Source organism: Galendromus occidentalis, unplaced genomic scaffold (assembly GCF_000255335.2).
Source record: "Galendromus occidentalis unplaced genomic scaffold, Mocc_1.1 scf7180000077529, whole genome shotgun sequence".
Classification (NCBI taxonomy): Eukaryota; Metazoa; Arthropoda; class Arachnida; order Mesostigmata; family Phytoseiidae; genus Galendromus; species Galendromus occidentalis.
The window spans coordinates 1,224,669-1,294,273 of NW_003805517.1; the positions used below are offsets into that span (position 1 = coordinate 1,224,669).

Sequence of the window (69,605 nt, forward strand, 5' to 3'; positions counted from 1 at the left end):
GAGGGATAAACGCAGGAGCTTTGAGTCGTGGCCGAAGCCACGTTGGAGGCGGGGCTGGCTTTTGTAGCCGAGGCTCGTCGACGACGACGACGAGAACATATCGCGCGAAAGCTTTCTTCGATTCCTGCACACTGTCTCGTTTGTAGTCTCCGCACTATCGGAAAGTACAAATAGCGCAAACTGGCCAAGTGAGAGAGGAAGCTCCAAAGACGACATGCCGAAAGGCGGATTCTCACACTCGAAGCTTACTTTCACTTGATTGAGATCACCACCGCTGTCATGGAGCTTATTGTCAGTCACTCTGTCCGTAAGTCCGTGTTCCCGTCTCAGTCAGCCAGCCAGTTGGGCAGTCACTCGTTCGGCTGGTCGCTTCTCCGCTGACTGGTTGAGTAAGTGACCGACGGGTGGTCGAGTGGTTAGCGCGTTTGTCACTACTCGTGCAAACGTGCGTTTCACTTCGTGAAATGCCGCAACGACGCCGCTCGCGCGGGAGGCGGTGTGGGTTCGATCCCTGCTGCCGGAAAAATATTCCTTCCGGAAGCGCAGGTACTCGGCCTCGATCCTCCCGGGAACATTTGCTGTATGGATCCGTATCCGGAAGCAATGTGAACAAACGTACCCGGGACGTCAACCCTTGGCTGTGTGGTTCAGCCCGACAGAGTTAGGTTGAGTAAGTGGCTCGATGAGATTAGCAATTGCAACAACTACAAGTGCAGCCTCAGTTTGATAAACCTCAGTTCGACGTGGGAAACCTTTTTAGGCGGAATTTTTAAGAAGAATTCAGAGAACAATGATTCGAATTTCAAAAATAGACGCCAGGGAGTTCGGGGGAGATCTGACCGTCTGAATTCTCCCTATGTGTGCATGAGGTCGCTTCGGATACATATACACACATACAAAGGGTTGCGAAGGAATGGAGCGACGAGCGAGGCTTGGAGCGCCGTCGTTGAAGGGATGCGTTTCCGTCGCTGTTGCAAATTGCACGTTTGCGTTCGAGACACGAATGTCGTCTTCGTCGTTTTCATCATCATCTCTCTTGAATTCGTCTCATCGCTTGAAAGACTCTCTGTCCCGTCGATGTTATCCGCCTACAGTCTCGAAGGCTACTGACTCGGGTCTGAGCTCAAGCCGCTCGTAGACTGGCTGGCTGGCCGGCTGGCTGAGCGGAGACCGTGGATGGAACAGCAGCGTACGAGAGATGGTTCCGTAAATTCCTACCTAGTGATCCGCCAGCACCACTACGAAGATTGACGACCTCGTCAAAATTGCTACCTGCACCATCCCGTAGCCCCCGCACCTCGAACAGGCTCTGAAACTTCAAAAATCCCTCGAGCTCCTCGAAATGTTTTCATTAAATCGCTACTTCTACCACCACCACCACCACCGACGGCACCAGCAGCCATAGCAGCGTAGCTGGGGCAGAAGTCCAGCATTAGAGTGTTTCCTATTCTTTCGTTTGATTCGTCGTTCCCGAGAGCGGAGTTTATCCGGTCGATTTCACGATTGATTCAGTTTCCAGTCAAAGAGCAAACACTGTGATCAATTTTGAGCCAACACACTCGAATTCTCGCACATTAGCGATCTTCGTCTGCTTTAAGGACCGGTCGATCCAGAGCCCCGGGGTGAGTTTGCCGAAAGCGTGACGAGTCACGTCGTGGAAGAATCGGAGGATTCCTCTCCGATCCGCTTGGTGAGATCGATTTCGAAACGATTTTTGAGATTTTTCCGAGCATTTTTCTTTCGGATGTCGCTGACTCGACGCTATCGCTATTGTGCTGCATTTCAAAATTGAAATTAATGATTAAGCTTCGGCGGGGAGAGAAAAAAGAAAATGTCCGCGTGAACATAGTTGCTGCGCTGATTCAGAGCATTCAGAGCGCCCAGCGCCTCTGCCACGATCAGCGGCATCTCGCCTCCCACGCACACTATTACAAGAAGTATCTCGTGGTTGCTTTCCTCGTTTATTCTTTTATGACTATACTCTCGAAAGAGCTGCTCTCCGAGCCCGCTCATCGTTGTCGTCGTCGACGTCGGGGACCAGATTGGCATTCGCTTGTTGGCCCTCATTCTTTTATTGCTAAAGTGCTAAACACGAATTCGCCGAGTAGCAAATCAATGTCCCTTTTAATTTAGCGTCTGACGAGTGGACGGACGAACTGCTTGACATCGCTTCTTGGCTCTACCGGGTGCTGTCGGCGGCGCCGGCGGCGGCATTGGTTGTTGTAGTGGTGATCATCGCTGGTGTCATTGGACAATTCGACGAAGCTGCTCGCCTCTCTTTCTGTCTCACTGTCGACAAAACTGTTTGATGCGGAACGAATTAGACGACACTTGCTGCTGCTGCTGCTCCTGTAACAAAGCAGCTTGTAGCCGTGATTATTTTGATTGGAGAGCGAATTCGCTCTCGAGAATAGATAACCGTCCACGAACTCCAACCAAAGCGCGATCGGCAGCGATTCCCCGATCGACGAGCTCCCGAACGAACTCGATCTCCGGTCCGAATGCTCGCCGTCCTCGCTGGACAGAGAGGATGATTGCGAGCGAGCAACAAGAGAACCGGTGCTCCACATCCTCATTAGAGTTAATTTAAAAGAGGATCAACTCGGCATTGGCGACAAGCATCGCCACTACCGCCTCGACAGCGAACGAGCGGACGAACCGACCGACACGGAACGTCATCGCATAACAACACGGATTGTCAAGCTGTTGGAGAGCTCAGAAAGGCACTCAGTCACTCGAAGCGTGCATCGACTGAGCCGCTTTCCCCCCTCTCCTTGTGGACAAGCGACAAACGACCAGCGGGCAGCTTCCTTTAGTGTTCGAACAGTCTACAAATTGATTCGAATTATAGCTCTCTCAAACCACTCAATGTTACGTATCATAACATACAATTTAGGCAAAGGAAAGAAACAAAGCAACCCGATGGTCTAGCGGTCTTGCTGAGCATTGGCTATCATCGATAATAAGAGGCAGAGTAAGCGAGCACTGTTGATGGATGTCGTTAGAGCCCTCTCGTGAGAACAGAGGGAGATGATTTCGGGATTTGATTGGAGGATATTCTCGGAGATTCTTCGGAGAGCTCGAGAGGACCGCGCCGAAAAGAAACAACTCACACTTGCGGCATGCCGAATTGACGAGCTTGGAGGGAGGAAGCACTGGGACTTGGATGAAAGACCCAGAGGCTTCATCGATCCGTTTATATACCAGCAACCCATAGCTGACGCGCGCTAGAATCTCTTCTCCTCAAGAATTCGTAGCATGCTCCGATGAGCCCCCGCGGCTCCCCGGAATCAGACTGCCTTTCTAAGAACACGTATTCGATTCCTGGAATGGAGTATAGATTTCCTCCATGACGCTTCGCAATATGGCTCCTCCGGCTGATCATCCTAATTGGGCGGAGGAAACTCATACAATACTCGGGTCGTTCCCCAGCTCGGGGGAATCGAACGGACAGGATGCGGACCGCAGCCTTTCCCCCAGCTCAGGGCTTTTCCCACTCTCGGCCCCGAGCCACGGGGCTACCTATCGACTGTGCCTGGAAAGCTCTGCGTGGCGATTCCTACACCAACGAGGGAGGAGTTCCGGGCAGCTCTCGCTCTTGGAGTTCGACTGGGCGCTGCCCGAAGATACGACGCCCCAGGCGAATTTGGAGCGCGAGGAACCACGGACTAGGTGTGACTATTTTCCTCAATTAGGTAGTTGACGATCGGAAATGTGCATCAGCCACGGGGTGCCATTCGATGAGACCAATGGTCGTCAGATGATGAGTCGAAACATGACGAAGGCGTCCAACGAGCATTGAGAACATGGAACGGCCTCCACTCAGATGGCGATTAGAGCAATGAAACCTGAAACTGTTGTTGTGCCGAGAGAAGTCTGAGGTGAACCTCAAGCTACCGCCGCTGCTAGCCATGCTGGTGTACTCTTCGTGGAGCAATGCCATGTTGCGACCGAGCAGCGAGGCAGCCGACTCGTTTGTGGATGAGACCAGGAGTTGTATCAAATTTCCGACAGTTGGCCGACAACTTGGAAACTGTCTAGGTGACAAAAATCTACTTTTGTATTTGGTTGGATTAGCTGGGAAGCCAAGCAAGCGGGTTGCCTGCTAGTCAGAAGAGCAGCCTGCCACTCAGTACTTAAACTTGAACAATGGCAAACAGAACGTCAGTAGACTGGCATCAGCGAACGTCACAGACATCGCTCTCCCCACCGTTCCCGACTGCGACATCTGCTGTTCGACAAGGCCAAATATTTTGATACCCACAAACTGATTATATCTATTGGCTCTACGGACCTTTACATCCTATTCCATCCGAAAATATCGAACTTATCCCGGCTCCGCGGGAAAGCTGGAGATTCTTCGGAAAAAAAATTCCGGGAACTAGATCAATACTCGCGGTGGCCCACTCCCGACCGTACCCACCTCGATCCGCCGGATGTGTACACGCCGGGTACAGTCGTATTTGAAGTCACGCGGAGATCCGACCGAGGAAAATCGAAGCAATGCATCTCTACATCGATGTCCTCCCATGGCATCGCGCATCCTCAGATGACGCCCCGGGGTCCGCTTGAGGAATCCCCCCTAAGTTCTCTGGTTCGGAGGAGCTCCGTAGGGATTCTGGCGGCGATTCTGACACCCAGACTGGAATCGTCCCGGGAACTCCCATTTACTTTGGAGATCGATTTCTCGCTCGATATGAATGAGCGGTAGTCTCTCTTGGAAGAAGTTTTGCTCTTCGGAAAAGATGAGTCTGCCAATCCCAGCTGATACGATCTATCTCGGAAAGATTGTTCCGAGGAACATTCGGATTACATTCAGATCAAGGAACGAGGAGCGTGATCATTTGCATATTCCACCGGGTGGTACGCGGAACGTGAGAGACCAAGGGAAAGACTTTGACGGAGTCGGGATTCTCCCATGGAACGCTTCGTCCTTCCCCTAGGAATTCCGGCTTGTGTAAACCTCGTCTAGAACCTGAATCGTCGAGGTCTAGGGTTGAACCTTTCACCTGGAGCACTTTGTGAACCACGGTCCACGCGTCCTGTCAGACGCAAGTCGCGAGGATTTCAGTTCCTGCGAATACTTATCAGTTGCCCGTATGCATCGGTTTCCTCACAATTGATAGCGAGATCCTGTTCAACTTGACAACTGGCTCTCCGCGAGCCGGTCAGTTGATTTATTATATTTACAAACTCTCCAGCTCCTAATGACTTCTATTTACAGCTTCTATGTACAACAATCCTCACTTTCTCCTCGTCGAGGAGCTAACGTGATCGTCGACGGTACTCCACTGGATATTTACACTGTATTGCATCATCACATGAGATCAAGAAACTATTGCGGCAGGGGCAGGAACAATGAAAAAAGCCCTCATCTTCCATGGTTGAGGTCTTCGTGACTTTGCATCCGTTGGAGCAACGATCGTTGCTGTTGGAGATAAAGATGCGATGGATACAACGCAAACGGCGATATTCTATCCATTTGCGGACCTGCCATCGACTGTGAAAGCGGCAGCTGAGGCGGCAGGAGACTCTTTGGCAGTTGTTGCGGATGATTCAGTTTTGAGACTACGGCACTCTGATACGCTGCTGCCAGGGCAGCGGCTGCGTTGTGCCAAGGTTGACCGGGATAATAGGGATTTGCGCCCATCAGATGAGAAGTTGCCGCGAACGCTGCTGCCTGCAACGCGGCGGGATTCCTCCGCAGGAGAGCGAGGCGATTCCTAGTCGCGGGGGCTGTTCTTCTACGTAGCTTTCCAGTTGTGCCCCCGATGAAAACGTCATCAGCACTTGGGTCCAGCATCCAATAGTTACCTTGAGAGAGTTGAAAAATGTAAGATATAGCTACATGAAGCTCAACGCGATTTCCCTAGAACTTCTTAAGCCCAAGCCAGCGGAAGCAGAGTTTGCTAGCTGTTCCATACTCATGGACTGCTCCCTGCTCCTCACGAGACTCTCGAAGGATCCCGAAACAAGGAGTGCGAATCGTGAAACGAGCGCGTCTCGAATATAATCTCTGACAAATTTTCCAATCGGAATTGGTCGGGCGTCGGGCATTCTATCCATGCATGGAATTCAGACCCAATTAGATCTTACTCAAGGACTGAGACGACTCAAGACGAAAACAGCGTTGAAAATCGCTCAGCTTGTCACAAATTGGTCTTTCTTGAACTTCTTCAGCGATCGGATCGGAAAAGACCGACGCAAGTCAGGGCTTTCCCGAGACGCGCAACGGAGTCGATACGGAGCATCGGATCTTCATAGCCCCGGGCGTCTGAGCATCCAAAATTGGTGGAGTGAATTCAGCAAGCAACTCCTGCACCGCCAGCTGATAACTAATCGATCGGGCAGCGAAGCGCCCCGGAAACACTTCGCTCACGGAAGGAGAGTCGTCCTACCTATCATTCGAAGCAGACATCCTAAATCCCGAGATATTTACCTTTGCCAGGGTCGTCGTAGTGCCGAGGAACTTTGATAAAGCACTTATTCAAAGAAAGGTTGTGTCTGATCGAGTTTTGCCATCCTTGCTTGTTCTCACGGTAGTAGGGAAAGTTCTTCATGATGTACTCGTAAATTCCGTTCAAAGTGAGCCGTTTCTCACTCGATTGCCGAATCGCCATCATGATCAGAGCGTTGTAGCTGAACGGAGGCTTCTCTTTCGACTTTTTCCAGGTGTCGGGGAGCGTTTTCAGCTCCGGTTCCGGAAGTCCCGGTTCGGACTGCACGTCCTTCCCGTTACCTCCCGTCGTCGTTGGCGTGCCACTCGCCCTCATCGAGGAATGCGTGGGACTTGCCAGGGAAGTTATCACCGATGCGTCGTCGTCCAGATCCTCTGACACGGGATCTGAGCTCTCAACTTTGAGTTCGGCCACTTCTTCATCGTCGGAATCCGTGTCGATCAACGATGAAATGCTGAACGATGTGAGTTTCTTCGGTTTGCGCACTTCCACAGTTTGGTCGAAAGACATCATTTTGAGACAAGTCTCCACAAAGCTGTGAACCTCTGTTTCGTTTCTTCTGTGTGTTGCTGCACGACACTCCTGTTCGGGTTGTATAAACAAACTGAGTGTTTGTGTTCTAGAGTCGGGGCTGTATATGTGGCTTGGCGAGGCTCCGCCCCAGAGAGCACTCGTCCAATGGTTGAGAGAGGCTGGCGACGGCTGCTATTCGCCGCCATTCGCCGCTACTCGGTCCGCCCAGTGCGAAGACACGGTTGAGCTCGTGACAAAATGGCGCCACTATTCGCATAATTCACCTTTTTTCAACGTTATTTCGGCCCAAGCTAACCGCATCGAGACAATGCAGTCGTACGCCGCAGGAGCTGCGCGTACAAACCATTAGTGCGTGTGGCGCTGACGACCTCCAAAGGCTCGAAACGCAAAACGGTTCCCGGTCTCGGCGTCTACCGAATAGGTACTCTCAGGCACTTCCTCTCATTCGGAATCTCTTGAACGTGTAACCTTGCAAACAAGATTAGACCCTCATGGGTTCCCCGGTGATCCGTAAAAATAATGAATGAAAATTCGTGTCTCGATTCGATTCAGAACCCATGTTCGACATCCCCACAAGTCTATTCAATTAGTTTTTATTTTCGCAGAACTCCATCTGTAATTCACGACTCACGACGAACTGCGACCGATTTCCGGACATGGTTGAGCTAGAAGTATGTGTGTCATGAGATTCCTCGAGCGAAGCTGGGGGAGATCTCGCACCAGAGCTTAGATCTTCGGTGTTCGGTATAAGCCACCAATACTTTATTTTCAGTCTTATTAGCCCAATTAGACCCGGAACCCGGATGTTCATCGTCGTTAGGAGATTCCAGTGCACAAGTGAAATATAATGAATGATGGTTGATTGATCACTGAAATATCACTCGGGTGGCGCCGGGTGCTTTATAGGGTTGCTAATCACTGATGTTCACCGATTCAGCCCGATCAATGCGGGTCATCGTATGTTGTTTTTCGAGGTTTTCATTTGGCACGCGTGTCGATAACCCCGATTAAGCAATTAGGTATCAAGCTCTTCGCCAGGTGGGTGTCAGTCGCAAGAACCCAATTACATCACGGATCAATCCGAGTCGGACCCATGACCCATGTGCTGAAAAGCACACGTATGCACCCTCAGGAATGCAAATCCTCATTCGGTAAGCGAGCAAGTTGTGAAGCCGATCCGGTTCCTAAAACAAATCGGATGCTACCGCTTGCTATGATCGGATTCGGCACTCGCCATGAGCCCAAATTAGCCCCGGGAGCCGTGATATCCGATGATGGCTCTTCGAATTCCATGCTCAAACGCTCGCTCTGGTCCCCTCTTCGGAAAGAAGTTCAAGTCGTTAGTCATTTCCTGCGGAGGTATGTTGTTGTCCCAACTTAAATTTCACGATTGTACATTTGGCCTGCTCGGTTCGAGCTCCCTCGTTGGAACGAACCCGCGGGAGAGCAACAAGGACCAGCGACCCTCGTGTAAGAGGTATGTACTACTGCATGTTCCTGCGTTCTCCGACAATGATTTCGCTCTCTTACTCGGTCGCTCACTCGCTCGCACTATCGGCAAGCCAGTGCGGGTAATGTGCAAGCAGCAACGTCTGAGCTCACTGAGGCGGACCCCATATTGGCCTCAACACGGCCCATCTGTCTACCAACAGGGAGCTCGCTGTGTATGTGTGTGTATCGGGCAGCGAATCAGAATACCCAAGCGATGAACGCGTAGAGAAACATCGGGTGGTCCCTGATCAGATGTGTAATGGGTGTAAACTCAGCTGCTAGTCCCGATTCGATGTGTTAACTCAGTGACATTTTTCCCTGGTCCGGGTCTCCCTCGTCGTCGACCCTTCGTCAGGTATACGAGCCATGAGAGAAAAAGATCAGCGAGTCAGCGACCGACCAAACGAGCGACAGAGGAACAAGGAGAGTCGTCGATTGAGTCTGCCAACCTACTCATCCATGCGGCTGTCCGACCCATGCGAGATCTCATGATGAGCTTCTTTTCGCACGTGATTTCTTTTCGTGGCGGGCAGACCGCTTGCTGACTTCGCATAGTTTGTTAACAGCTCCATAAGTGAGGGGTTCCATGCAGATGCAAAATGAGGTGCGATACTCCCGCTCGGCTTCGAAGGGTAACGGTTCGGGTATCGTGTTTACCTACTCCGGAGGACAGCAGCGCTTGCTCTCTTGGTACCGAACGAATTTATGCGAATTCCCGATGCAATTATTTGTAAATCCACCGGCACAATCTCGCAGCCCATAATAGCTCCTCATTGAGCCGACGAGACTCATCGCGGTAGTCGGACCATGCGCTGGCTCGGAACAAGAATTCTCATCCGAGGCCACCGCGAAAAGGAGAATGGCGTAAGTTGTTAATTCAGCGATACACCGTCCGACGAGGGTCGTCATGGACCGAACGATACTTCGTAAAAATTAACGCTCTCCGGCTCGCGGTCAGTTACCGCGCCACACTTTATCTTGGGACGCAGAAGGGCGAACTCGAGAACGGCGGGGGGAAGGGCGCTCTTGGAACATTGGAACCCCTTCGTGGAATACCCATGAGTATGACGTAAATTCTTACAGTTACAATGAATGAAATCCATCCATACAAAAGAAATATACACTCTGAATAGATAGGGGATGAACATACATATGTTCAGCGTCCCACAGGCGCCGCCATCGCTTGCGGCCGAGAGCTCCTGCTGCAGATCCTGAGGAGTCTCTGATCTTCGGAGATCTCATACCTCGCAAAGATCAGTTGCCTGTCCTGTCTATAAGTGATCGAAAGAATGTGCGTATAGGCCACTTTCGTGGATCGGAAATCAGGGAGGATATATGTCCGCGTTGAGGGAGAATAGGCCTGCTTAGACGCAGAGACGAACTCCGGGGTAGGGAATAAGGAAACTCGAGGAGTCAGAGTCAGGAGCCATGGAGGGAGCACGAAGTTTTGCAGCGAGCTGCTAAGGAAAAAGTATCCGCCCTTATCGAAGCAAATCTCGAGCAGACCTGTGAACTTCGTGCACCGACAAAATCGTCGAACATGCATGATATGCTTCGTGCGACAAGCTTTCGGCTTTCGCCTTTCTTGTTCAATGCATCAAATCTCGATGGCTCGATCTTCGTCTGCCGACGACTCGTCCGTCAGTGAAGCGCATCTTGCATGGGATTAGCGTTGAAGCTCACTCTTTCGTGATGTTATTCCAGTGGCCACAACACAAGCTAGCAGCCAGCCAGACGAGATACTATGGGAGAAGGCTCACTTGACTGAGTCGGTTTTTCGCGACAAAGAAGGTGTTGAGTTGAACTTTTTCACGGCCGAAAGAGCGCGACGTCTCGCCATCTTAAGGCGTTTGTGAAACCCTGAATGTAGGTGTAAATGTGAGCACTTACGATCGACTGACTGGGTCTGCAGACACCTCCTAAGCAAATCCCAGAGCGCTTGCTTAGTCACTGGCTATCCAGCATAAACGCATGTATACATACATACAAACAGACACAAGATTCGAGCCCGAGCGTCAAACGATTGTAGCTCGCCGAAAGCCGTACTCGGGAAGCTGGCGACGACCCTCTTGAATCACAATGACGAGAGCAATTAGGAAAAAGAAGTCACCAGCAAGCGATCGGACTCGTGAGGATTCCGTATCATGGACTACTCGATGGTCCGCTAATGATTCGAGCCGGATTATGCACCGTCTCGACGAGAGACGATTTACTCTTGAGCCACATAAAACTGTTAATGTAGCTTGCGGACTTATCGCCGCGTTGTCGTGCCGTTCGGAGACCGACTACGTGCCGTCGGGCCAAGTATTCGAATCTTGTCTCCATCCCGTGAGTCAACTCAGCGTCAAATCGTAACGTCGTTTGATCTTGTTACCCCGAGAAACAACGCGGCGTGGCGCTCACAGCAGGTCACCCACTTAAAGACGACACCTGATCTCTTAGTTGAGCCCCTCTTCTGGCTAGAACAATATGTGTGTCACTGGCGGCTGTTATTAATAAAATCACCGAAAGTCAAGGCCTCTGGGAATTCGCTGCTGTGATGGAGGAGACGAAAATTTTCGTCTTGGACGGATTCGCCAAAGTTGGTCCCCTCGGCTATTCATGCGCCAGATTCAATCCCGGCTGCTGGCGAAATTAGCAGGTCGCGGCCCCGATTCCATGAGCGCATGCGCACTGTGGAGGTGTTGATCCATCTACAGAAGGCTTACCCCCCGAATGGAGCCCAGTACGCTCTAGCCCAACGCTCCAGAAACGAGGTGTACACGAAGGGTTCAATTCCAAGAAATGTGGGATGCGGATCAGTCCCCCCCTCCGCACCCTACCCGAGGAGCTCATACATTGCCGCTTCGGTGGTACGTGTGAAATTCGATAGACTCTTTGGATCGGGGAGCCCGAGAGTTTTGATATATTTCCGATATTTGGGCAGAACACGATCAATTAGGTGATGAATGACATCTTATTCGGCGCGCCCTGCGCTCTCTGAGCTGGACTGAGTTGATCGTCCTTCCTTCGACCCGCGGGAGGTTTTTGAAGATTGCGAACCTCGAAGGAATCGGGCCGCCACCGATCCGAGGGATAAGCTTCCACAATGAGGCCCAGATCTCGATCCTCCGGTGTCCCTACCAGGGATTCCAGAAGGGAATCGAAATGACGAAGTGCTCTCTATGGGGCTCCGTGGGGGGCGCATGTGGAGCGTGCTCGGAACGATGACCGTACCGGCTGTCGGCCCGAAATCGGTCAGCGTCCCGGCGAAAGCAGTCAGGCTTCGCCTTCATTAACGGGGTATTCTCACGGATGATGAGGGTGCTAGAGAAACTATTAATGATCGGCAGCAGTATGAGCGAGTACAAACCTGACTCGATTCTCGGTCCGGAAAATGGCATGGGACAGCTCGCTTTCGAATTACTAATACGAAACGGATCGTCCGAGCCTGGGCCGTGCTGGGAAGAGCCGACTTCCCAGGTTTCAGTCAGCGAATGTTCCCAGTAGTCGTCTGCTGAGGCGACCAAGTAACACGCCTCCCGCCGGTGCAATCGAAACATCCTGATGATTTCTCTCCAGAATGGGGATGGTTCTCCCGGAAGACATACGTACAAACGATGAAGCCTGCATGCCTGCGGTACACCAGCAGCAAGGTATCACCCGAGCGATCTGTCAACTCTTGCCAGGGGCTAATTTTTCCACTGAGGAGCCCGTAGGTTTCTCGTAGTGTTGCGCGACCTCGGCCTTGCGCTGGAATACGATCTTTCGATGAGGGTTCCGAGTGCTGATCAAGACCAAGAGTTACCCCAAAGCGCATTTATTATACCATCTACTGTTTTTCGAGGCTTGTCATTTACATTTTGACGTATTCTGGTCCGATTGAGCTACGGACTATTCACAGCTCTGCAAAAAATGATGCCGACGGCGGTTTCCCCCTCGATCAAGCCGGCACACTCGTCGTCCGCCCAATGCCTGCCTTGTCGCGAGCGAATTGAGTGCTCAGAGTCCGATCATTTCGTTCCTTAAGTTAAGTTCCGCTCCCTCAAATCGGTCCTGAGTGCGAAGCGACCTCGTCCCGCCACCGAGTCGGGATGAGAGCATAGCCTGAGCGTATTACGTGGACCGCCGCGGAACTTCCTCAGTTTCATGGATTTGGCTCCATTCTACGCGACGTAAACCACCCGACCTTGCACGAGCACCTCTTAATGCGACACCGTCGATTGGTTAGATACAATGCGAGACGAAAGCGTGAAATGTCGCATCACCCACTCCTCAGTTGGATGAACTGTTCTACGGTCCGTCGGAACTTCGCGGGATAACTCGATCTGAGGAGTTCTTCTCCGACTAAGCATCGGATCCTCGAAACTTCTATGATGAAACAATTGATTGCCCCCATCGAGAAATTAAGGAAAGTGATGCTGGGACTTGGCGGAAAAGTAGATGTAGATACTTGTGGAAGCAGGGAGTGGACATATCAGACAGCTTCAACCCTTTCATGTCGCGAGGAAGAATATACTCGGAGTCTAAACTTGATCTCGGTCCATTCACTTGCGAAACGACCCCGGTATCCATGGGTCTTGGGGACTGCCGATATTCCGAGCTTCCGCTACGAGATTCGGATTTTCACGGAGCGATATCTCATCGAAGCCCCGTCTTCAGATCCTCGTTCGAGCCGTGATAAGATGAAATGTTTTTTTTAGCAGTCGAGCGGATGTCTCCCTTCGAAAACGAATCCGGTATTCGAACGGGGCTATCGACGGGGAACGATACGAATCGGCATCGCGGATCGACGACGATCGCATCTCATCACTTGTATCATGGGCGGGATTTCCGAGCTACCTTGCCAAACCTAATCTCGCCTTGCAGAAGCATAAGGGGAAATCCCGTCACCGTTGCATTCAGACTCATCTTTTGTACAAACTCCGACCAATTCTGAATAGCTTGTCATTAGTTTCTGCCACCCGAGAAGGGTGGGTCTAGCGCACCGCCCGCGCCCGCTTGCACCCCGACTTATCGAGTTCCGGATGACGATCATTGTCTTGTGAAGGCTATCAAATGATGCTGTGCTCATCAAGTCGCCCCCCCCCCTAGCCAAGCTGTTCCGTAAACCGTCGTCGGACCCTACCTTCCAGTTTTTCATGGAGCTAGATGAACCATCGAGCGGATGAGGGAGAAGAGCCTTGAGCTTTCCCTCGTGACGATTATGAACTAATAAGATCTTCTGGCTTCCCTTGGCGATTTTATGCCTAGAACCTCTTGACGGAATGGCTGATTGAGAACGGACATCTTTATCCTTCATCAAGGCGCTGGAGCGTTGATCCAGGCTCTAAAATTTGGTGACTGACATCTTCGTCTTGGTTTCCGGAATCTGTCGATCCAGGAGGGAATATTCGTGGACGAAGAATTGCTGATCGGAGACTGAAGCTGATCTCTTAAGAGATGTGGTCTATGATCCGGGCAGGGCAGACGATCGCGCACCAGCACTTCGAATAGGTCATTGGGAGAGGAAATCGGGATTTATGGCCTTGAATGGTACATGCTATACCGAACTTCGGCGCGGAGCGCGTCTTGCAGGCGAGGAACGCTGCAGGAAGCTTCTGACTCCGGGCGGGCTCGAATCGGGCTCTCCTGTAGGTCAGCATGTTGTGTTTGTCTGTGTTTGACAGCTCACTCCTTGTTTGGTGAAATTTTCTCCGGTTGATACGGGAACACATAGAAGGCCACAGTAGCTCACAGCGTGGCCAGAAGCTAATAGATTCACTCCGAACGAGGCCGTAACGAATCTCGTTGTCGATACGCGATCCATGCATCCTATCACGGACCGAATGGAGTCTTCAGCATCTGCTCGAACGCGGGATGAGCGGCAGAGATCGAGCGACCAGCTAAGAGTCAAAGAAGATTGAGTCTTCTAACAAAATGCTCGGAGCAAACCAGGGTGCTTTCACCGCAGCCGTGTCTGTACTCTGTAACCTGAGAAATTATGCGGGACACATTCGGCCTGAGGTGCGCTGCTCCAGGGCCCTTCCCCTACTCGCTCGATTTTCGAGGAAATGCATTACGTTCCCCGTTTTCCCGGCGAGCCCTCAATAGGGCGAATGAATAGGCTACAGTATCGGCTTCTCTGCGTCCGCGGTGGAAGGGGAACCCCGAACTGGAGCGGACGAGTCCCACCGCACCCTGAGGACTTTGGATTTTCTCGGATATTTTCAATGAAGTCCGGAACTGAATATGGTGACATAATAATGACAAAGTATGTTTCTGCAGCGATTTTTCCGGTTCCGGGCCTCAGCAATGTTGATGTTGACTTCGACTCTCTGTTTCCCTCGCTCTGGATTCGCAGCGCTGGGACCGATACCTGCGCATAGCATCCTGGTAGGCGCATTATGTTGGAGACCAGGCCCGCCCGCCCATGACCTCAGTTCTCCGATGCGAGTTCGTGAGGCTTCGTTAGAGAGCAAAGCGCCTTCAGGTCATCGCCGGCTTCGCATCAAAGTGTGGCTTTTCACACTTGGCCTGTAAATACATAAGGCAGCGAGAACATGTTAATCTGCACATGATGGCAGGTACACAAAGAGGACGGGACGATTCAAAGGACCGGCGCCTTTGAGCAAGCCACAGTCCGAAGCGGTTGCCTTGTACTCGAGGCTTTTGAAGTCGTCCGATCTGCTCGACGTCGCTTTTGTTCGCCCTCCTCTGTAGAAAGCACCAGAGAAAAACATTGACGGAAACCAGAGACCGAATGCTCTGCGCAAAAAGGCCTTCAGCAGAAGACACCCCTTGCGACCACACAATGAAGACGCCGTTTGACTTCATGACGTCCAGGACTCCATCCTGTTCCTGGAAACCTTGAGCTCGGGCGAGAAGAAATCGACCCACGTTCGACATCGGAGCTGAACGTCGTGGGCGAAACAGAGGAACCTCTCTGAGATCTCACCCGAGAGCAACCGATCGCGGTGGTCCGGCAAGAAGCAGCCGAGACCAACATGCACGAGCGTCTTCCTGGATCGTTCATTTTTGTCGCACGTGGTTTATGGAAAAGCGACTCTGGATTAATTGCGAATGGGATCGATGTCATTCACCAGGAGGCTAGACATTCCCAGGGCCGACTCTGTTTCACCCGTTTCCCTCTTCGAAAAGAATCCTAGAGAATCACCGCTTCAGCGAAGGGTTGAGTCCGGCGAATCCTCTGCAATCTGTCGCCTCATCGATGCCGATGTCCCGCTCGGGCCCGCGTGTTTGCTGCGGTGAAAAAGTCGATCGTTCTTACAGCAATCCCTGTATGTATCCGAATGTATGGCTTCGACAGCAAGCGGCTTGCACACAATCAGTGAAACTCTCAAAGCTTGACATATGTTAGCCATGTTTCCGACGACAATGAAGGTGTCCTCTACAACAAAGCTGGGCGGAGAACACGTTCCGGATCCGACCGCATGTTTTACGAGTGATTGAGTTGTAGTTGTCGCTGGCGCTGTTGTGGTTGTGGTAGTCGTCGTCGGCGCCGCTCTAAAGCATAAAAACTCATTCGACTCTTTCGGAATCTGACAGAGGAGTAGCGGGCTCGACCAGCACCAGACATGGATCACATGTGTAGCGCATTGCTCGTGCGCAATCGGGAATTCCTCGATCGAATTGCTTTGCCAACTCTTGAGCGGGAGTCATTTACCGAACCCTTCAAGAGATTCCATTCCGGTCCTGAACGTACGCCGTCTGATGGGGAGCAACCGAGAAACATGGAGACACATATGTCGAGTCGCTACAGGTCCGAGTAGATGCGAGCGAGGCGATGAAGATAGGGAGCGAAGTGGAATTATGTGCTTCGGCAACGATTCTTGCTCGGATAAGGGGACCGAGCGAAATGATGGAATGAATGATGGAGGACCCCCAAGGATACTCAGATTCCGGTGGAAGAGCGATTTCAATCGTGAGGGGGTGAGAAGGGCAACGAGAGTCCCCCTACGAAACTAAAAGATACCCAAGACGGTCAAGGATCCTCGGAACCAAGGCAGAAATGATGGTCCCCCGGCGTGATTTTCTCGTCACCAGCGAGAGGTACGAAACGACGGACGTTTCCACGGTGGGGTGCGGTACAAGCTTGCCTTTACCCCTCTGAATTTTCTCATCGATTCTCGCATGATAATCGGGGCAGTCCACTTTTCCTCCGACACATATACTGGGGTTTGACAGTTTTCAATCATAGATCTTCACAGCCGACCACGGCCATCCTGTGGCTCGGGATGCGGAGTTGCTGTAAGGCAAGGGATCAAGGCAAGTTCTCTGCAGGAGATCCTTAGCCGGAAGGTGGTGGTCCTCAGCCGAAATTTCGGAAGTCCGCGGAGCACCCGAAGCGGTTTTCATAAGAGGAGTCAGTGATATCCTTTCGCGGCCCATGACTTTCGCAGCGAATGGATATCACTGCCAATAGCTTCCTAGTGCTTAACGATTAGACGGCCGCACGTGCTGTATAAGGTTAGTGGATACGAGGCGGCCTTCTCGATGAGCTCCTACTCACTTCCCGATCAAAACACGAGTGAACCATGGCTTGGTGATTCGCAGGCTCCGACGCTCTGGCCTCAGTGGTCCACGGGGCCAGGGACGTCGGCCAGCCCTGGCTTAGGGTATCTGATTCTCGGCAGAACTACGGGAATCTGTCACAGTCTCCTACCATGAATGATCCGTGCCCTATCCTTAGCAGGAGATCCGCTGGCGGTCTCTCCATTGCCTATCGAGGTGTAAAGGATGGAATTCAAGACCGTGTAGGAAGTCTCGAACCGTGACCGGTCCTCGCGAGAGAAACAAGTTTGCCGGTCGAGAAGCCGCAGTACTCCGCAGAGCAGAGTCGTGAATTTCGTGACTGTTGATGAAAGGTTGTCGGGAAGCCTGTTCGGGATCCCACATGCCAGGTGCCTGTCGATTTCCTTAAAAAAGTTCCCGTGGTTTGCGCAGTCAGGTGCTTCCCCATGCGGATATTTCGCGTGTCTCCGAATTCCCCCTGTGCAACTAACGGAAGTCACCAAGGAAAATCCCCGATCCCATTCTCGGATTGCATCGGTAAAGATCGGAGGCGAGCTGTAGGATCACGCTACCTGTATCTTTTTTAGCGCGCAGAAAGGGCTATGCTATACAGGGACGATCGGATCAAAAAACATGTGATGAAAGCGATGTTCCTCCGCTCTCGTCGTGTTCTCCATCGGAGGTAGGTCGGAGAAGCTCTCGAGATTCTGATAAGTTTCGGAGGTGCCTACGGGGGCGCTGTCGCGCCCTCTCGCCAAGCCGCGAAGAAAAAGCATACTGCATGATTCCGATCAGAACAATTGATTAGACATCAGACGGACTCGAAATCTTCACGTCGATCAGCCACGCAGGTCATGTCGGAGCTCTCGCACTCCGCGGCTGTTTCCGGTTCCATCAGCCAACGGAAAAGGACACTCTTCATTCGAAGGCTTCATTCGAATGCACTCATCTGCATGTGAGGCCAGTATTCATGTCCCGGCTCAGATATGCCTCATGCTGTGGCATTCCGGAGGACGGTGGATACGAGATAGCGCTGTATTTGAGAGTTTCGGAACAGATAGAATTCGGAGGCGATGCTTGCAGAGATCCCGTCTGATCTAGATACCATCTTTCGAAGTAGCAATGTGAGGCATGCACGTTTTATGCTGGGAGAGTCTCCTACATCCACGCTCATCAATGACGAGAAAAATCAAGGTGGGCGGCGAGGAGAGCGGCAGTCGACTCAACTGAGGATCCTGCCATTTCCGCTGCCTAATTGTGTACCTTGGTGTGCGATCATTGAGACTGGGGGAGGAACAGACAGTAGTTCGGCGCATATTCATTCTTACAAGAGGCTCGCCTACAGAGTTTGGAAGTCAGCAGTTTTTCATGATCTCACAGGGCTTCGGATTCCGATCTGCCCGTTCTCAAAATCCGCAAAAATCAGAGGTCGTGACCCAAGTGCCCCTCCCGAGCCACCGTCTTCGCGCTCCGCTGGCTTGAGGGCGAGAGCTGCGGATACATCTCTTGTGACCTCCGTCTTCCCTTCAGGCGGACGAGGGAATCTATGTGACAGGAATTCTTGTATCCTGATCCACTGATATTTCTCTCCTCCGAGTTTGTTGGCGGGTTTTCCGTCGAGGAATGACCCGATTAATCAAAGCGTCGCGTCCGCTTCAGTTGGGCTGCGGACCAGTCTGCTAGCTCTCCTTAGATCATGGCCCAAATACCCAGGAGACATCGCTGAGCTCTTGTTCAGTGACAGCAGAGGCGCATAGCGGTTGGATCCTCTCGAACAAGGCAGCGGGATGAAAGCTCCGATGACGAAACCGACATCGGGCGATTTCACGTGATTCCGAAATATGTCCGGAAATCAATATCCCCGTCATGGTGAAGCCCAATTCGTGGAGGGCGCTCTATTTTCCATGATGCGGATTCGTGACTTGTGCACTGCGAGACATATTGCCTCGGTCCTAGATATCGTCAAGTTCCTCAAGTTCCCGCCAAACAATCAGTTCCCCCAGCTGAGAGTGCGATCCATCCGATCAGGTGGAAAGTTCGACGTTTATAGGTCATACCGCGGCAATCGAGACACTCGCTCTCAGCGCTGATCGAACAGATCCGAACATCATCAACCATCACATGTATGGGTGAAGGCATGAGATCACCGGGTAGACAATGTTCATGATAACAAGTGTTTCCCTCGACATACCTGTATCCGAGGAGGATATTGTAAAACTTCTCTCTGCTCTCTGGCGATAGGCATATGGTGGTTTTCCGGGACCTCTATCGCGGAAGCAGGCCCCACCTGGGAACGAGAATGTTCTCTACGGAGTTGAAAGATCGCTTTGACAAAAAGTTTCCGAAAACGTCGCGTTTGCCTCGTCCGTTTTTTTCTGGAGAATTTTCGGAATTGTCTCGCTCATTTGGCGACCCGACCGTGAAATGAACAGAGTAACTTCCTAACTCATCCGGGTTCCTGATTCCTGAGCTGGAGTGAGCACCGTGATGATGATCTCCCCCATCTCGATCAGGGCCGCTTCCGAATGCGGATGAAGAGCGGCATTTCTCTTCCCCCTTGGAAAGGCATTGCTCTGCACATCCCGTATGAGTTCGAAATGCCCTTTGTCCGACTGTCCAGTTGGGACATGCGCCAGAAAAAGTGTGAGGATTCATTATCCTCCCCTCAATGCCCTCTATTTCGGGTTTTAAGTCGAGCGCACTCGAAATGTGTTTGGTATACATGTATATACAATTATCCGATCGATCTGTCCGGGATGAGGGTTCTTCGCCCCTTTTCCTCTCATCGGAGTTTGATGTCTCTCTATTGGTTCTCCGAAGATCCTTCGAGGTCCGTAGCATCGGTCAGACTCTTCTTCGTTTGGTCATCGTGAACAGTCCGTATCCAACAGAGTGTCTGGTCAGCCAAACGCGAGAATTTAACTAGGAAAATTCCTCGAGCGAACGCGGACGAAGTTTTCCGATTTCCGACGTCCTTGGCGCCTCTCCAGCAAGCCAGAATGCCTCTTTCCCAAAAGGCGAGATATTCGGAGAGAGAAACTTTATGATGAAACAGCTACGACGGCTGCACCTTTGAGCAGCGCGGGAGCCGAAGTAAGCAAGTGTTGTGTGGATACCTAACGCCATCGAGCGTTGTTTAGCACATTCAGACGCCCGTTGAATGGGATTCTCGAGAAAGCTCACGATATGGATACTTACGCTATATGCGGTACGTGATGTGAGCGTGTCATGAAACTGCTCACGGGACTCATCATGTGGAAGAACTTGAAGGTGAGAGCTCTTCTGGAGTCACATCTGAGAAGGGTCCCGTGATATCATGCAGAGCTTTCGAATGCAAGTCTTTCGAAAGACTTTATTTCTTCCTCTTGTCACAGAACGCTTGATTTTCCACGTGTGGAGTGGAAAGATCGGATACGGAGTTTGCTTCAGAATCCGAGAATGAGAGTGTCGCTCATATACGAGTCGACGCACCGGGGACTATCCCGGCGGCTCGCTCAGATCAGGCAAAATCGAACGACAAATGCTGCGCTCAGTCTTTCAGAAGCAACTGTTAATGATATTCGGGAGTCCAGACGGCTCCAACGCGCGAAATCTAAAGGAGACTTTCACGCCTATAAGACCGAGCGATCGTTGCGCGATCGACGACCACAGAAGTCGAAGGGAACTGCATCCAGGGTTGAAATGCACACCATGAGCGCGAGGCGCCCGAAATCTGACAATGCGGGGGGAGCCGAGGATTACATCTCCCTTCGAAGGCACGAAAGTCGGCTTTCGGAACCGTGTATATCAAGATCATGGCTCCTCAGTCGAAGCGCAATGCGAAATGGATCACAGATTCGATTTGGGTGCTCGCGTTTTCGGAGGAAAAAAAATCGTTTCCGATCGCCTTGTCGCGAAACTCCACGTTTCCGCTCCCAACGATCCAGATATGAGAGTTGCGTTCGTTACTGCTACTATAGAAACTGAAACACGGCGATGTTCGCTGCGACTTTCCGTAGACTAACGTTTTTTTCTATCGGCGACTGCATTTCCGCTCGCTTTTTCCACGATTCAATTGGTGGATTTTATCCGCTGGAATCGCACAGACTTCCCGTCTATGGCGACGCCCCTCGCACTCAGCCTTTTCGTTTTCCTTCCTTTCATCCGACTAATTCTCCTCTTACTGAATAATCCCCAGACACCCAGTGGGGTATTAAGGAGGAAAAGGGAGCGTACGACGTTCAGTGCATCGGATGCCTCGGAAGAAATTCGATTAATTCAAAGTTTCACCATCGATTAATGTGCGCTCTGAACCGCTTCCGAATCGGAACGTTTCATTCCGCTAATGGTCGTCCATCCGGAACTGAATTGGAACATTAGGGATAAATGGTTTTCCAGGCGACTCGGCCGAGTGTGAGCAAGGCTTGGCCGACGACTTCCTCCTAGTGGCAAACAGGGCTGAGCCTGCGAGGAAATCTCGAATGGATTCGGTCTCTAGTCTAGCCGGTCGCTCCATTTTGGTCTGCCGAGGAGTTCAAACTGGCTGAATCGGTAGTCGACGGAGCATGAAACTCGAACTTCAATCTGAGGGACTGGATGCTACATTTCGATATTCCAGAGCAAATACTCCTGACTGTTTACCGCTAGCAATATTGAATTAATGTTGGCTATCTGTCGTGATGAGTTGTTTCCAATGATATCCACATAACCAAGCAATCGCCAGGGTCGGACTCCCTCATTTGGCGGAATGGGATCAGCGGATGATAGTCTAGGCATTTCCGACATCGGAACCGTATTGTTCGATCGAGAATATTCATTCCCACGAGGTATCGAATATCATCATGTCGTTCATTTATGTCTTTAATGAGGCCGGAGGCAGGGCCAATCATGGTGGGTAACTTCCCAAGGGCCTAGTATTTTGTGCATGAATGATATCCAAACCCAAAAACCCTGCGTCTTTCTCTCGCCTGGAGCCTCCGACGCGTATCCCCGATGCTCTGACACGCGGCACTCTGCGAACTCTTGGCGTCGGAGGGGGCGGGGGGCAAAATCGAATTTATCCCCAAAGGGCCTTTCGTCGTCAGTCTACGGAGAATGAGTCGCGTCGAGCTCCCAATTGACGAGCAGATTCTGTTTGACCTTGCGGATGATTCTGCTTTGCTGTCTGAGTGGGAGCTTCAGTCTTTCTGTGGGCTGTTCACCACCGCTCCGAAAACTGACAATCTCCCAGGGGGCTTCCGATCGCAGAGAGGGTGGGAAGATCGCTTGGTCGAACCGCGGATGAATGTCATCAAGAATTTCCGTGAGTCGAGGTCGAGAAGGCTCCCGTGCACCGAGTATTCCCATTAAAGTCGAACGTCCGGTGAGGGCTCGTCCCATGGGGCAAACTCAACGATCGATACCGCTCACATCGCTCCTCACGGGAATTCCGACTTCTCGGGTATTCGTCATCTGATAGTTCGTCATGCCTGGGAAACGTGAATATCGAAGTCAAGAATGAGCTCGGATCCAGTTCTAGCGGCGATTGCAGTAGGAATCCGGGACCTGGAGAACGATTCTATCGGGAAAGATTGAATCCGAAACGAGCGAGACCTCTCAATTTCTGCGCGATCCTTGAATCGATCGATCCTCGGCGCCCCAAAGGGACGCTGCGATAATGCAGAGGGTCACGAGAATCTGGAGACGTTCCTTTCCAATATGCAATTCTTCCCTCTGTTGGCAATGGTCGGGGAGATATTACCTTCGGGTGCCAAAAAGTTTTCTTCTGCGGAGCTGTGTCTTTGTGTCGAAACCTTCGAAGACTCATTCAACATTTTCCGCCTATTGTTCGGCGGCGAAGCGCGAAACCCAGCTACCAAGCGTGAAAATTCTCAGAGTGGCTCTCATTTGGTTCCTGAGCTTGTGCGAGAAGCTCCGCGAGGAGAGAGCGAATACATGCTCAATCCAGGTCATCAATTCGATTCTTGCTTCTTCAGGACGCCTCTCGAGTCCGCCGATACGGATGTCGACGACAGCTCAACCCGACGCTGAGTAAATGATGTCGCTGTCTGCTTCCGAAACGGGAGCAAATCGTCTAGAAATGATTGGCGACGATGCATGTCAACGCGATTGCGCTGACCAATCCGTACTTGTCTCGACGAAGCGAGAAATGATGATAAGTGACAGAGAATCTGTATGAATTTATCAGAAATCGGTCTGTCAGGATGCTGCTCCTCATACGACGCGGGGACTTTCGAGCGGAATCCGCCTTTTGGTGAGGGAATTCTGATCCTCTCGGTTCCGATCCGTTTTTCGCTATAACGAGTGTCTCGCGTTGCTATAGCTCCGTCTCTTATTTCGAAGTCGGCGACTTTACCGTGAATCGGCATACTTTGACACTTGAAGTAGGGGAAAATACCAGGTATGGGGCAATACTTTTAGGACGGGGCTCCGTGACCGGGTCACGGAGCTCCCCATAGACTTCCATGGAGTGTTCCACAAGTGGTACCTCTCCCCAAATGATATGGGGGTCTATGGGAATTTCCCTTAGGTGTTCCATAACTGATACTTTTGCCCTACTGCAGTCGACTCCGGACATCTTCCTCAAGTCCGGCCGGAAAATAGCCGAAAAATGCGCTTTTCAGCGCTCTGTTGAGAGTGCGGAACGAACTTCAGTGAACCATCCCGCTTTCGATCGGTCACGAAAGCCTTGCGGCGCGGTAATTTCTTGCCTTTTCAACGCTCGACTTCGAGGATCTCTCCTCACAAAGGCATGAGTGGGGGTCAAGGTCCCCGCTAGTGTGGCGGAGGATGACCATGCCGGATGGAATCTGGGAAAAAATCGCTTCGTGAATCGATCGCCATCGATTCAGGGCGGTCGTTCGTTCGTTCAGTTCGATTCAGTTTTCTGCGGCTCCTCGCAGTGCCGATGGCGATTCCGTCCGGAGCAGCGAGATACACCAATGGTTTTCAGAGTCCCTCCACTCCATACAAGGCAAATCTTCGAATCCGATTACCTTTCCTTCATTCATCAAGTCGGTCAATGCAGATGCGGCGGTGACTCATCATCGGGAACCAGAAAGTAGACTTGTCAGAGAACATCCAGTTCTGCGTCAGCTGATCGGACGAATGCTACTCACACAGATAAGCAAAATGAGAGAGCGAGAGAAGGTTGGACGCAGCAGAAAGATTGACAGCGGCGAAAAAGATCGCTCCGGGTCGAGGTGTAATTCGAAAAATCCAAGACGATCATTCCAGAAATGACAACCAACCAGGCTGCAACTCGCATTCAGTCGTTCGGGTGCCCGAGCGTCAGACGGTTTGCTCGCGTTCTTTCGGCAGCGACCAACCGTTCGAACAGCCAGTTCGGTCTTGACCAAGAGAGTTCTCCGCAATTTTTTCGTTGAAGTCTCGTCACACCGATTCTCTTCCATGCTTCGTTCTTCACTGCGGGGACACGCTCCCATCAGGCGTGTGTTACATCAGGTCTTGGGCTTCGGGATAGATGTCCATGCGAAATTTGGGTCCGAAACCCATATCGAGCATTCAATCGATTGCACACGAGTCCAATCGGTTCTTGTTGGATCGCCGGACTGTCGAGCAGGCAGGGGGTAGGAAGCACTAAGAGTTTGGAGACCTCTCGTCAATCAGACGCTGAACTTGGATGCTCCATCACTTTGATCGAGCTTTGACCGCGGCAGATCAGCTCGATGGACTGAACTCTCATCCCTCGGCTAGACACGACTTCATCCGTCGAAACGTGTCATGGATCGAAGAATAACGCGTCCGTCACGACAGCAGTGATTGTCGTCCCCAGCATATAGCTCAGCAGTGGGTTACGATATATCGAGATCGAAGTACCGAGTCCTGTGTCCTGTGCCCGCCTAAACTCCTATCATTAGAGACCAACAGTTATTGGGGAGAATCCGACACGGGTCGGAAACTTATGCAGCCTATCTCTTGCTTCAAGCAGTTGCTCTGTGCATTATGCCAGGCTTCGATCACCCCAGTTTTCCGTCGTCTTCCCTCATCGTCAGTTATTGAACTGATTGTTCTCATAATGAGTCTCCGGATCCCGTCCGTCTCAGAGCTGTAGTGTTCGATGTTGGAAGAATCTCACTCTCTTTCAAAGAGAGCCAACTTGAGAATTCACCCGCAGAGTTTTCACGGAAGCTGTTGTCCACAAGGAAATCCTATTCATTTCCAGATGAGATGGCCGTCGAATTCGAAGGCGTCTTTTCTGTTGTTCGCCGTCTTTTGGATATACATTGTTCTCGCTACCACGACGATCGTCAAGACTCGTTCCACTGCGGACAATCTGGCGGCCGCGGACACGGACAGCAACCTGACACGTACCTACAGGTGAGTACGAAGAGTGCTCGATTCAGACTTTATTGTCCACGTGAGCACGACCCGGCTAGAGGTCTCGCGCTCGAGTTGAGAGTTGAGAAAGTTCTTAATTGAATGTGCATCTACCATCTCTTCAGTATCTCGGTTTGGAAAGTCGGCGCTCGGATGAAAAGAAGGTTCCTCAGATCCTTCGGATCAAAGGAACTGGATCCGTTTCGGTTCTGCTCTGTCAGCAATTGCCGTCTAGTCACCAATGACAGTGAGGTCGAGCGGAGCGACGCTGTCATGTTTCATTTACACTTACTCGAAGGTAAACTACGATAGCGATCAAAGGACTGTTCAAAGTCTGAACGTGACTTGATAAAGATCCTATTTCGGAAGAACCGCGGACCGAGTTTCAATTGTGTGCAAGGGGCTAGGTCCGTGGCTTCATTACTGCATCACAAGTGTGTCGAAAATCTTAACGATACCTTTCCTGTATTCGCTTCAGATCTCAAAGCAAACTTGCCAAAACGACCGAATCCCGAACAGCTGTGGATTTTCTTCACGGACGAAGCTCCTTATCACACTTTCATGGCGAATCGGGCCTTAAAAATGAAAGACCTCAATGGACTCTTCAACTTGAGCATGACCTACCGATCGGATTCCGACATTCCCGTACCCTACGGTGAGTTTTCTAAACATGACTGGAGACGAAAACAGGGAATTGATTTTCCCCGCTTGGAATTCATGCAATCGCGCGAGGATTCTGAAGGTTGAGCTCGAGGTTGAAATCTACAATAATTGATCACGGAGCTGGCGAACTCGTCCGACGTCTTCCGACTCTGTGATAGAGTCATTAACATACTTAGTCCTTGACTTCGTCCGACGTCGTCATTCCGTTCCACGTTCCCACTGATGGCTGAACCACCGTTGAAGATTGAATATTCGCTAGAATTTCGGGGGGGAGGAGGAGAAAGATTACGTCCGAAAGTTAGCGCTTAGATCAACATTCGACCACCTCGTTCAGACTGAATGATGTCACATGTCGCAATGCGTCCGCAGCCCAACCATTCTGCGAGACTTCCGCGGAGGTTTTCCTGTTATCTTCACGGAAACTAATGGTCGTCACCGAAATACAGAGATCTCCCTTTTGAACCTATTCTGCTCCGGCTGTAGAAATTTCCGAGTGAGATATCTAGAACGTCGTATCACATCACATCAGTTCCGTTTGAGAATCACGAGCAACGCGAACTCACGAAAAACTCAGATCAGAGCTGTTCGCTCGGGAAAGTGACTGATCGAGCGTCGTTCGCATGTCGACGGGAAGCTCGTCTCGGCTCGTTGGACAAAGAGAAGGAGCCCAAATCCGGACGAACAAATGTTTCGCAAGCCGAAAATCAGCCGTCAAATCTCACAGACTACCCGGGCTGCTTAGCGACGCGGCTTCGACTGTTAAACCGTTTCCGAAATTCGACTCGGGAGGAAGAGACCCACCACCGAGATTTTCACGGCAGATCGGTCACGGTTAGAGGACGGGAGGCCAAGAGCTTCTTCATTCAATTCCGAATATTCCGTGTTGCGCATCGCGTCCCGACTGACCCGCTGAATCAAAGACACGCGACAATCTATTGACCCTACCCGCATGATTCTCTTCAGAGAAGGCTCCAATTTTTTGGCCGGCACGTGCATTCGTCCACACCGGGTTATCCTCACAGCGGGAATTACATCCAATATGTTAGGCTTCAGAATTAGGAATCGCTTCGACGATGATATAGAATCTCTCGCTTTCCTATTCAGGCAGAACTGTAGTTCTCGAGACTCCGAGCGAGGAGGATTACGCTTCGATTGTGCTGCGGAAGACCCGGAACGTCACCATACTCGGCTCGAACTGTGGCTCGAAGAATCGTAGATGGGAGTACGTGAGAGAGCTCCAGAAATATATCGATGTGAGTATCAAGCAAAAAAAAGTTTCACTCCAGAATCACCCGACAGTCTCATATTCGCTGCCTCGAAAAGAGAGCTATCGCGGGCATCATGTGATACCTGCCTCGGAGAATTCTCGAAGGTGCCTGTGCGAAATTAACTCTGAACTTTGCAGGTGAACATTTACGGCGGCTGCGGGAAACCTGCCTGTCCGGGCCATTTTACTCGAGACTGCGATGTCATCAGAGGTTCGTTCATTCTTCTCGTCTTATATATTTTATATGGTGAAAGATTTACCGAAGGCGTCCGGAAGCGAGCCCTAACTGATGTGTCGAATATCTCTCTGGCAGATTACCGCATTTACTTAGCTTTCGAGAACTCAAACTGTGACGAATACATCACGGAAAAGCTCTGGTACAACGCCTACTCCAAGTACGCCATACCCGTCGTCATGGGGGGCACCCGCGAGAATTACGAGCGGCTCTGTCCGCCAAACAGTTTCATCCACGTCGAAGATTTCGATTCGCCTCAGACCCTCGCCGATTACTTGAGGTAAAACTCGCTCACGTTTCTCGCTCTGAAGCATTTCATTGAAACATCGGGATATATTCCTTTCGAACCGCTCGAAAAAAAAGCGAAGACGAATGTAGCTTTCTGCAACATGGAATCACGATTTTCTGCGGAGCCCATTCAGAGCCTATCCAGTGAGCAATGGAGTTAGTTCCCCTCGCGGAATGGCGGAAAACTCCCGAGCAATGAATTTTTATTTTGCTTCCAGTGATATCCTGAGCCATCCAGACAAATTGCTGGCTTACCACGATTGGCGAAGACACTACCAAGTCCTGAATGAACATGGCTATTTCGGGAGTCCATCGCTGCATCTATGTAGAATGTGCGAAGCGATCCAGAAACCACGCCAGCCTCAGGTGCTCGATCACCTTGAAGAATGGTGGAGCGTCAAACGAGATTGTAGGAAATCGCTTTTCTGAGTACAATCAATGGAGGGATGTCATTTAGACCTAGCTCGGTTTCCTAAAATCTCAGCACAGCGACAGATTTGAAAAACTCTGGAATGACGTATCGAAGGAAAACCAATGCACAATGACGTCACCGGAGTTCAGAGGAGCCGAGGGCTAAGGAAATCGGGTTCGCGCGTCGGACTTCCGGGAATCACTGATCCGGTTCTAGGACTCCTATTGCCGAATCGGTGCCGCTCAAATGCTTCCCAGGCACCTGAACGCCTTGAAGTTAAACTCCTGATTCCTAGAGAGGTTGGATGGAGAGAGAATGAATGCCCGAGCCTGTGGTGCGGAAACGTAGCTTACTGCCCCCGAATCGCCTTCTTCAGTGAAATGAACTGGCCGCTGGAGAATAGATCCAGTGATTGTGAATTCTTGTACAGCGTTGTGTTTTGGGATGCTCCCCGAATGGTGATGAGAGGAGACGCCAGATACCTTGCAGACCGCTCTACGCCTAGAGATGATTGTCGATTGTCTAGAAGTCTGTGATCCACGAATACTGTATACTAAATCAACCGGCTGGCGAGAGGAACTTCCCGGTGGCATCCGATGCGTTCTCTGGGACTGGTCATCTACCGCAGAATCGAGACGCTTGGGAGACCCAATAAAACCTCAGAGATTTGTTAGAAATTTCTGCCATTTCAATTTATTCTGTCTGAAGGTAATTCCAATGAACTGAATCAGAGCAGAGAGGAGCGACGATCGAACGGGAGGGGAAACTCCTCCAGGATATCGTTTCCCACTTGATGTTTTCTTCCACGCGGAATGGTGGCGACTCCAGCGGTTTTCAGCCGCAACTTTCGTTGCTGACACTCGAATTCGGTGAGGATTCTACCACCGGGACAAACTTCTTTATATATTCCACGATAATCTTCTTCGGGTCACCGGTCGTCGGCAGGAAGTGCCCTCCGTCGTGCTCGTGAACTTCGATGTTGCTGAACATTTTTCCGAAATCTATACACTTTTCCGGCGGGATAACTTTATCGGTCAATCCATAGTAGTGCAGGGTCGGTATCGTGATCTGTGTATCGCGGAGGTGTCGAGTGAAACGAGATTCGTACCCGCTGAAGAGTACCGCGAATTTGAAGTTGACGCCATCGTAGTCCCCGAAAATCCGGCCGCCGAGCCGGAGGATGTAGGAGGCAAAGCAGGCGCCTTGCGAAAACGCCAGAATTCCATCGAAGGGGCCTTCGCTTTCAACGATGTCAGAAACCAACCTGAGGGCTTGTTCGAAATTCTCGTCTTGGGTTTCGGGCTCGTGGATGTCTTTGAGAAAATTGGGCCTTGAAATCCACCAGCCGCGCTCTCGGTCCTTACCGCCTATGGGGGTCGGAGCGGTGAGAAACATGAAGTCGGCGAAATTCTTCGTGGCCTTCTGTATGGGTCTGCACTTCGTCCTGAAGGATTCGGCATCTTGCCGGTAACCGTGTAAGCAAAGGATTCTGAGTCTCGGAGGCTCCATCATGCGCCTCGATGATCGAGAAATACTCTGTTTTCAGAGAACGTTCGATGTTTGGAGCAAGCATGCACTTTTCCGCACGATGTCACATGCACGCATTGATCCACCTGGGAAAGCCCTGCACAGGGATGTCGATCCATGCAGAATTGAGCCTATCGCATTTCTCTTCCAGTACTATCGCGTCTTGACGAGTTTTCTATAGAGCTCACAATCAGAGGATTCCAATCCCGGAGAGGATTTCCAGGACCTGGCGACCTTAATCCCCACTCGCATCCTCCGAGAGACCTCTCGTTGACTTCCGGGGTGCAGAAAAAAATCACCCATGTTGCGCTCGGGGGAAGGTGCCCGTTGGCAACGATGGATTTTCTCAATAAGCTCACTGACCGAGTATCTCTTCGGGAGCTGTCTCGGTGATCAAGGAGTCTCCGGTCGTGTAATGGGCAACTCCAATCAGAACTCGAATCATGAGCTTCTTAATGAGAAATAACTAGGAGAGCATCGATGCTGGTAGCGGCCGATCATCTCGGAATGCGCGGACATGGGTGTCCGTAGATCGCTGATAACATTGGGAACCTTTTCGAACGGGCTGCACAAGAATTTTGTTCCGAGACTTTCGCCGTCATTATTCGAGACGAGCGTCCTGCTGACCGCCGGCCTGCAAAGTTTTAAGTTCTCTTCGTTATTATTGATTCGACCGTTCAAGACATCATGGTTCCATTTTCTCGAAGGATCGACCTGAGCTCGGGTCCGGAAGGGATTGGAAACAGCGTCCGGCTGAGCCGCAGCTCCGCGGCACGGTCCACGTCGTGCATCGGCCGCAGTCTGATTTCTAGAGTCTTCTAGGATTGGATGGGGAATGAGCGCTGATCATCGAGATTATTCATTGTTCGCCAATCTTTTCAATTCCACGGAGCATGTAAGAACTCGGAGAACGCCGAGCGACTACTCGCATCCGATTCCTACGGAGCAGATTTAGAACAATGGCTCGGCTCAGGCCCATAGTGGACTTTCGAGTCCTCTCGATCGGGCTCATCACGTCAGAGCTCCGTGCAGATGGAGAAACGAAATTATTTCCACTTCTCTCCCAAGTGCCTGGCCGGGGTTCCGGTTCTGTATCTCTCCCTTAGACCGCATCTCGATCACTGCCGAACGTTCCCGATTCATCTTATTTTCTCCAATCGCCTTCTGAATTTTCCAATTTTCCAAGAACGAGCAGGAGGAGGAACCTGAATCCGTCGATGTCACAGTCCGACACGCGTACGAGGTTTGACGCGAGACGATCTCCTCACGCGCACTGTCGAAATTGAGCACGAGTTTGATCATTTCGAACAGCTGCTTCGAGCCCTCGCGAGAAGGTATCGCATGTTTACGGCTTTATCCCAACCTTCAATTTCATTCCGCAACTTAAATGAGGGGGCTGCTGAATCTGTTGACTTCCGTCTACAGGTGGTCTCAAGAGAGAACACGATCTCTCCCGATATTGCTGACGTGTTATACGATTCGGATACTTATGGAGTTCACCATAAGAATTCTATGGAGACATCGATCAACGCCGCAGCACAATGGTGAGTGAGAGTCGAATTTTCGGAACCTGTATGCGCTCAGTCCGATCAGTTCCCTCTGATCCTTCGATTTCGGGACGGAAATTTCTGCGCAGAGACGCTCTACTAGTTATCGAAGAGCGAACCAACGTGACCGTGGGTAGGTACAACGATCGCAGGTCGGGTAGAAATTCGGTGCCGTTGGAGGCAGCGAAACGCATTGGACAGCAGCGAAGTTTCTCTTTCCGACTGTCGACGATTCATTGGACCCTGGTCAAGGCGAGTGGCAATCGATTTTTCGGGGCGATCCGTCGGTCAACGCGGTCGACTACGGCGTGAGACGACGGTGCACATCTGCGAGTCTCGTCTCGGAACGTCCATCCAGTCAGTATATCGCTCAGTCGAACGGGGTTCCCTTTCCATGTTTTTGAGACTCGCCGCTCTCTCCCAAACGAGCGGCCGCTGGCACCGAAGTCAACGTAACGTCAACGTGGATGACGGCAGCTGAGCTGAAGACCAAGCGCCCTAGAGATCGCCTTTGCAGTCGTGTTGTTAGTTCTCGGCTCTGCACGAGTTCCACGAGTTCAGTGTCGGACCTGTTCCAGAGCGGGAGGACTCACTTACGGCTGAGGTTTGTTTCGAATTCGAATGACGGAAGCTCCCGAACGCCGTCGCCGTTACTCGCAGCGCTATGTAAGACGAAACGGGAACCGCGTCTCGTGTTACGTCTGCCGACGCGACGTCTCAGACACTCCATGCAGTCGATTCAACGGCCGGCCTGCCGGCACTTACTTCCTAGTTTCCGCTGAGATCGGCTTTTTATCTGTGGCTATAGGATGTAAATTCTCGCCATTCGCTTAGATGATCCAATTGGCGGGATCCAAAACTGGATCCAATAAATCAAATCAAAGTAACGGACCAGAGTGGAGGGAGAAGAACGTCGAAAATATAGTTTCCATCGAACTTGAAAGAATCTGTTCCTCCTTGATCACGGAAATAGGAAATATTCAGAAAATTCGGTTTCTGTGCCGGCTCCCGCCGCCGAACTCGCGGTCGCTCATTCAGAGCGGCAGTAGACACCTCGCTGAATTTTCCAACCCGTGGCGGAATCACCATGCGTTCGGAAGCGCATTATTCCTTGTCAATGCTCGGGTTTTCCCGGCTTCTCTCCGTCTCCGGAACTTGGAATGCGATCGCCTTCGGTTTCGGAGTAACGGTCCGGTACTTGGCGAGCCTCAGAATTTTCTGTGTCATTCTATTTATCGATTATTTTCGCATCCCCCCTCGGATCCGGCCCTCCACGGGCCACCCGTGGTTGCCTCGCCGAATCAAGATCAGTTTTCGATTGAAATTCTGTGCGCAATCAATACGAGAGCAGCTCTCTGCACCCGACGTGCGTTCATCTCTAGCATCGTCTCGTGTCTTATTCCAAAGAGGTGCTCATGATCGGTACAGCTCCGTTTTCCCTCTATTCCCCGAGGCGTATTCCCATGCCCACGGCGTGGGCTCAAGCTCAAATGTTCAGACTTTTACATGGGGAGAAGATAAGGCTCAGCGAGAACTAGAAGTTGTTCCGAATTCTGGGTTTCCCAGACGAGGAAAATATCCGGAGAGGGGTCGGCTTCGCCTCCACCAGAAATGAGCTGGCCGTCACTCAACCCTCATGAACAAATCCTCAGGCTTCTTCTGTTTTTTAGCGATGAGTCGTAAACTGTGCGACACGTGGTTCTACGCCATAATCGTGGCTTCAGTCGCGGCGGCCCTCTATTACTACTACCCCGAGATCCAGGAACGCTTCCCGAAAGAAACTGCCATCCTCGAAAGCTACAGTGACAACTTATACGCGACGATACAACGTAAGTGACCCGACTTCTTCCCTGTTCCCTATTTCCGGTGTCCATGAACCCATCGTTTAAGCTCAAATCCCTACAAATCTTTGGATCTTCGGGGAGGGTCGATAAGCCGGAGGAAAAGCTTGGGTATCCCGCTGGGACTGAAGGCACCAATTTTCCTGAGCGTGCGATCTGAGTCTCGTTCTGGTTGAGTCGAGTTGATGAGCGTGGCCAAGGAGCAGAGTCCCAGAGGAGACCGGCGAAGTTGTTCTCGGGAAGTTCTGCAGAACCAAGAACGGGGTCACACGATTAACCGCGGGTCGTTTGGGTATATTTTTTTATAAACGCCCACAAGTCACTCTCTCGGCTTCTGACCAAGATCTGTTGAGCGAACGATGAAGCATCAAGAAAAATCTAACCGTTCTGCTGATGCAAAACTCCAAGATATAATGAGTTCGTTTATCCCGGATCTAAATGCAAAAAAAAGATGAAATGGTCGACGGGAATGCTTGTGCGCGAGCCGGGGAGATATCTCCTACGTCTCCATAGGCGAAAAATTTCTCAGAACGACTCCGAGAGCCCCGACAGAGATATTCCGCGTTACGGAAACGGTATCTCAGAGAATTCGAGGAGGTTGAGGCTTCGGGATTTTTCGGCACTGGCTGATTCAGGGTTCCGATATGCTCTCTCACCGTCCGTGCTCCCTCCCGGCCACCCAGGGAATCGATCGCAGTGATGAGCCTCATGACGAATAGGCACTCGCTCGGGTCAGAGCAATCGAACTATCGGCTCTCAGGGAGAGGAAATAATTTCGAGCTATTACTTCCAGTAATGATTATATTCGGGTTCAAATAATGTTCACCAGACTTTTCAGTCAGAGAATTCGAAGCTTAAAGGTGACCTTGTAGAATCGTGATGGCAAATTTGTTGATAAAGGTCATCAAGGCTTTTCTAGGCGCACGACGCCCTTAGCTAGGAGCTTCGCTGCTTCATTCTACGCGTCCTTACGCTGCCGACGACATTTCATGAAAGGCTTCTCGGAAACATTTTACGGAATCGTCACCCTTCGTCCAAGCGGCGTCAAGGAAAATTACTATCATCATGAGCATCCCTCAATCAGGGTGCTCGTTTGAAACAATCGAATCAACAACGTAACCGCGCGCACGGAAATCAAATTTGAGCTTCGGATACCGAAATGACGTGTAGTCTTCGTGTGTTCTAACTCCATCCAGTCGGAGGGAATGGGAAATTCCGGTGGTTTCTGTGATCAATCGATGGAGATTGTGTCATATCGATGTTTTTCGGAGACGATCGGAGAGAAAGAAGAGAGGTTCGAATATAAATCAAGTCGAGGAGCATCGGATTGAGCTGCGATCCCCGCATTGACAATTCTCGAACACATTCGTTCGGTCTCGCATCTATTCGATTGTGGAAAAGAGCGATTGTAGTTTCATGCTCAGTAGGTGTGCGCTCGTTTCGCTTCGGACCAACGATAGACGACGAACATCTTGTAGGCGGTCGTCTGGTCGAAACTTCGGAATATTCGGGTTGTTAACCTCGACGGTAGAGCGCGAAGCAACAATCATTTTTTTACAGACGACTCGACTCTTCGATTCCACTTGTCGTAAGCGGTTCTGTCTATCTTTATGAAGTCCCTCACTTGTTGACGCAGAAGAAGAAAGAAGCGTGAACTGTTCAGCGCTCGTCCCTCGACGCTGAGAAATCGACCGACGGTTCAGAGGGGATCTTATATGGAATCGAGTTGGGGGTCTTCGTTCATTCCAGAGCCTAATTCGACGCCTTCCTTTTTCAGGATATCTTCCGTTTCTCTTCCCCGCCGCTGGCAAACTGCCCGCTGGTTTCTTCGATGCTGCAACGCTAGCCAGATACGACGGGAAACCTTCTTCGAAAGGATTGTATTTAGCTCTATTGGGCAAGGTTAGCGAGACGGAGTTGGATCATTGGATGCAGAAACCAAATGAGCGTCCGCAGAAAATTACGGAGATCGAAAAAGACTTCGATGTATCTCACGGTGTCCAGTCGGAGGATCGACCTGGGCACCGTTTCCGGAGTCCATTGTCACCGCTTATGATTTTTCCAGGTGTACAACGTCGAGAAGGGAGCCCAACACTACCGCCAGGGCGGTGGTTACGCCTTCTTCGCTGGTGAGTTTGTCAGCTATAAGACTCAAGGGTCCCATTCATGTCTCTGCGAGAATCATGAGTTCCACTGGTCGTGTGGAGGAACATTTTCTGCGGGGAGCCAGCCATCCTCGGGAAGCAATTTGAGGCAGACTTCTATCAGACACTACATGATCCTCTTACAGGCAAGGACGCCACAAGAGCTTACATCACGGGTGACTTCACCGAAAAGGGTTTGACGGACGATCTCGACGGGGTCTCCGACGATATGGTTGCGGGACTCGCTACCTGGATCGAATTCTACCAGAAGGAATACTCGTACATGGGGAAACTCGTGGGAAGGTGAGCCATACACAAATCTGGAGAAACATTCGGGACACATTGGGGAGGTATCGAGCAAGCTCGAGCTTGCCTCCTCAATTCTCGGATACCTACACTCTACACGGATATCCTTAGTATGAAGAAACTATTATCGATTTCTTCCGTTTCTCCGTAGCAAGGTATCAATGAAATATAAAATATTTTCACGACGAGGACTCTGCTTCCAGGTATTACACTAGCACCGGTGCCAAAACCGCAGAACTCCGTCGAGTGGAAGGTATCCTCAAGACTGCGCTCGCATCGAAATTGAAAGATGACGAACTCAAGAAGGTTTTCCCCCCGTGTAACTCCGAGTTCACGCCGAAAGAGGGTCATAAGGTGTGGTGCAGCGACGAGAGGTTCGTACGCGTTGCCTATTTGCGCAGCGTTGATCACCTAATGGCGATTTGGCTCGTCGTGTTCCTTAGGTGCTGAGTCTAACGATGCCGAATCAGCTCGGATGGATATTTCTGCGATACACTACTTTCATTCTCGATTTCGTGTCCACTTTTTAGCGGGGGCATCAAGCGTAAGTGGACTGGCGTTCCCCGAAGACACCACCCCCCTGGTATGAGTCAGGAAAGATGCGTCTGTGTCAGAACGACCGGTGAGTGCTCCCGGAGATATTTGGCCCTCCGCATATTTGGAGATATCTCCGGCCCAGTGGAATCCTTCTACATGGAATACATGGGCCCGAGGCTTGTAGGATGAATGTCAGTGATAAACAGAATTATCCGTTTTTCTAGGCGCTCCGCACGACAATCCATCGGCTTCTACGAACAACGGAGATCTCTCAAACCCCAATCTCAAAGAATATCCCGACTGCGAACCAACTTCCGTTTCATGCAAGCTGAAGTGAGAACGTGACAGACCGCTTGGATGATCAGGAAATTCGCTCTTCAGCTAGCCTTCCGTTCGATCGAGCCGTGCATCTGCGATCCAACGGGACGGGGATAGCCAGGAGCGTGGCTTCCAGTCATGGAAAAAGAGAATATCGGCATTGGTGTATGGCAACTATAGTTTTCCCAACCTGAGAATCGCTCGGGAGAAAATTCTTTCTATGATATATCCCAATTTCGGAACGGAGCCGACAGATCTGAAAATTCCAGCGGAAAACATGGAATTGATAGCGAAACGATTCGAGCGCTCGACGCGGCGAGGAGGCCGACCACGAATCGTTTCACCACGAGCAGATTTTTGTCGAGTTAGCTGGCCATTAATATATCCGGGCTGAGTGGCAAACTTTCCGTGATGTACATTTTAGCTCTCTTGGAATAAATAAATGACTTATTTTACTCCCATGTCCTCATCAATCTGTGGGATCTAGCAGAACCCGGTCGAGATTCTTGCGGGGCCTTGAAACTGTCCGTGGATGCGATCGTCTCCCTCAGGATCCCGAAGTGCCAGAGAATGGAATCGCCATGCTGAAATATCTTTCCTTAGCTCCTCAGTCCGAACTTCGATTCCATTCGAACTTCCGCAATTCAATCATACGCCGCTGTTGGGCCATAGAGCGGAGAATCTTCGAACCTTCCCACCAGACTTCAGTATATTGTGTTATGCACGAAAAGCTCGGCGAGTGTTATGTGGACAGTCAAAAAATCTCTGGGATTCGAGCAGTGGCTCAAGCTTTCCGATCGAAGTCTTCGAATGCGGAGATATCCGCTCCGCAATTCGGTCGTAAGAGTCAGGATTTTCCGGGGAAATTCTTAAAGTAAGTTTGGATTTCCCTTCCTTGCTCTCAGGCTTCAGTCGTGGGGCGCACGACATGTCTCGAGGAGAATCTGAGCGCCACCTGGAACTGGTAAATTAGCAATCCCTCGGGCAGCTATGGAAGTCTTCTTCTAGCAGCTCTCAGCGTTAGCCGCAGCTATCGGAATCCAGTGAAGCAGGATAAAGCATGGAGTCGTCTGGCTTCGTTACGGAACAATGATATCGCTATCGGGAATGGAAGCCGTCACGGCACAACCTTACGTAGTCTTGAGCACCCATCAAATCAGTCGAGGAGCTCCGGGAGAATGGAAGGATCGAAATGAAATCATATCGGTCGATCAAGCTCGTGAGGGAAAAAAAAACATGGAGGGTATACTCGATAGTATATTACCATACTCTCCGGCTAGAGGTCTCGCTCAGATTCAGTGGCAAGAGTTCCGAATGCCTCCTCGGAGAATCTCATCTGTATCGAAGGAATCGGATCCCTCGCCAAAGAGGAACTGAAGAATTCGTTTTCTGATTGTCGGTGAAGCTTCGTTCGAGAGGATTCATTTCCTTGGATGTCCACTATTCCAATGGTGTTGAAGAGCAATTCCTCCGCAGTCTCGGAGAAGCAGTCCTCGAGCTTGGTCTTTCATGTATCGCCTCCTTGTTCGAGACCACCATCAATGCCTCCCTGAATTTTCAATTCTCCGTTCCGAGCTGCTCTCCCTGAGAGGCCGACCAACATCGTTTCGAGAACGATTCACGGCGCAGCGCAGCTCGGATGTTGTCGTTAGGCAAGTCTCGAGTGAGCGACTTCTGAGGAACTCCTTGAGCGTTCCTTATACTGCTGCTAATTGCGTAGTCATCAGCTCGTACAGTCAGCAGCACGCCTTCCGTGCGTTTGCTGGGTCGCGCTCAGCATTCGCAGATGACCATTTGTTTCCCTCGTGAGACTCTGATCGAGATCGAACGAGAAACGCTCGTTCGCGGCTTCCAGCGGATAGGTGCGGTCGCCAGGCGCATTTTGTGAGGGATGACTGGACATCAGGAATATCCCGAGGCGCCGGCACCGCGCCGTCGAGCCCCGATTGGGCGACTCGATGATGATCAACACGCAACACGGAATCCGGAGCGGAATGACAGAGGTCATTGACGACGCACAGGTCGAATAATCCGGAGGACAATAGGATGACCACCCTGCGGTACATAAAATCATTCAAGCGATTTGGCAGCTGCCAGAATACTTGGGAGTTCCGAATCTGGATCGGAGATACTTTTGAAACTCCAGGGCTAGCTCAGATCCTTGCCTAAACTGCGGCATCTGTCCTTATGGCCAGAAATCCGTTCCCAATCTCGTCTCAGAATATTACAACGGACCAGCGCTCGGCTTGGGTTCCGTTTCGATACCTGTAGATTCGATGCACTTATAGCGGGCTCCCTACGCGTAGGGTCCCAATCCGGAATCCCAGACTAGACGAGGGAGAATAATGAGCGCCTTCGTCATCCATCCTGTGGTCGAGTCCTCAAACGTCCTCGGCGGCGTCCCCGAGTGGTGGACTGCCAGTTCCGCCCTTGAACCGCGCTGGTTCAGATCGTCGTCGATCCCATGAAGCCCGCGCACGGACATCCCCGCTCAGGATTGGACGCGCGGGGTCATGAGAGGCCATGTCGTTCATCCTCATGAGAGCCACCGGCATCCGAGGTTCCGCGTCTGGCGCGAGGGCCTCGATGTGAAAGCGCCCGAGCCAACAAACCAAAGTCGTCGCCACTAGCGAAATATCGAGCATGCTCCACGAGACGAAGCCGCTCGACGAGTAGAAGGATCATCAGGAACCATGCGAAGAACGAGCATATGTAAACCGCGAATTTTCGCTACTTTCCAATATCTCTCGCCGACGAGCTCTTCTTCACGGGCATCTAGATCCGTATCTTCGGGGCTTATAGCGATCGGGAGTCAGCGAAGGAGGATTCGTCTGCTGGGGCGGGTGGAGCACAGCGTGATTTTCGCACGGTGATCTCCCGCGGATTACTACGAGCGGCACCGGAAACGACTGCTCTGATGGCTGATCACAATGATGATCGGCGAGCCGGCTCCGATTATTCGAACCTGAATCCGTTAGTCGAGGTCCTGGTTCCAATAGTGGGGCGGGCTGGCAAGCTTACCGGATATTCACAGCCCGCGATGGACCCAGTCACGACAACAGCAGTAGGTGGGAAAGTCCGCCTCGCTGTGCTGGTTTATTTTCACGCGTAAATCATATGATTAATGTATAATACCATGGCTTCGCGGGCATCATCCCATCACCACAAGCAGAAAACCCGATTGTGCTCCGTCGATATTGAGACAAAGCGTCATAGAGGAAAATATGAACTCCGAGTCTTTTCGTTGCTCCCTCGTCTGACACCATCGCTCGAGGGATCGGAACCTGATGATTCAGCTAGAATGGAGGCATCCGCAAACGCAGCGCGACTGGGCTCGGCTCTCTCTAATCTCCTGCTCGTTTCTGACTATTCCAGGCTGCTGAACTGGAATTGTTTTTCTCGTGAAGATGACATCCAGCAGAATTAGCTGTATTCGTGAACGCTCCCGAACTTCTGAGCCTCTCTTGCGCAATGGCATCCGAAGAACTCGACATCAGGCTGACCAGGGAAAATAGGGGTCGGCTCACGGAGGGGTGCCCTGCAATGTAAATGACGTGCGGATTAAGAGTGATTCCTTGAGGAATTCCGCGCCGTGTCACTCATCCCGACGCGGCTTGAATAGGCAGATCATTCAGTTCATTTCACCGATTTCGGCTCCAAAGGTGAACCAGTCGTCTCGGAGGGGAGGCTGCGAGGTGCCTTTGTAAGTATCGGTGAGCATCAGTCTCGAACTTCGGTGGAGATACCGCTCGGAGAGATCACGACCGAGAGCGGATTACTTTCCCCTTTTCCAGAGCACTGATTGTGATTGTTTGATTAGCGCTGCTTGCGCCATGGATACAAGAGGAGATCGTCAGGGTCACTGAAATCGCGTTTGTCCCTCGTGAAGACTTCTAGACTCCTTAGATGAGAACCCAAGGGAAGCTACGAATTCGAACCCTCGGTGATCCCTCTCCTGTGATAACTTAATCAACAGCGGATTTTCCTTATTTTCCCGTCGTCGAGTCTTCAGCGTCATTTATTTACTCTGGTACCCTCATTCTCGATCGAGAGGAGCCAGAAATTCTCTCCAATACATACACAAATAAATCAAAAATTCATGAATCAATACTGAGCCGATACCTCTTGAGCTTCCTACGTCGTCAAGGTTCGCGGGCCTTTCGAGGACTCTCCGACGTATTTTATCACACGAATACCCCAGCATCCGCTCCATGTGTGAAATCGCTCTGACTTCTACCTCTTGTTTGAATCGGTTCCCTCCGTCTCAAATTAGGGGCGGGTCGGTCTACTCCCTCCATGTTCGGGGACTCTCGAGGGGGGTGGAGCACTGACAATGGTCTCAATGGGATTTCCTCTCCGTCGTAGTTTTCCGGGTCCGATCTCATATGCTCAATGAGCAGCTTGAGAGTGACGGTCGCTACCGTTACGAAGAAGAATAGCATTGAGCAAACGCAGATGACAGGGTCGGCTCTCCCTTGAAAATACTCGATAGACCAAGCGAGCATGAGGCTCAAGAGAGCGAAGTTGACTACGACCCACATTAATTTATGCCAACGCCTATATCAATCTTGCATGAAGTTCCTGAGCCCATGACCCCCGGCTGGTGCAGCTGCCCGGTCGTAACCGTCCATACGCGCAGATCTCCTTCTCCTCGTCGGAACTCGGAGGGTTCCACTCAAATGTCTTGAGAAATAACTTAGAAGCGACTGGATGTGGGTTCCCCTGTGGAATCGTAGTAGCTCTTGCACCAGCTCTCATGCAAAACGCGAACGTTCCCAGAGCGACCTCACAATTATCAGCGAAGCCATCTTCCTTGAGCAATGTTTACGAATGCTGGCTCGATAGTCGAGCATGTACACGAGCGGATACGACCACCGCGCCGATGTCATGGATCTCGACCTCTGCTCATCGCGGCTCTATTTATTTGTCTGTTCCATTCGTTCTCGGCATGATTCATGGATTCTTGTAGTTGATGAGATCGTTTTCCAATCGAAGATGCGGAAGTCGATGCGACACCTTAGGACGGCTCACTGTCTATGTGAGGCAATGCTTATGAGTCAGTATGAGCGACTATAAATAGACGATTCCTAGAAGACAATGACCTCCGGCCAGGGATCATGATCCATGAGAATGATCGAACAGCTTTACTCGATTGAATCGGTAGCGTCATTTATTTTTAGTCTTACTCACAAATGAATCCATCATATAAATTCAGAAATCAGAAATCGATTAATACGTTTACATATGAAGCCGGGTGCCGCGCACGAATTTTTTTTTAGTGTAATTCAGTGCTTGCCCTGGGCAATGCTTAAGACGATGCTCGCTTAAGTTGATCCTGTATCCATGGGTTCCGTGTCGCGTCCTGGAGTGTCAGTGGCCGAATCCGTTTTATTATTCCGTGCCCAGAGGGAGCTTGCCGTGCCCGTGCTAGTCGCCGTGCTGTTGTGCCAGGAGCAGGTCACGACACGACTTGTTCTTCCTGAGCTTCCTTCGGCGCCGAAAGCGGTTTCTTGAATGTTCCGGCTCTCGCGATCGTCGATATTTGCTTCGGTCGAGGCGAATGAGACATGACCGCGATCAGCCATTCTCCTCCGATAACAGTCCGCTATCAGCATGGACACACTTAGCACGAAGAAAAGAATGAAAGTCAGAGCTACGATGATACAGGCAGGTCCGTATCCTGACATGAAGAAACAACGCACACCCCCAACCACCAGGATGAAAACTATGGACACGATGCCAAGCGTGCTGGTAATGACAGACCGTGGGTGGCGACACAACTCGGAGTTGAGGACTTGCGCGTAAAGCCAAAGTGCACACGATTCGAGCGTTCCTGTTGTCGCGTCCGCAGTCGCATCGAATGACCATCCCGGTTGAGACGACGAAGCCGGTTGACTTCCTGTAGTTGGTTGAACTTCCACACTTGTATGAAATTCCACACTCTCGATAGCTTCCGTGGTTTGTTGACTAATTGAGCTCGACTTAACGGGTGCCGGAGGGCCTGCTCGAGCCGACGGGCCTGCTTGTACTGACGGCCCTGCTTGAATCGATGGGCCTGCTTGAACTGCTGGGCCTACTTGACTTCCCGCGTTCGCTTGGCCCTCCGTGCGCGATGTACCTTCCGTAGTTGCTGGAGCTTCCGATGGTGCAGGATCTCCGGTAAGTGCTGGGCCTTCTGTGAGTCCTGGACCTTCCGGACTTGCTGGAGTCTCCGGAAGTGCAGGACCCTTCGTGGGTTCTGGACCCTCCGGAAGTGCTAGACCCTCCGGAACTGCCGGATCCTCCGGACTTACAGGAACTCCCGGACTTGTAGCAACTTCCGGACTTGTGGGAACTTCCGGACTTGTGGGAACTTCCGGACTTGTGGGAACTTCCGGACTTGTGGGAACTTCCGGACTTGTAGGACTTTTTGCACCTGCTTGGCCTTCGGCAGATTCTTGGCCTCCTTGATTTTCCATGTTAGCTCGAGCCTCTAAGAATATACTCGCGAATCTTCTTCCTCGTAGGAGCTGGAGGATCTCAAATGCTCTCCGGCTTGACACAAAAATTGTTCGGTACTGGTTCCTTGCGAGATTGAGAGATTGAGCTTTCACCTGCACCTCCGCGACACGTGTACTGAACGCCTGTAACACGGTCTCATGGTGATGTCATAGCCATCATCCCCCGACAGACGCGCAATGTTCACAAGAGGAGACGTGATGGGCGAACGAGTCGACGAGCATGTGCGACCGGAGGGTCGTCATCAATTCGGATTCTTTTATCTCGCCATATTCTTCATTTAGAGTGATTCCTGGAGTTGTGTGACCGATTTGCGTCGCCAGATTTCTCCAGAGCCAGAGATAGAAATAACTGCTTTAGATGCTGTATGCTCTTCCGATCGGGTCAGGTTTATTCACTCGCTTCTGGAGAGTCCAGTGTAGATGTACAGAAGCATCTCATGATTCTTTGGGAAATGGACGGTTTCAAGCCTGATCCCGTCTCCGGGATCTCGGATGCGTTGATATGATGGGTATTCCGAATGATTGAGTTTGACAAGTATGTATAATCGCTCAGAACCCTCGCCTCAGCATACCTATTACTTATGTCGACTTTGGAGAACCCCTACACAGCGCTGAGCTCAATCGATAAGCCCCGCTTCTCTGGCCATTTCGTGGAAGAGAGACTGTGGATTGCGCAGTAAATCCCTAGGAGACCCGTCCTCTGAGATCCTTCCCCGGTCCATGACGATAACCCGATCGTACTTCAAGATCGTGTTCAATCGATGCGCGATCGTGATCACGGTACATTCAGAGAAAACCGATTGGATCGTTCGTTGAATCAAAGCGTCCGTCTCCTCATCAACGGTCGCAGTTGCTTCATCCATTACGAGTATCTTGCTCCTCTGGAGTATAGCTCTAGCTAGACATATCAGCTGACGCTGTCCCGCCGAAAGATTAGATCCGCCCTCATTGATGTCCTGGTCCAGACCGCGAGAGTCAGCGAAAAATGTCTTCAGGTGAGATTTCTCAAGAGCACGCCAAAGTTTCTCATCGTTGTATTTTCGATTGGGATCCAGATTACCGCGGAGACTGCCACAAAAAATCAGAGGGTCCTGAGGAATGATCGTAAGTCGACGTCTCAGGTCATGAAGGCCGATTTGAGAGACATCGATCCCGTCGATTCGAAGAGACCCACTCTCGGCTTCGATAATTCTGAACAACGACAGTGTCAGCGACGATTTGCCGGCTCCCGTTCGACCGACTACTCCGATTTTCTCGCCTGGGCGGATCTTCAAACTTATTCCTCTGAGCACCAGATCTAGACCTTCTCGGTATTTCGCGGAGAAATTCTCGAATTCCACAGCTCCGTGTGCGGGCCAGCCAGGTGGAGGCCTCTGCTCGAGGACCCACTGAGCTTCGGGTTTGGCATCGCAGTATTCTTCGATTCTTTCCGACGCTATGATGCCGGATTCGATTTCCGTTGCGTAGTGGGCGACGCGACTGAACGAGTAAGATATTCCGATGGAGAGAGAACAGATAAAACCCACCAGTCCGGCCTCGATATTCCCTCTCTGTGTCATTATCAGCACGTTTGAAAGAACAACGATCGAGCTCGAAATGATGTCTATTCGAGCACCGAGCCACAAACGACCCAGAGTGAGAAGATAGCTATGATTGTTCCAAGAATCAACGACCCGGTTAGACATCTCGATGAAATCCCGAGACACTCCATAGGCCCTGATGCTAGTTACGCCATTCAAGCTTTCCAAGAAATGATTAGCGACCGGAGATCGACTCGCCGCCTCCATTCGCTTCAGCTGACGAGCCGATCTCATGAAAGTTCTCTGAATGACGAAATGAATGGCAACAAGTGGCAGCATGAAAACGAAGAATATCGGAACGGCAGCCGTCGACAAAATTATAATCGAAATAAAATTGGTGAAAATCTCTAAGAATAAATTCGAAACCACGGGGAGCTCCATCTCTAATTGCACCACATCTTTACCAAATCGATTGAGTATCCTACCGAGTGGGGTCGTTTCGAAAAAACTCATCGGAGCCCTTAGCAGCGCCGATAACATCTTCCGATGGAGAGCGCTCGCGATCTTGACGCATCCAAGAGATATGGCGGCTGCACCTGAAAATTGCCACAAAGTGTAGAGCAGAACCAAGCCGACATAAACCTCGATTCGATGTTCTCTCCGTACGTAGTTTGCATCAGTTGGTCGTGGATCGTCCTCTGACCAGCGACTCAGCCAGAGACCGGACAAGAGCATGCAAGCGCGAGCCAGGAAGTACCCAGCGAAGCTCCACACGAATAGACAGAAGCCCATTTTGGCAATGAATCTTCTGCATACTTCGATCTTTATGCTGCCCGATTGGGTCAATTCTTCGGTGACCAAGGTGTGGTTTCGCATGTCCGATTCCGTTCGAAAGTCGCGGACAGGATCGCTCAGGATCTCGCTGCTTCGCGGAGCCTCCTCCCGATGGTGCTCCTTCAGGAACTGGGAGAAGTCAGTGCCGGCTCGCGTCAAGTCCTGATAGCTGCCCTGCTCGGCGATTCGACCCTCCTCGAGAAGAATGATCCGATCTACCCGGCTCAGAATAGAAAGCTGATTTGTGACGAGAATCCTTGTTTTGTGTTTGAGAATGCCGGAGTTTCCGATGACGTCCTTGAAAATTGACGCGCCTACGTGCGCGTCTACCGCGCTCAGGGGGTCGTCCAGTAAATAGATGTCCCGATTTTGGTATACGGCGCGCGCCAACGAAACTCGCTGCTTCTGGCCGCCGCTCAAGTTTATGCCCCGCTCCCCGATCTCGGTGTTTTCGCCCCCGGGAAGCGATGACAAATCATCGACGAGACAGCATATTTTCAGAACGGTGGCGAATTCGGTCTCGTCAAACGCTCGAGTGAAGATGATGTTTTTTTTGATTGAGGCGTTTTGAATCCAAGCTTGTTGTGGAACATAGGCCACAGATCCTCGCAGGTTGACTTTGCCTTCTAAGAGTTGGAGTTCTGTGAGCAGAGACGTCAAGAGGGAAGACTTCCCCGAACCGACTCTGCCGATCACCGCAATCAATTCCCCGGTTTTCACTGTGAGACTGATATTCCTCAATATCGCCTCGTTCATCGTTCCTGTAGCCTTCCATGTCAAGGTGGCAGCCGACCAGGAAACTGCTGCTCCGAGCGGAGGTTCGCTCCCAACTGTGTTGACTTCTAGACTTTCGGTCTCCAAGAATTTCTCGATTCGCTTGATGGAGACCAGCGTCTGCATGGCACAGGCCGTAACATCCGGAATCATTGCGAGCGACTGACGCATGCTGGTCAGCAGGAATAGTGATACGAAGACGACGTTCGGTGGGGCGGCTGCTACGTCGTTCAAGTACAAATAAGAAATGAAGGTGGTTATGATCATCAAGATCGGCGTGAGTGCCCAACAGAATCGAAGAAAGGCCGACAGGAAAGCGAGTTTCATCAGAAGCTTATTTTCCTGTCGGCGCAGCTTGTCGATTCTCGCATGGAAAGCCTGTTCCCAGCCGTGGAGCTTCACGGTTTTGATGCTGGACAGCAACTCGCTTATCACTTTCAACCCTCCATCTTTGAGACGAGCCTGCGCGGCTTGGGTCCTGCGATAGAGTCCTGCTGCGTAGCTCGACGCAGGCATCGTGAGGAGTAGGACGGCGAGTCCAATGAAGCTCGACGGTCCGATGAAACTCCACAGGAGTGCAGTACAGTAGACAATATAGAAAGGAGAAACAACCACACTGCCGATCATGTTGGTGAATTGAATCACTTTGTCGCAGTCGACTGAGTGAAGATTGACAAGTTCCCCGTTGGTGTACTTGCCGAGCTGGGTCGCATTCATCTCGAGAGACTTCCGCATAACCGCAGCGATCAGGACGGCTTTGCATCTCAGACCGATACTTGCCAGTCGTGACTCGTTGGAGCGGGAAATCGCGAACGACGTCAGGTTCAAAGCGAATATTGCGAAAGCGTACGCGTAGCCTACCCACGAGGGCGCGTCGGGCTCGTCGAAAAATAATATGATCTGATTCAGGCACAAGAACGGGCTCGGGGCTAAGGTGGCGAAGATGAGCCCGCATATCCAGATCTTGATGACGTCGGCCCGGAAAGTCGTCCAAAGTGACTTTAGGAGGCTGCATTTCTCCCCGGGAGCTCCATCCCGGTTCAGCGTTTTTTCCCATTTTTCATACCATCGTTCTGATTCCAGATCCGGGAGCGGTTCCGGGAGATCATTATCACCAAGAGATCTCCGATTGCCGGTATAGATTAAGTTCGACATCTGCATGAATAGAAGTTCTCCCACAAAATGGGTCAGCACTCCACTTTTTTCGGGTTTCTCTTTGGGATTCTCGGATGGTTCACGATCTGAGCAGATCTCGAGTAGACACTGCAGCAATATCAGGATATACGCTGCTGACTGTAATGAGAGTCGGGTGGCTCCGTCTTTCTCCAGGACTCCCGTGTAGCAGTCGAGGATCTCGTGGTACATACCAGGAGTCTCGCAGAGGAAGGTGACGATCCAGAAAATTCGTATTTTCCTCGAATGCCTCAGAGCTTGCCCTCGAGCCACGATGACGGCGATCAAGTTCACTGATTTCAGGGCCAAAGACGAAACGTATGACGCACTTGAGCTGCCCTCCTGCAGTTCCAGAAATATCTCGAGTACATGGATGAGCGCTGTAGCTTGGGCCATGATAGTTCCGAGGCGGCACTTCGAAGCTTCCGATCGTTCGCCTACCGTGGGGCTTCCCGAAATCATATCGATCAGACAGATAACAGCGCAGATTGAGGGCAAGTATGTCAGGATCGTGGACTCGAAGCACCTCGAAAAGATCGGTGGCTTGTCGCTGAAGAATGTGATTTCAGAAAAACCGTCATCACAAAATCCGGCGGAGAACATGATGACAGGGAACAAGTTCTCCGGTGTTTTCCGGAGAAGCGGTAAAGTTCTGCCCGTGCGTCTCTTGGGTTCGCGATAATGGTTCTCGAGCAGACGCTTGACAGCGTAGTTTGAGCCGGACACCGTCTATCCGATCACCAGGAGGCGGAAGAAGAACACGTAGAAATTCTCATAATTGAAATTGAATAATTGTTTTCACTGCACAAAATTCACCGCCGCACCGTGCTGTCCGAACACATGTCAGCGAAACGCATGGCGAAGCGATCCTTGCAAATTAGCGCGAGCGACTTCGCTCGATTCCGTTTTGCTTGCCTTCACTTTCCCAGCCAGCAGCTGTGAGTTATACGCTAGGATTTCTGCTCGGAACAGAAATTGATTTACAGACCATCCATATGCCGTCCAGGGAGAACTTTTCCAGCGGCAACACGTTCTCTAAATCGGGAACTCCTTGTAACCTTCGAACGTTGAGACCTTCCCGAAATCGAAATCCCGATACTCGCTATCACGTGCAATCGCGATTATATGTTTGAAATCATCAAATAAAGGAATGAGGGAAAGGTCAAGGAATGACCCGAGGAATTCCGAGCGCGTTCGTGCTGGAACTGTCGAGCAAGAATGGCAGTTCGTAGAGACTCGTTTAAGATGTGCAGTTCGCTCAGTCAGAGTTTTGGCCCCAAATCTCACTAGAGACGGTGATTCATGACCTCAGCGGGCGGTTTCTCAGCCGAAGAAACGTAAAAATATATGAAGAGTGCGACGATTCTCTCCGGGAGCCATTGGGCCGTGCCGTCGATTTAGAGCTCACGAAAAATAATTTGAATAACACGGATCCTGGTTCATCGCGGAGTGTCCCGGGAGCGATTAGTCGCGAGGAGGGAGGTTGTGGGTATCTGCGCGAGATTCTGCTACGTGGTCCTTCTTCCCTCCTATACTTTTTCTCAGGCGTCGAAGAGGTCCCCCAGTCGTCTCGTCAGAAAGCGTCTGATCAAAGCAACGGCTCCGTAATCAGATAACGCTTGCTACAGACTCGCCAGTCTCGTCAGACTGACTTAATCCTTGATGCTCCTTCTTGGTACTCGGCGGGGAGTCGCGGAAGCTTTTTTTGCGTCTCCAGATGCCTTCCAGAAAGTTCTACTCCGCCGATTGAATTATTCCGTGCCGTTCCTCACGGGGCATCCAAGAACTCCCGACAGGACTCCTGCATGTCTGTTGTCAAATGCCCCCTGGGATCCGGCAGAAAAACAGAATTCCTTCCTCCATCCTCTCCTCGGCGCTTGAGAAGTCATTTTCGATCGCATGCATGAACCTGCATCAAATAAATGGCAGTCGGAGGACGCGATCTCGATTTTTCTCTCCGATTTTGAGCGATTGACTCGTGCGTCTTAGCAAACCCTTGTGTCCCGGAACTGCATTCGATGCCCAGGCGGCGGAGGTAAACTCTGCATGGACTTGACCAACGTGGCGGAGAGAAATTCAAGTCCACCCGCACGAGTCCGCTTGTAGTTTCACTTCAGTCATTGGAAATTCTAGGCAGGTGCGATTAATTCCGTGCCACGTCTTAATTCGCAACTTTCCGCCGACCATACTGCCTCTACGTTGGGCCGTTAATTCTTCAGTTTCATGACGCTCTTCGCTTCTTGAATCATAAATCACGCCGCAGCTCTTGCGACTCCGTTGCTGTTTCTTTGGTCTGATTGATTGTTCGTTGATGCTCGCTCACTGAATTATCAAGTTCTGTATAACAATGATTGCTCGGTCCGAGACTAGGGTCTGAGACGGATTAGATTAGACTGCGTCAGGGAAAGATGAAACGAAGAAAATTTTCGGAGCGATAATCCGAGCATCATTCCGTGAATAATTCCGTATCCATCCGAAAGGGTCAACATTGAGGACTCGAAGATGATCCGGGATTGGCTTCCAGCGGTCCCAAACCTTTTTTCCTGCCGGGCCCACCTCCCAAAACATGGACCCCTCTCGGGCCCACTGATTTCTTCCATCGGGTGTCTTCCAAATTCAGAGCTCATCGCAAGCAGAACAAGCTTCGATATTATCACGAGCTTAGTTTATCAATGACTTTTCTGTTCTTGCTTCTCGGCTTCAATCTTGTCTAAGCGCGCAGAAGTTTTACTAGGTAAGCGAAACGCGCATGTCGGCATCGACCTTCAGCCGCCGCCTATATTTGGTTCTGATCGCCAGAACTGTACTGAAACCGGTTTCGCACAAAGAGGTCGTGGCGACCGGGAGCAGAATTTCGAGGGCTCTTTTGGAAAGCTGCGGATAGCTCGTAGCGATCGAGCACCAGAAGTCTTCAAGTCTGGAAGTTTCGTAACTCGTTCGGAGGGATCGGTCGGATCTAAGGTCTATCAGCTCGCTTTTTGACCAGTCGTTATCCGGAAATCTTTCGATATCGTACAAAAAAGATCGCAGGCGTATCTTTGGTCGTGACTGAAGAGTGAATTCCCGTAGGACTGCGTAAAAGCATTTTTATTGATAACTTGGTGATTTTAAAGAAAAAAATGAGATTCATATGAATCAATGGCGATAGCCAAGGCGCTCGCTCGGAATCTCACAGCTGGGGAGCCAGGCCACGCGGCAGACGCGTGAAAGCCTATAGATGCGCTCAGATGAAGATGTACCGAACTATACAATCAACCGCACAGAACCGTACGGTATTGTCGATTGATTCGATTTTATCGAGCGTCGAGGACGAAAATACCACATGAAAGGCTGTGGTTCGAAATGTGGTACGAAAGTCGCAACATGATACATGATCGAGCTAAAGGGGACCGCAATAGTACCGCACTGTGTCATGTGATTGGTTCTCCGTATGTCTTTGGGGAAAACGTGACTCAATTTGGACCCGGTCCATAAGGAAGCGTTGATATTCATTATAGTGTATACCGAAGGAGGACGAGACCGAATCATAGTTTTCCTCTGGGGAAGAACGGTCGTGAAATTTCGAAACTATTGACCATGAACCAATTCCGTTGCATTTGTTTACTTCCGGGAGGGGTCTATAGAAAGTGCGACATAGGTCGCAGTCCTACGTCAAAAGGGTTTACTATCCCCTCGTCGGAGATATCGATTTCACCCGGCGCGAAGTAGCCATCGAAAGCTTCACAGAGCACGGCCAGATGTGCCGAGATCTCTGCTTTCATCGTTGATGACGTTGAATCCTTCTCCCGTAGTGCTCCCGCGCGCAACGAAATGTTTCTCTCAAGCGACGGGAAATCGCGGAATTCACCAGACTCGAGGCGCCTCCGCCAAAGAGAGTTTGCTCATGGAAGCGACCAATTTCTCTCTTGTCCTCAGAACGTGCATCGCTGGTTTCATTCAAGGAGCTGACGATATCCGTGAGGATAGCTGGGTAGCAATGAAAATATTTGGAGCGCTCCAGTAGAGGAGCGCACGTTGCATCTGAATTCTGCCCTTCGACATTTGGTCGCAGTCGACTCTTCTCCATTTCCGGGACACATCGTGGGAACATCTCTCGATGAGCTCCGCACTCCGGGCCCACGAAAAATCGCACTAGGGCTCACTAGCTGGGCCCGGGCCCATAGGTTGGGAACCGCTGCTTTATTCGTTGCCGCCTGTGATGACGACCTCTTTGAATTCTTGGCTATTCCCTCCTGACCCGAATTACAGCTCCATCCTTGCAACATCGGCGTTCTCCGAGACGTCCTCGAAAGTTTTGTTGGTCGTTGTCGAAAGCTGTCTTTCACCGTTGAAATTCCGCGCCTGAAGATTTTGGGGTTTCACTGCTTGTCCTCTTGTGTCGTCTGGTTTTCCAGCGAACTCCGACCAGAGCCCGATCTCGACTATTTTCAAGGTGTCATCTACCACCAAGAGTGCAGGTTTTTCCCGCTATACGCCGTCCCGGTAGTTGAACGTCTTTGGCGGTCCGAAGTCGAAGATCACCGCGAGGATGTCACCGGTTGCGTTAATTGGCTTGGTAATTATTTCCGCAAGTGTGGTGGTGCTGGCTTGTATTTTCGGCGAATCGTCTCCCGTGATTTCGATGATTCGACCCAGCTTGATGGAATGTTCAAGTTGAGTTTCTTGATGTGAGGAGGGAAGGAATTGATGTACACGGGTGAGATCGCCGTGTACCTCCGTTGATTGCAAGCCGCGATCGTTTCCCGTGGCGGGATATTGCGGATTTGCCGACTTGACTTTGAACGCATTCACTTTGTAGCATTGACCGAAGCCTATCTTGTCGAAGATGTCGTCGGCCGCGTTCCCGGAGACTATGATGTTTATATCAGCGCTTGTATCGCTGAGGACGAGAGTGGATGTTTTTCCGCTTTCACTGCCCGTAGACCATGATTCCGCGGGCGTTTCCGATTCTACACGGCCCTGAATCCTCCCGCAAACTCTCGCGAGACTGATATTGCGGAGGAGCCTTGGTCGCGTAGACACCTCGTAGTCTGGTCTTGTTTGTCCGATGGGGTGTGAGCATCTAGATCCATTATGCTCTCATCTGGAGTGGACTGCGTGAACGATATGACATCCGATGTGAGCGGTACAGGTCATTTGGGCGAAAAGTCAAATTGGCGGAGCGACCATCTGGGCGAAATGCCATTTGGGCGAATTGCCATTTGGGCGGATTGCCATTTGGGCGGATTGCCATTTGGGCGGATCGCCTATTGGGCGAAATACCATTTGGGCGGCGGACGCGAGTGGATGTAGAATATCGCGCAGCATAGCTGATTAGCCCGCGCTCAACTTCGTCCTTCTAGATTCTAGACTGTAACGGGCTTCGTCGTCTTCGGTGAAAATGAGAATACATATTAGCGAGCAGCACGTTGTCCTACGTATCAGCTCCATACTATGCATACCGGTGTTTTCCCTGTCCCTGTCATTTAACAGTGGAGTGCCACTCGAGTGCGCCGAGTTCTGTGGTGTAAGGCTCATAAACATTACTCGGCTCCTTATTCAAGTTTACAAGCATCTGGGTCCAAGTGTGAGGTTCGTTCTCTCCTCCGTGAGAAGAATATCCCTTATTTCAGGTTATCACAGGTGCGTGGCGATATCAAGACTAGCCTGCTCGGATCGGGTTCTCCCATCCATCCCTTACAGCCGCCTGGCTGCTCTCCGCCCAAATGGTATTCGCCCAATAGGCAGTCCGCCCAATAGGCAGTCCGCCTAATTGGTATTTCGCCCAACTGGCCATTCGCCCTAATGGCCATCCGCCCAAATGGCAATCCGCCCAAATGGCATTTCGCCCAAATGGTCGATCCGCCCATTTGACTTTTCGCCTAAATGACCGTGTTCGCGATGTGAGTACTTCAGGTATACTTCGTGCTGAAAATCGATTAGCGTATCCTAAGGGAAAACAGGCCTACCCCGCACCGAAGCGACCTCTTTTTTCCGAAGTTGTGAGTTCTTGACCTCTTCTAGCGCCAAAACTTGTGTCATGCACCGTGCCACCGAAGGGAAATCAAGCAACAGAGTTCTGAAAGAGTACCCAAATTTTCTCCCGACCGGTGGACACAGCGGGGTGCACGCGGCCGTCGGCGCTTTCAAGTGGCTCCTCTTCCTTCTTCTCCCTCCGAACGAAGCGACGGCTGACGGCGACGCCGGCGTTCTGCGGTGTGATAGGCGTGCGCCCGGCGGTGCTGCGCCGCGTTGGTGGAGCGCGAGTTCGCGGCCTCCGGTGCACATTGTAGTGCAGATTGCCATTCTCCGTCACGCACCGTTCATGGAGAACGGACTCGCGGAGGCGGCGTTGCTACGAATCGCTCGTGGCTCTGTTGAGGGGATCCGCAGGGAGAGCATCCGTCCGCCTTGTTCACGCGGCCCTTGATGCTTGGACATCAGAGGAGCACTGTTGAAGAACCTGTGCCTGTCTCACGGATGCTCTTGCTGGCCTACGTCGTAAAACATCGAGAGTACGAGCTCCTACATACTTCTTACGGCGCATTCGTAGCCTTGCTCGAGCCGGTCGTCGCCGGCCACCCTTCGTACTGCGCGACGTGGTGGATCCTACCGGAGGCATGGAAGCGGATGATGCCTGTCGTGACCCGAGCCGGGAAACTGTTTCCGGCTACGGCTTTTCGGAGTTCTTTTCGGAGTTTTTTCTTTTTTTCGGAGTCTACACGAGGAGCTGTAAGCCTGCCCCGCCGAAGAAAACCTTCGTGGTGCATTCCAAAGGGTTTTGGAGTAAGAAGAAAATCCATGTATCTCTTCGCTCTATTTAAAATGCGGGACCGTTTCTGTCGAGCCAGTCTTTTACAAGAAGTACAGTCTTGTACAATGTGAAGTTGGTTCTCGACATGAGGACGCGTTGGAATAGCACATTGACAATGCTTCAAAACTTCCTCGCACTTGAAGATGCTTTACAAGTTTTGATCAGGGACGACTTCCCACTGACATCTGAGGCGCTTCTACGTCTGACTGAAATTGTGAATGCTCTCTCCCACGTCGTAGAATTCACTAGGCGCTCTCGAGGGGCAATCTCACCCTAACCAATGCCGATTGCGCGCTTCAAGTGAATCTTTCCCATTTAGATGAATTAAATTAATAAATTCCCTTCTCCGAATCAATAATTCCGGACGAATAGCGGATTCGTGACGTGTCTTTCAAGGTTATGGTACGAAAACCAAGATCAGAGAACTTTGGATTCGCGGGCATCCTCGCTTCCAAGGTTTGCCTGCGCATCCTCCAGCGAGGTGGGATGAGTCCATGATGGCAGACTATTGCTGGAACCTCATGAGGGAAGCCCCTGATCGACCACATTCCAGACAATCGCTGACGGCTCGATTTGATGCGGATTGATCGACCCCAACTTAAATCGGACGTTTTCGGTTTTTTGAGTAAATCATGAATAAAAACTGAATGGATCGACCGATTTTGCTCTGCTTGGTCTCAAAATGCTCGTGAAAGCCTCCTCTATCGAAGTGTCGAGGGTAGACGGCTTCAAAGGTCCTAGCTTTTCTGTCAAGTGCTTTCTAAGAGGTCCCTCTCCCACTTTTTTCTTCTTTCTTCGAGTTTCCGATGGCTCAAGCTCAGAGACCATTGCTACGAATCGCACCAAAACTCGGCAAGGTATAGCCCCAACCGAGCTCCATCCGCCACCAAAGTTTCATCGATCTAGTCCACTCAGAGGCGGAGCTAGAGAATTTTATAGACGAAAAATGGCAAAAAATCGAAAAATTGCAATTTCGGAAAAACTGGACCTGATGGAGAAAATCCGTTACGAAATTCGGATTCAGCGCTCCCGGTTCACCCCGAAATAGCTATCAATTTCTTTGTAACGCGAAAAAAGTTTTTTTGTCGAGCTGTGTAATTTAGTTTCGAGCATCCTCTGGAACCGGAACACAGGTTATTCGCTATTCAAACATCCGGACAAAATGTGCGACTTCCTTCCGAAAATCTGACGGAAGGCGATTGCTCTCCTCGGAAAGGCTATTTGATCGATGCTTCTCTCTTGTCAGATGCCGCTGCTGTTTCCACCCTCAATCAGCCGAATGCTGAGTCAGAGAGCAGGATAATACGGAAGGATTCAGGCTCGAGAACTGTGACCTAAAGGAGCTATCGTACCCGTGAAGGATTGCTTGCAGTCTGATTTCATCGCTTCTCCTGCGGAGAGTTTCGTCTCATCAGCGAATCTCATGGATTATTTAGAATCTCAAACGGCCAGGATCGAGAGGAATGAGGGAGGAGGTCAAATGGAGGGGAATTGACGTGTCAATAATGCATCTTGGTGAGACTAACTGAAAGAGATGCGGGCGGAATGATTTTCAACCGCTTCACTGGCATGCGGTCGAGCAGGACGAACTTGATTCGGTGATCTGAAGAAAAGCAGCGTAGGTATCAGTGCGCGGACTCGCGTCCTAGAGCAGGCGCTGGGTATCAGAGCCGCAGGCGGAATTCTAGTGTATTTGTGAGGCATTTATGATTTCATTCCGAGGGTGTCGGGTTTTATATAGTGAGAGGATAGAGTTTCGATGATCTTCTCTAGCACTCTCTGCTGTTCCTCCGTCGTTAAAGCGCCTCGAGAGTTCTCGGAAGAGCCGGCTGCGCGAATGTTGGGACCTTACCTTACCACTGGGAGTAATCACAGAAGACACGTCACGAGCGAGTGAATTGAACGGGAATGGATTGAACGATATGGATACCCGACCAAGATGGCCGGGTTTTTATTAGGCAAAAAGTGATGGGAGATAACGACGTTCGCAAGAGAGGGAGGATGAGGATCCGACACTCCAGTCGTGCACAGAAGCGCTCCGAGATACCTAAAGGAGGCTCGGCGGCCACAGCCTCCCATTATTCGAGTCGATCACGACCGGGCATCGAACGGTCGCGGCTGCGGCCAGCGTCCACCATTTGATGCGCCGACATCGCGGTCTGCAATTGGTCCGAGTCCACGTAGTAGAGCTGGAGAACGGTCGGACCTCTACTGCAATCCCGCAGCACCAATCCATAATCAGAGTCGATTGTCACACATCTGTCAGGGTACTGGCGATTTTGGATTGTGAATAGCACGTCCCCATAGGCCGTCGTTCTGTTCATGTGGAAGCCCAAGTGCCATTTCTGTTTGTGGTCTCCGGTGCAGGAGGCTGTGCCGACCCTGCAGTTCGGTCCACCGTATCTGCACTCGAGACATTTTTCGGTCATCCACTTATGAGCGACCAACAATGGACCACTCGAGCTCCACTTCAACCAGCTCCACAACGGGCATTCTTCGGTGTAGTACGTCTGGGGAAGTATGCGTGAATTTTAAATTTCGGGAGAGCTGGCGCATCGGGGTCGATTCGCAACGACAAGAGCACGCTCGTGGGAGACATGCGAACACCGATGAAGTCGGAGAATAATGCCCGATGGAAAACTGTTCGAGCCGAAAACCGTTAGACCGACCTGTCCGAATCCGACGTTGCAGCAAGTTCAGGCAGCCGTCGCCGAAGTACGTCCGCAGAAAAACTCCGTCAGTCTTACGGAGATCTCTCACAGTCGACTTGATCGCGTCGCCCAACGCCAACGAGGTGTCCACGATCTCGAATTGAGCTCTCGTATAGGACACGGCAATACAAACCAGAAGAAAACCAGCGCGAACGTATTTGATCATCTTGGCTCGAGCCGATTCCTGAACGAAACGAGGACTTGTAAAATAAAAACGGGAACGATTCTCCGATGCCGCTGGGATTGTTCTCCTCCCCCCGAAAACCCGTCTCCCTCATTCACGCGGGGAGCTTCCGAAGAAGCCGTAGATCCGAGAGCGAGAAGAGGCTGCAGAAGCCCGCGAGAGATGCGAATCGCAAGCGAGGATTCGATTGCATCCAAACGCTTCGCAGCGGGTACAGGGGGTGAAACAGAGAGCCGCCTCTTCGTGCTTCGACAGGAAGACGCTGCGAGCCGGCGACACAGATCAGCCGGAGAACACCCAAGCGGCACCCGTAGAGATTCTGGACCAGCGTCCTCTAACTGGAGAATATAGATCAAAGGTGACAAACGCAAAGCCCGGCGAACCGATTTCGGACGCTCACGGGGTCGGCGGGCCGATCTCGGACGCTCACGGGGTCGGCGGGCCGATCTCGGACGCTCACTTAGTGGAAGGAGGAGGGGTTAAACCTGGAGATCCGCAATCAGTTTCAACGCGGAGCTCCGCGGAGAGCTTCGAATAAAGACCCTGGGGTTTCGACTCGGACTGGCTTAGTATTTGTTCGACATACGCAGACGGCACCAGAGACGAGCGCTCTGGGATAGCCTGAGTGCACTCTCATTCACATTTCGAAGTGAAGAGATTGGAAAATTTATGCATTGAGATGCGACAGATTCCATCGCCGCGAAACTTGACTACGGAGCGCTTCTCGTCCCCGTATTCAATGAAATTTCATCACTCCATTGTATAGGATCGGAGCCTCTCCCCTCTGAATTCACTCGATAATACTCAATGAGCGAGCTCGCTGGTGACTGGCGGCCGGACGAATCAAGAGAACCTTATTTTGAGTTTTGTCGACGACGACGCTTAGGCGAATTATGAGGCCGGCCGGAGAGCTTATGCAAGAGTGTTCCTTCATTGGCAGCTCTGCCGAGATTTCTCCTTGGAGCGCGAGCGCCTGGAAATCGTCACTGCGACGACTAGGGTAGTTTCCTTCCTCGATCCGGAAATTCCCGAAGCTTCTTCATGCGAATGAGAACTTCTGGCTCGAGCGCGGGAACTCTTCTCCGGATGAGCTGATAGACAGATGAATCTCTCGCGACTCGGTTTCGACGACCGGTCGACCCCATGCAACTCCGGACCCTTATTGAGCAACAGAGCTCTTTCAAGAGTTGATGACTCGATAGGTTCCTTGTCTGTCTTCAGCTATGTTGGTAACTCAAAACAGTGGATGACGGAGTACCTTTTTCACAGCCAAGTCGAGGAGCTCCAGCACTGTCGCTTCGAAAGGATTACACGAATGCCCATAGCTGAAAATCGAGCCAGAATCTCGACTTCGAAGATCTCAGGAACTCACCTCAGGGTCTGGAACTTGCGTCAGCAGACGACGATTCCCTCTGTGCAGTATTGTTTCGAGAACACTCTCTCCCGACTTCAGGCTCCATCGTTGCCGGCTGCAACGTATCACACTTCATCTTCACCGATGCCCTCAGATGAGCATTCTGGGCACTCACGATTTGCCGCCGGAGTCGGAGGGGCTACCATCTATACACAGGCTTCGCAGACCCTTCGCAGTTATCGATTGCCGTACCCAAAGGCGCACCTCCACATGAGGGGAGGGGTTTGAACAAAAATAAGCCTCCGCGGATCATCAGAGAATCTCCAATTGAATGACGTCATCCCGATACGCCGCGCCGAGCATTTCAAGTCCCATAGACTCAATGCTGGAGCGACGAGGCGCGCCATGACTCTCAAGCATTGAGTCTTTAGCGCCGCGTCCTGGACAAGGCGCACAGCACTGATGATCATGATCATATGCGACATCTTGAAGTGCCAGGATCATTGCCTCAGGGAACGAACGGATATCATGTCATCCGCACAATATTGCGAATTGATGTGCCTGACGAGCTTCGAGCAAAGAGCCTCGATTGAGCATTGCATAGCTCGAACTCACGATCCAGTGATTGCTCCCATCCAACAATTCGGTAGCCTCCTGGATCCCTGGATCGCATATCCCCGAATCCCATATTCCCGAATCGCATATCCCCGAATCGCATATCCCCGAATAGATCCTCTCGCATATGGTCTGAAGTCTTCGCGCGGCTCAACCTCAGCGGAGCATCGATGATTCATGAACTCGAGTCTGGTACCAGAATAGGATCGAAAGTTTCGATTCGAAACCTTACGACAGGAGCCACGAATGAGAGCACCTAGTTCCCAAAAAATCAATCCATACCTGTTCTGCATTTGCTGATCAGTTGAAACGAGAGTGCAACTCTTTAACGCGTCTCTCAGGATTCTCGAGGACGGCAGGACGGCCTGCTTCATTTTTGTTAGTGAGCATGCGCGTGATCATGAGCTTCGTCGTCTCCAGATAGGCATAGAGGGCAATAAACTTCACTTCTTCTGTAACTGTTGAGCAAACCACACGTGTCGTCCATACAGTCAGTCATTAGGTTATGGGCCCAGTTACGAGAGCGAGGAGGGGAGACCCCAACGTTGGAGCAACAATTAATTCTACCACGCCAGCAACGGTGTACTCCCTGTTGACCGATCATCGAAGTGGATCGAAACCGTCGAATGGATATGGTGAGACTGAAAGTCCACCCCAAGGAGGATCCATCCAAGCAAGAGCTTGCGTTTCGTGGGCCAGCAAGAGGCAACCAACAATCGCTCTATCAACAAGCGAAGCAGAGTACATGTCGTGCGGAGCTGCATGTCAGGAGATTAAATGGATTCAAAACTTTTAGGATTTGCCAGAATTAAGTATTGTGAGGCCCATGACGTTATGGTGCGACTATCAGGGAGCGATACTTCTGAGCGCGAACAGCGTACATCATCAACGGACGAAACACATCGACTTGAGACATCATTTCATCAGGAATATGGTTGAGGACCGATGGGTTAAGCTTCAATATATGCCGAAGGGAGATATGATTGCTGAAATTCTGACAAAGAGCGTTCCGTCAGAGAAATTCAAGATGTGTCGGGAGAAACTTGGATTGCATTGAAGATGATCACTCGCAAGGGAGGGTGTTAGTGAGTAGTGAGCCTGCGCGTGATCATGAGCTTCGTCGTCTCCAGAAAGGCATAGAGGGCGATAAACTTCACCTCTTCTGTAACTGTTGAGCAAACCACACGTGTCGTCCATACAGTCGATCATTATTTTTCGAGTGATCGGTCGGCATCAGGAAGTGCCGTGATCGATTTCGTGTGTAAGAATTGCGCTAGTGCGTTCCACAATAAGATCGGGCACTATGCGGAGCATTGCTCTGGCCGAGCAACCCTCCTCTCGCTTGCTGATGCATCAACAGTACAACTTATCTTGATAAGATTTCCCGATCTCGAACAAACAAGTGTTCACGAGGAACAAGGGCTCCCTTTTCGTGGAGAGAACTTCTTGGACGTTCATGACTTCGGAGTCGACTCAACTTTCGTAAGCTTCCGGCCATCAACGAATAGCATTTTCGATTTCGGCCCAAACGTCAAACATAACTTCTTCTACTCGTCACCAGCCTCCGAGACGAATAAAGAGAACGATATCCGCCCTACTGAATTGAATACGTGCTCCTCGAACCTTCATCGAAGTGAAGCGTACCTAAGTACCACATAGTACCTCATAGGCCACTAAGTTCATGCAGAAAAATATGCAGGGAATGTGCAGGAAATATGCAGAGAACAGGCAGAAAATGCGCGGGAAATATGCGCTATGATATGATATGTAGAGGTTCAATACGGGAGAATACAGATTGCGACCCGGTTCTCCAAAAAGCGACTCGATCGGCCCTTGGAGGCCTCCCTCGCATCGTTTTTTCGAGTCTAGTCGAAGAGAGAGGCTTCCAATACCAAGGTGCCCGATCGCCGGAATCTGTAAAGATGGAATAGATGCGGGTGGGAGGTGGGGAGCGCTCCTCAAAGTGATGGGTGATGGGAGCCACGTGATGGATCTTTGGGAGTATCGTCCACCGAATTGGATCGAACGGATGAAGCATGATGATCTCGACGTAAATTTTCATCGGCTACACAGTATCAAGATACGTTTCCTCATATTTCCAAACTGAAGACCCTTCCTGTTGTCGCGGAGGAAAGCCTTATAGGTAGAGAAGGACCCCTCTACTTCAACGTGAACGATTGGCGCGAACTTAAAGCAGGAGTGATCATTCACGTCGAAAATTCTGATGCTCCGAGCGATTTCCGCATCGAAATCGCCTTGTAGGGCTCGAGCAACGGTCGCAGTACTATCCGTTTTCGAGGATCAGCGCATAACAATGAGAGTAAATTGTATATGTGGTATCATCACTGAGTTGATGACCAGGAGACCTGTTTCCGTCTTGAATTTGTGCTTCCTCCATGTCTTGACCCTCGCCCTCACCCTCATCCTAGCACATATTTATCCAGCTTCGTCCAAAATTTTCTTCCTCATCTCTCGAACGGGTCTCATTGGCGCATTCAGGCTTATCAAGTGACAAGTTGACAAGTCTCAGCTCGACACAAGTCCGAATCGGAAGCTGAAAGCACGTCGATCTGACGATTCTCAGAGTTTCTCGTGCAAGGTATCGACGCCACCAGGAGCTGCGACTGCGACCGCTTCTGGAAGAAGATCACCGTTCAAAACGCGCTCCTCTCGGCTCCCGAGCTCTCTTCACCGACGGATCGCCGAGGGGTTAAAGCGGTCTGCACTTCACATGCAGATTTGCGCCAGCTACATTGACGTTGTCTCGTGTCGGAGGCAGCTTGAGTTCGATCCCTGCAGGCGTCCACTTCAAGAATGGTTTTTATCATGGTTTCCAGTTTCCATTCTTCCCGGGTGAATGCCGAAGTAGCACTCAAGCCATAGCCTACCGACTCCCGGTACTCAAGTTAGGTATCGCGGGAGGCCGGGAGAAGGGATCATGAAAAAAACTCTTATTGACAGAAACTCTGAGTGATCGACAGAACAGAAATCACCGAATTCATTCGTTCCAGACTCTTCTGGAGGAGCTCGACGAATATCAAGGAAGCTTTGCCCGGCACTTACAGTATAACTCGTGTCGCCGAATTCTTTAGCGCCGCGGCATCGCATCGCGTCTACTAAGGTACCTTCTTCCGAAAGAGGCACGCTCTGATGCACTCCAAGAGCGTTTTGAGGGGGAGTTCGCGTGGCAATGCGAGAAAGCCATCGAGGATCTAACTCCAGCGAATTCGGGAATCGAACAGGAAATCCTCAAACACTGCCGCGTGTGGTTGAACATCCCAAATGGTGAAATAGATACGCCGGGAGGCACATCGGCGAACTTCATGGGGAAATTCTTCACGCAATCGATCCTATATTCGTCTTCTGAAGAATCTTCCCTTTCGTTCATCAATGATATAAAGCACCCCTGAATATCAGTGAAGCAATGATACTCTTTTTTTTGTTGGACCACACATGACCGTTTTCCCGGAAGAAACTCTGCCGGAGAGCGTCTCCTAGAGCCGTGGTTCATTGCCGTAATATTTCGTACGGCTTCAGGAGTTTCCGCATAGATCTACCGTAGAAACTTTGAAACGTAATCACGGCCGTGATACGGACCCTATTAAACGTAAATACGTTGACCATATCTAGTTGCAAGGAAGGTGTTGGTACATGCTGACCCGTCCAATTCTCGAGGAAACGCTTCAGATTTTTATTGCAGAGCCTGTCGAGCGGGAGATCATCCTCAAGAAGAGCCACACAAAGCTCGCTTGAGAAATGACTCCTGCGAGATTCACTTTCTGTGGTAGTGATCAGCTCAATTAGCCGATCCGATTGGTAGGTTCCCGGCGGCGTAGATTTCTTCGTGCTTCGCGGTCTTTACATGCTGAGTCAGCCTGAACCTACGTGCACCTTTGAAGGTCCTCAGTCACACTTTGCTAGAGATCTTTTTGTTGTGACCGTCCTAGGAGATGAATGATTACTGCTTCGTCGTTGTAAGCGAATGTATCGACATGGAAAAGTGATGCCTTTTATAGACGACGCGACTTGTTTCAGAATATAACACAGAGTCGAAATATAGGAGGACTCAACAGTCCTCACACTTTTCCTCATCGGATGAAAATACTTCCGGTCCGGATTCTCCCACCAATGTCTGAGCCAGATGTCTGAGCCTCAGACATTTTGCAGTAGAACTCAAGCATCACCAATATCCTCCGTTCTCTTCGCGGACGAGAACGTTTCCCGTTCACAGATATCCGAGACTTCTGTGGATCTGTCTTGAGGCAAAATTATATTTTCGGAACCTAGACGAGCATAAACAACAGACATCAAGAAAAAACGCGGATATACTATAGGCTCAGCACGAAAATGCAGAAATAAGTAAGGGATACGTCTGGAAGCATCTAATGTGCAAGAACATGGGGAAATATATGCGAGAATGTGCGACTATGCAAATATGCAGAAAATATGCCTTTGCATAGATATTGTGGCTCTGCTCATGAGTTTCGAAGTCAAGTAAGAAGGTTTTGACGTGAAAACGTCTTTGTCGCAGGCTTTGCTGACCAATTCGATGTACTTTGTCCGTCGAGCATCGAGATCTTGTCCCCCTGGATGAAGAATTTGAAATGACGCAATGTCTGAGAAGCGAATTTGAACTTATTGCCTCTGAGGTTCGCAGATCAATCGTCAAGAGCTCGACTGGCTCTGTGTAGGAAAGTTCTTCAGACCTATTCCTCGCCCGCGCGCGATCATACTCGTCGGGGCCCAACGCTCTCAAAACACTGGCACTGTTCGGCTTTTTATTCACAGAATGACTTTAGCAGCCCTTCATGCCGCTGGAACGAACTAGTCTTTAGAAGTCGTGGCTTTCGCCGAATCATGTTGATATTCCCCGACCGGAGACAAGACCTTAGTCTCCAGGCCGGATCTCTTCAATTGCTTCTTCTTGTCTTCTGTTGTCGCCCTCTCGGACTGTTGTGCTGTTTCAAGCTCTTTCATTATCATGCCGTTTCTCCGTCATCTTAGCACCTCGAGAGTTCCCGGAAGTGCCGGCTGCGCCAATGTTGGGACCTCTCGGGGGTACTGGGAGTAATAAATTACGGAAGACACGTCACGAGCGAGTAACAACCAGGAACAGAATGGATGCCCGGCCACGATGGCCGGTTTTTTATTAGGCAAAAAGTGACGAAAGGTAACGAAGTTGGCAAGATAGGGAAGACGACAATCCGACACCGCAGTCGTGCACAAAAGCGCTCCGAGATACATAAAGGCGGCTCGTCGGCCACAGCCTCCCATTATTCGAGTCGATCGCGACCGGGCATCGAACTGACGCGGCTGCGGCCAGCGTCCACCATTTGATACGCCGACATCGCGGTCTGCAATTGGTCCGAGTCCACGTAGTAGAGCTGGAGAACGGTCGGACCTCTACTGCAATCCCGCAGCACCAATCCATAATCAGAGTCGATTGTCACACATCTGTCAGGGTACTGGCGATTCTGGATTGTGAATAGCACGTCCCCGTAGGCCGTCGTCCTGTTCGTGTGGAAGCCCAAGTGCCATTTCTGTTTGTGGTCTCCGGTGCAGGAGGCTGTGCCGACCCTGCAGTTCGGTCCACCGTATCTGCACTCGAGACATTTTTCGGTCATCCACTTATGAGCGACCAACAATGGACCACTCGAGCTCCACTTCAACCAGCTCCACAACGGGCATTCTTCGGTGTAGTACGTCTGAGGAAGTATGCGTGAATTTTAGATCGCGAGAGAGTTGGCGGATCGGGGTCGATGTGCAACGACGAGAACGTGCTCGTGGGGGACACTCGATGGACACCGATGGAATCAGAGAATAATTTCCGCAGAAGAACTGTTTGACCTACCTGCTTGAATCCGACGTTGCAGCAACCGGAATTCAGGCAGCCGTCGCCGAAGTACGTCCGCAGAAAAACTCCGTCAGTCTTACGGAGATCTCTCACAGTCGACTTGATCGCGTCGCCCAACGCCAACGAGGTGTCCACGATCTCGAATTGAGCTCTCGTGTAGGACACGGCAATACAGACCAGAAGACAACCAGCGAGAACGTAGTTGATCATCCTGGCTCGAGCCGAAACCTGAACGAAACGGGAACTTGTAAAATAAAAATGTGGACGATTCTCCGATGCCGCTGGGATTGTTCCCCTTCCCCCCGAAAATCCGTCTCCCTCATTCACGCGGGGAGCTTCCGAAAAAGCCGCAGACCCGAGAGCGAGAAGAGGCTGCAGAAGCCCGCGAGAGATGCGAATCGCAAGCGAGGATTCGATTGCATCCAAACGCTTCGCAGCGGGTACAGGGGGTGAAACAGAGAGCCGCCTCTTCGTGCTTCGACAGGAAGACGCTGCGAGCCGGCGACACAGATCAGCCGGAGAACATCTGAGCGCCCCACGTCAATATTTTCGACCAGCGTCCTCGAACAGGAGAATATAGATCAAAGGTGACAAACTCAAACCCCGACGCTCACGGGGTCGGCGAGCCACGCGGGACTTCCTTCCTTCTTTAAAAACATCTATATGTGCCCTAGGTGAAGCTGATTCGGAGTCATTGAGACGCGAGAGTACCCTCTCCTCTTCATTTCTCACGATGAATCGCTCCGGATCCTCTCTGCTCAAACGAGCGATCAAAAATCGAGACGTATCTTGGACGTCTGATTAGCGGATGGGAGACCTCCGCAAGCCGAAAGAAGGAACCCGGCGGGCTACTTCGGCCTGTTGGCCCGCGATTTGATACCCCTGATATAGATCATTCGCGCTCCCCTCGTAATGCTATGGATTGTATAAGATCGGAACCCCTTCCCTCTGAATTCACTCGATGATACTGGATGAGGAAGCTCGCTGGCGTCAGGCCGACGGACGAATCTAGAGAACCTTATTTTGAGTTTTGTCGACGACGACGCTCAGCCGAATTATGGGGCCGGCCGGAGAGCTTATGCAAGAGTGTTCCTCCATTGGGAGCTCCGCCGAGATTTTGCTCTGGAGCGCGGGCACCAGTCACCCCTGGAAATTGTCACTGCGACGACCAGGGTAGTTTTCTTCCTCGATCCGGAAGTTTGTTCCCGGAGCTTCTTCATGCGAATGAGAACTTCTGGCTCGAGCACGGGAACTCCTCTCGGGAATGAGCTGATAGACAGACGAATCTCTCGCGACTCGGTTTCGACGACCGGTCGACCCCATGCAAGCTGCCGGACCCTTTTTGAGCTACAGAGCTCTTCCCAGAGTTGATGACTCGATAGGTCCCTTGTCTGTCTTCATTCATGTTCTTAACTCAAAACAGTGGATGACGGAGTACCTTTTTCGCAGCGAAGTCGAGGAGCTCCAGCACTGTCGCTTCGAAAGGATCACACGAATAACCATAGCTGAAAATCGAGCCAGAATCTCGACTTTGAAGATCTCAGGAACTCACCTCAGGGTCTGGAACTTGCGTCAGCAGACGACCATTCCGTCTGTGCAGTATTGATTCGAGAACACCCTCTCCCGACTTCAGGCTCTATCGTTGCCGGCTGCAACGCATCACACTTCATCTTCCTCGATGCCCTCAGATGAGCATTCTGGGCACTCACGATTGGCCGCCGGAGTCGGAGGGGCTACCATCTACACTCAGGCTGTCTGACCCTTCGCAGTTATCGATTGCCGTACCCAAACGCGCACCTCCGCGTGCAGGGAGGGGTTTGAACGAAAATAAGCTTCCGCGGATGATCAGAGAATCTCCTATTGAATGACGTCATCCCGATACTCGAACAAAAGCTATGATCTCTACGGGAACATGGGTTTCTTCGATTTGTGATCCATCAATCCAGCACCGAACAATGAGATTCATCACGTGCCTCTAGACCAGCGCTTCTCAGCCTGGGTGCCGCTACGGTTTTCTCAGGGTGCCGCGAGGCTTCCCTCGTGCTTTTTCTTTGGGGGTACATGTACATATGAACTAGCCGATCTGGAAAAGCTGTCACTTATGAAGGGGAGACGGAGCAAATTTTGCGCTTTAGGCCGCGAAGGCTATGTGACTAATCGCATCAGTGAGCCGGGCCGGTCCGCAATTCTGTGCCACGATCGGGCTCCATGTTCTCGACGATCGGCGAATCTTTTCCTCCCGGACAGGTCATTCTTGCACGCTCTCCTTCCGCGCCGAAATTATCGTATACCTCCACGTTGCGAATGCGCATCGTGAACGTTAGTTAGTTGCATTTCCTTTCGACCCTCCCCTCGAGACTCGATTCGTTCGTGTTTTCCCGAGGCTTCCTGCAAGGGGTGCCGCGGGAGAAATCGGAGAACCGAAGGGTGCCGCGAGCAGAAAAAGGTTGAGAACCGCTGCTCTAGGCGGCCGGGAACCGGTGGCTCTCGCGGCAGATTCGCAGGGGGTCTACGGTCATCTAAATCTATATGATCTGAACGAAAACGAAGTCCTCGAGAATCGTCCCCGGTATAAAGGTCATGACTCCTGAGGATTTCGAGGCGTAGCACAGTGGGGTCAAATCGAATTTTAGGTGGACAAAAGTCCATGGAAATTCCATATGTCTCGTCATATCGTCACATGGAAGCCTAGACTCCATTCCTGTTCGTGGTCACGCCTTCATGGACCCGTACCGATTCTACAAGACGGCCGACCGTTCTTGCAATCTAGACACTGGGGTGTCTTCCACTTATGGGCGACCAACAACGGCCCGCTGGAGCTCCACTCCCACTCACTCCGTAAGGGACAATTCTCTGCGTAGTAGGTCTGCGAAGGAAAATTTCTTTTTAATGAATAGTAGGCCGTAGCATAGCTGGCGAATCTGAGTTTGATTGGCGATAGGGGTTCCAATAGCGGAATGCGCCCGCTACGACGAGCATAATATCCGGATGAGTGGGTGAGCTGCAGAGAAGCATCGATAGCCGGAAATATTTCTGAAAAAACGTCCTTGTCTGAATCCAGCATTGCAACAGCCTGAGTTTAGGCAGCCGTCCCCGTGGTATGTCCGTCAGAAAACCCCGTCAGGTTTCCGAAGATCGTTCAGCGTCGCCATGATCTCGTTCTTCACCGCGAGCGGAGTGCCTAGGAAACCCACTTGAGCGCTCGTGTGCGACAGCGACTCAAACAAGCAGGCAGCCGAGGTTGACATTCCAAACCATTTTGACTCCGCCGATTCTCTAGCGAGGGGACTTGCTTCGCTCAGACTACAGCGGGGAATGATTCTTCGCTCTTAATATCTGTACATCTCATTCACGGGGGATACGGATGAATACGGGATACGGACTAAATCCCCGAAAGAGATTCTCGGGCAGGAGGCGGATAACTCTCATCCTCTGCGCCTATCACGAGAAATTCCGCTGATATTGATGCTCTCCTCTTATTCGATGATTTTTATGCTTGGACCTGTTGGAGGCACTAGGAGAAATCACGGAAGACACGTCACGAGCGAGAAGCAACCAGGAACAGAATGGATGCCCGTCGAAGATGGCCGACTTTTTCTTCTTCAAAAAGAAACGAAGAATGAGGACGTTCGCAAGCAAGGAAAGACGATAACCCAACAAGGAGGATGTGGGGAGGGGACGGAAGTGTGAGGATCGAAGGTCCACAAAGATCCCACGGCGCCTGACTTGGAGTTCGTCGTCACCATTGAAGATTCGGCCTAGGATTGAGCAGTGATCTGAGCTAGCCAGTCATCCGCTTTCGGCTCCGTCCATGTGCACGCGGTGGCAACACCAAGGCAGGTCCAGAACGATCCGAAGATTTCCCCTGTCGATATGTGTGGGCGCTTCGCGCCCGGCGCCCGATAGCGATGTCTTCAAACAAACGACTCTCGGATGATGAATGATGAAGCGTCAGGATAACGCGTATCATTAATGCGATCGGACAACGCAGAAGTCAGTGTAGAGCCAAATAGATACTGATTCAAATCCTTATTGTTGTATCTACAGGCATTCATAGGAGTCTCCATATGAGCCACTCTGGTGTATCATTCCGATTCGGCCGGTGGGAATGCCGTCGGGCCACCATGCCGAGATCATTGCTTCGCGTCGCTGTTCGTGATGAATGCGCATTCTGTATGTTTAATCTCCGAGAGACCGATGCGCTGTATGCGCAACAATGGGTACTCGAAGTGCTGCCATGTGAAAATGTGCTTGTTGTTTGAAGGTGCAGATGAGGTTGCCGGCTTTCTTAGTAGAATAATTCCGCGGATAAATCAAAGCGTGTAGACATGAAGTTTTGATGAATAATGAGAGCAGACGATAAAAGGTCGTTCTCGAAATCGTTTGACAGCTCTAGTAGAGTGCTACGTCAGCGATCACTGTCCGGTGAAGTTAGTACAGCGGTGCGATGCAGAACTCGGTGGAGGAGGAAGTGTCGGAGAGTTGGTTTGATCGTCAGCAAACTGGTCGGTCCGTAGGTATGTACATCGTTGCTGGCCCCATAGGGATCGCAGTATCGAGGCTTCGTGAGTTCGCATTGAATCGTCTTCCACAGGTGACATCGGTGTCGATCGTACCGGTCATGAAGAGATGCGTCCGGGAGCCATGCGTTTGAATCTGAGAAAGAAGAAAGCGAAGGGCCGAAAGCTGATTTTCCTCACTGTCGACCTGACGAAAGTTGGAGGATCATTCGAGAGAGCCACGGTGGATGTGTGGAGGGCGGTCGCGACATGCAAATCGTGTGTGGTTTGCAACTCGCTGAACTTGGTCAAGAACCCGTTGTCTTGGCAGCCGGGGCTGGTGGAATGGAGATCTGGAAGGAGCGATCAATGATTGGGAATAAGTCGGAGGCAACCAATAAACTCGTCGACCAA

The 69,605-nt window shown here is 51.1% G+C and overlaps 6 protein-coding genes and 1 pseudogene across 6 annotated transcripts; 2 read left to right on the forward strand and 5 right to left on the reverse strand.

The window, feature by feature from the left end:
• Positions 1-5,201: 5,201 nt before the first annotated feature.
• Positions 5,202-6,971, reverse strand: LOC100909139 (fork head domain transcription factor slp2). The gene is made up of 2 exons (XM_003748247.2): positions 6,440-6,971; positions 5,202-5,814 (listed from the first exon to the last, which is right to left on the reverse strand). The coding sequence occupies exons 1-2, from the start codon at positions 6,969-6,971 to the stop codon at positions 5,372-5,374; spliced, it is 975 nt and encodes a 324-aa protein (XP_003748295.1). The 3' UTR covers positions 5,202-5,371.
• A 13,079-nt stretch (positions 6,972-20,050) lies between these two features.
• LOC100902092 (glycoprotein 3-alpha-L-fucosyltransferase A) lies at positions 20,051-28,185 on the forward strand. The gene is made up of 8 exons (XM_003748201.1): positions 20,051-20,246; positions 25,141-25,295; positions 25,421-25,593; positions 25,774-25,950; positions 27,063-27,211; positions 27,364-27,436; positions 27,539-27,740; positions 27,967-28,185. The coding sequence occupies exons 1-8, from the start codon at positions 20,205-20,207 to the stop codon at positions 28,175-28,177; spliced, it is 1,182 nt and encodes a 393-aa protein (XP_003748249.1). The 5' UTR covers positions 20,051-20,204; the 3' UTR covers positions 28,178-28,185.
• A 651-nt stretch (positions 28,186-28,836) lies between these two features.
• On the reverse strand, positions 28,837-29,705 carry LOC100909283 (esterase GA18864). Its single transcript, XM_003748248.2, has one exon. It carries the CDS (start codon positions 29,670-29,672, stop codon positions 28,995-28,997), a length of 678 nt encoding a protein of 225 aa, XP_003748296.2. The 5' UTR covers positions 29,673-29,705; the 3' UTR covers positions 28,837-28,994.
• A 1,284-nt stretch (positions 29,706-30,989) lies between these two features.
• Positions 30,990-36,836, forward strand: LOC100902238 (neuferricin). Its single transcript, XM_003748202.1, has 9 exons — positions 30,990-31,021; positions 31,113-31,231; positions 32,905-33,063; positions 34,853-34,977; positions 35,141-35,204; positions 35,366-35,522; positions 35,729-35,899; positions 36,056-36,147; positions 36,287-36,836. Exons 2-9 carry the CDS (start codon positions 31,177-31,179, stop codon positions 36,397-36,399), a joined length of 936 nt encoding a protein of 311 aa, XP_003748250.1. The 5' UTR covers positions 30,990-31,021; positions 31,113-31,176; the 3' UTR covers positions 36,400-36,836.
• Positions 36,837-41,531: 4,695 nt separating this feature from the next.
• LOC108864902 (protein app1) lies at positions 41,532-42,991 on the reverse strand. The gene has a single exon (XM_018641349.1). It carries the CDS (start codon positions 42,836-42,838, stop codon positions 41,705-41,707), a length of 1,134 nt encoding a protein of 377 aa, XP_018496865.1. The 5' UTR covers positions 42,839-42,991; the 3' UTR covers positions 41,532-41,704.
• A 506-nt stretch (positions 42,992-43,497) lies between these two features.
• On the reverse strand, positions 43,498-47,784 carry LOC100897175 (multidrug resistance-associated protein 1 pseudogene; annotated as a pseudogene).
• A 16,327-nt stretch (positions 47,785-64,111) lies between these two features.
• LOC108864901 (uncharacterized) lies at positions 64,112-64,902 on the reverse strand. Its single transcript, XM_018641344.1, has 2 exons — positions 64,690-64,902; positions 64,112-64,543 (listed from the first exon to the last, which is right to left on the reverse strand). Exons 1-2 carry the CDS (start codon positions 64,900-64,902, stop codon positions 64,112-64,114), a joined length of 645 nt encoding a protein of 214 aa, XP_018496860.1.
• Between the last annotated feature and the right edge of the window lie 4,703 nt (positions 64,903-69,605).

Excerpts from the sequence above, each read along its gene's own strand:
- LOC100909139 (XM_003748247.2), bottom strand. The coding sequence starts at position 6,971 with ATGATGTCTTTCGACCAAACTGTGGAAGTGCGCAAACCGAAGAAACTC. Across the intron at positions 5,815-6,439 it reads CTACGACGACCCTGGCAAAG|GTAACTATTGGATGCTGGAC; the intron begins GTAAATATCTCG and ends AACTCTCTCAAG.
- LOC100902092 (XM_003748201.1), top strand. The coding sequence starts at position 20,205 with ATGAAACTGCTCACGGGACTCATCATGTGGAAGAACTTGAAG. Across the intron at positions 25,951-27,062 it reads CGACATTCCCGTACCCTACG|GCAGAACTGTAGTTCTCGAG; the intron begins GTGAGTTTTCTA and ends TTTCCTATTCAG. Across the intron at positions 27,437-27,538 it reads AGACTGCGATGTCATCAGAG|ATTACCGCATTTACTTAGCT; the intron begins GTTCGTTCATTC and ends TCTCTCTGGCAG.
- LOC100909283 (XM_003748248.2), bottom strand. The coding sequence starts at position 29,672 with ATGATGGAGCCTCCGAGACTCAGAATCCTTTGCTTACACGGTTACCGG.
- LOC100902238 (XM_003748202.1), top strand. The coding sequence starts at position 31,177 with ATGGAGTTCACCATAAGAATTCTATGGAGACATCGATCAACGCCGCAG. Across the intron at positions 31,232-32,904 it reads ATCAACGCCGCAGCACAATG|CGATGAGTCGTAAACTGTGC; the intron begins GTGAGTGAGAGT and ends TCTGTTTTTTAG. Across the intron at positions 33,064-34,852 it reads CTTATACGCGACGATACAAC|GATATCTTCCGTTTCTCTTC; the intron begins GTAAGTGACCCG and ends TTCCTTTTTCAG.
- LOC108864902 (XM_018641349.1), bottom strand. The coding sequence starts at position 42,838 with ATGGAAAATCAAGGAGGCCAAGAATCTGCCGAAGGCCAAGCAGGTGCA.
- LOC108864901 (XM_018641344.1), bottom strand. The coding sequence starts at position 64,902 with ATGATCAACTACGTTCTCGCTGGTTGTCTTCTGGTCTGTATTGCCGTG. Across the intron at positions 64,544-64,689 it reads GCAACGTCGGATTCAAGCAG|ACGTACTACACCGAAGAATG; the intron begins GTAGGTCAAACA and ends ATACTTCCTCAG.